Source organism: Clupea harengus, chromosome 1 (genome assembly GCF_900700415.2).
Source record: "Clupea harengus chromosome 1, Ch_v2.0.2, whole genome shotgun sequence".
Lineage (NCBI taxonomy): Eukaryota > Metazoa > Chordata > Actinopteri > Clupeiformes > Clupeidae > Clupea > Clupea harengus.
Window position 1 is genome coordinate 32,197,633 of NC_045152.1, and position 72,089 is coordinate 32,269,721.

Below are 72,089 nucleotides of genomic sequence, written 5' to 3' on the forward strand. Positions count from 1 at the left end.
GTGGTGTTTGTATAGGTTGTCTGACATAAGATCCATTACTACCCTCTATCCCAAACCAAATATCATCTGCCACACACCCCTTGTTGCCTATTTATACATTGAATGCTAAACAGTATCCTTTCAGGGAGTCATAGAGACACCAGATCTTAATACCCCATCTGACATGTTTCTTAGGCATATACTGTTTCCAAAGTAACATGCCGTCAATTTTAATCATGGCCTCACCTACTGAGAGATTTTTCCATGGTCGAAGAAGTTTTAGGACGTTCTCCTGGAGGACACACATTACAGTTTTTTCCGATCACTTTTAAACTTGTGTCAATACCATGTACACTTTTTCCAAAACTCTTCACACAGTGGGCTTAACAGACACACACCTCAGCATATCAGTTAACCTTTGGTGCAAAATGCACTACAACCACCAAAACACTTCATACTTCACCCAAAAGTGAGTCATGCCGTAACTTTAGCAAATGTTCTCTCTCAGAGTACAATGACCTAAAACTAAACACTAAACACTTGAAGCATTGCCAATTGCATATATAACATGTTGCTGTATCCTCTAGATTGGCATAGATTAGTAGGTTTGCATTGCAAAAAGGAGAAAAAACACACAAAGGCAAAAACTTCTTTGGACTACAGTAAATATTGTTATATTACAGTGAACAAACAATTCTAAAATGCTGCAATATGTGTCATTATGCATATGCTAAAATTGCACGTGTTACTGCACTATATAGGCTTACTACAGGACAACAAAAAGGCATAAATATGCTAAAGTATTACTGTAGTATTTTCCAATATTTACATACATCAACACAAGATACAGTCTACCAAAGTACTGTAATACCACTAGAATTCTACTGTAGCCCTAATGCTGATCCATTCTGTCCTCTGTATTTGGTGTCAAACTTTTGACATGTTTGAACTTCAAATTTACAGGTAACATTCTCCTTTGCATTGCATCTTGGAAATACAACAATCCAAGCTAACTATCTGAAGACAGTGTTCATATGTTAGTTTGCTTCTCACAATAGATGTCACTATTGAGTGGGTACATTTACTGTAATGCATTTTTCAATCACTGTCTTTCACTGATAGCCTATGACTTACATATAGAGCAGTACTGTAATAGTGGAAAACAACTCTTCAGGAAACAGCTACATCTAATGTTTGCCTTCTGTAAGAGATAGTAAGAAGTCCTGCAAGCCAAAACAACACAATAATCTAACTAAACTTCTGCTAAAATAAGAATACGTTGTCTTATTCAAGCATATACCTTAATTTGTCTGTCCAAATACAGCATCTTTCCATGTACAGTAATCTAAATTACTGTAAGTTAGGTTTTAAACTGAAAGTTAACTGTTTTGAATAGAGTATCTAAACATCGGCAAAAAATGCTGTAGTTGCACAGCGTTTTGCTGGTAGTGAACTTGACTGAGACAGGTATCCATGAATTTCGGAAGAAGTGGTCATTTGACTGCATTTGTATATAAGCATAGGGGCAAGTATCCACAGTTTGGGTTCACATAGTCTACTGGTATGCTCGATGTGTTAAGTGTTTTGGGAATGTGTACATGGTATTGAGACGAGTAAAAATTATTGGAAAAAACCGTAAGAACAAACTTTTCTGTTGGTTTGTAGATACCAGTTTTGTGTGGCAAGATTGGCAGGTGTGATAAGTGGTACAGTGGTTAGTGTTGTTGGCTAACAAGTAGCTGACCTGGGCTCAATTCCTGGGCAATGAAAAATTATATTGTAAGTCACTTTGGATATACATTTTTGTTGTAGTTCCCTTTTTGGGTCACTTTGTCTCGTTGATGGCCCATGAATTTCATATGCAGCCGTAATAGTGGGAAAATGTCTTCAGTGACACTTACATCTATATTTACACACATGTACATTTCAACACAAATGCTGTACTGCAGTATAGTTTGCAGCAAGGCTGCAAACAAACAAACAAAGATGGAAACTAAATACATTTATGAATATAGTAAAAAAACTAAATCTGTTCTTATTTCAAGTGTATAATTTCATTTGTCTGTGAAAATACAGCATCTTTCCATCTACAGTGATCTAAATTGTGTCTGGTTTTGAACTGAAAGTTAACTGTTTTGAACAGAGTATCTAAATATCTGAAAAAAATGCTGTAGTTGCACAGCGTTTTGCTGGTGGTGAACATTGACTGAGACAGGTATCCATGAATTTTGGAAGAAGTGGTCATTGACTGCATTTTGTATCTAAGCAATGGGAAAAGTATCCCATTTAGTTCACATAGTCTACTGATATGCTGGATGTGTTAAGTGTTTTGAGAAAGTGTACATGGTATGAACAAAGTGTGAAAATGATTGGAAAAAACTGTAATGGTCTCACTTTCTGAAGCTTGTCACCTGAGTCTGCTATCCTTGGGTTTGAACAGGGTACGTATCTGCATAACTCCTCATACCTATTTCGTGGCATGGTGTCTGCCACATAGGACACTTGTAAGGCTGGATCAGATGAACAGTAGTCAAGATAAGAGGGTAAAGATGGATACCCATGAGGATGTTTATTTCCCACAAACACCTTCACCTCTTCCACAAATGTATTGCACCAGGATGCATTTGAAGAGGCATAGAGGTTGGTGTTTTACCCACCAAATTAGCAAAAATGTTGGTTATCTATATGGTTTAGTAGTGTTAATATTTAAATATTAAGTTTAATATCTATTTATTTATTTACAAAATATAAAACAAATACTAATTAAACACATTAAGATGATATTAAATGTAATAAATAGGTCTGCAGTACGGTTCAAAACTTATGAATTTGAACTTTAGGGTGTATGTAAAGCTATGTATTTTAATATTTGTAGATGTCACTAATACATATTTGATATCATATTAACAAACAATTTATGCCCTTTCAAACAAAACAAACTTGTAATTGTAATTTTTCTTTTGTTTTCTAACTGTAACTGTTTGTTTACAGAATAACAAAAAATACAGGAATTCTCTGGTTTTCGCAGTAATATGCTGCAGTGTTCTAGAATTCTATTGGGGTATAGAGGGTTACTGTTCTAATTGCATTAACGTCGTTGTTCTGTGTTGGGACGGAGTTTATACAGGTGTGTGACGGTAGCACAGTCTGTTCGTGATAACTTGTAGCAGGGCATAAAGCCCGTGCCATTTTGACATTGTATTGTGTTTAGTGTTTAATTAAAAGCCATAACAAATATTCCACACTTCCGTGATTTGTTACAATATCTTAATAAGTAGTGAAGTCAACGTGGATTCTATGGATTAAATTAATTTATTGACACATCTTTTCAGGACGGCCACAGCGCTTTAAAACGACGTGTTTATAAGTTACATTATTCAAAGATGGTAGATAAAAGGCGAGATAATCGCCAGGTGCAATAAGCCTACTTTCTCATTATGTGTGTGTGTTAGGGTTTGTAATGCAATGGTGTTGGCTGCAAGTTAACTCCACTTCACGTTAAGGTTAGCTTTTGTATATGAGCATTCATTTCAACTGTTCCATCATCTGAAATATCACGGGTGTCGAAAAACAAACCTTTGATCTAACAGAATATTCAGTATGGAATGGGAATATTTCAGAGCAGGGCTATCTTTTATCGCGTTTGACAAATATGCTCCGATTGCTGTGATGTCTCCTGTGAGGATGGGATAGTATTCTCTCCTATGAATTCGCGGTCATTTGAGCGTCCTTATAAGTGTTTCAGAAATATCTTCAGACCTCTTCTGTTATGTTTGTTCATAATCAACTAGAAGAAGCTTGTGAGACGGTCTACAGGCTATTCATAAAAAACATACGTAAATGTGTCATTAGTATGAACAGTTGAGACATTGACTATGTCTGGTTGGATTCCGACAATATATTTGAATGGCTGTCTGGCTCGGGCACTACTCTGTCGGACGCAGGCCGGGCTCGGACAGAAATATTCGGCTGATCCACACTCTATAACACAGTGTTAATTTCGTTGACGAAAACTATGACGAAAAATATTCGTTAACGACCTTTTTCCCGTGACTAAGACGAGACTAAGACGTGAAGAAAACGGATCTTTATAAATAAAAACTATGACTAAATCTATTTTAACTTTCGTTGACGAGACGAGACGAAAATGTTGGTGGTTGACTAAGTCACAATTGTTTTTTTTTTTCTAAACTTGTATGCACATCATTGGTTGAATGTTGCCCGGTCCTGTATCTATCCCTCCTCCACTCCCTGAGATGGCCAGACATGCAAGTGACGCCCTATGGCTTAACGTTATGATGGCTGAAGTTCAAGCACTCGGTACTGGAAGACAAATAAGAATAGATATCTGGACAGTCTTAAATTATAACTTGACAGAAAATAAAACACAATGCACCGCAATAACTGGAGAGAAACCGTGTGGCTTCAAAATACATGGGAAGAACACAACAAGAGGCACCTGAAAGCGCACAAGACAACCCTGCCATTTATGCCAAGGTAAAATTAGCTAATGTTAACTAGTTATTCGAATATATTAGCCAACGTTAAGTTAACTTCAAAGGGGCAGTCGAGTGTATAGGTTGTGTCAGCTTGGATAACTAGCTAGTCATTTTCGATTGAAACCTCCCGTTTGGCTTGGCAAATGAGTTCCAAAACTTTTAGCTAGCTAACGTTGGCTAACTATGAGGTAGCATAGCTAAGTTATACTAGCTATCGATAACTAGCTAGTAAACACATTGCAGAATGGACTATAGGACAGGCAACGCATGACATTAATCAAGAAAAAATAAATGAATATGTGATTGGTTTACATATCCTTGTCTATTTATGCAATTGTTATTAGCACTACTTTCAACTCTCAAACTATCCGTCTAGCTAAATACTGTATGTTGGTTATCAGATTGCACAGCAATTCATATGGAGGATATGTGGTTGATTTAACTAAGGCCAGGTAGGCATAGTAGTTGTATTGTGTTATCAGATCATTTGAATCTTCAAAATCTAGACTTGATATTCTCTTATATTTTAATGATAATACTGTTAATTAAGTATTGCCTTAAAATTATTATTTACATTGAATTAATTGGAATTCAGCTGTAGGCATAGGAGACCTGTATCTTAGAGACTAATTGCATCCACAGTTTACGTACTGCAAGCTTGACTATTATGCAGTTGTAGACACAACACAAGGGGTCCCCGGGCCTGAGAAGGGATGGAAAGGAGTTTAATGTGACTATAAGATGGACTTAATTTTTTGTTTAATCTGACTAAAACTAGACTAAAATGTAATGAGACTTCGTCGACTAAAACTAGACTAAAATGTTCTGAGTTTTCGTCGACGAAAACTAGACTAAAACTAAGCAGGATAAAAATGACTAAAAGTGACTAAAACTAATATGCATTTTCGTCTAAAGACTAAGACTAAGACTAAATCTAAAATAACTGCCAAAATTAACACTGCACAACATCCATCTAGCCACACCGGGTAAACTGTTGCCTAATGCCTAATAACTGTGAGACTGATCATACGGACTGGATTTATGGTTTCAGTAAGGCATGTTCCAGTGGACTGTGGTATGTTAAGTTTTCATGATCACAAAAAATTGTAAATTTAGCCGTTTGGAAACGTAGGAGTTTTTTTTGTTTTTTTTCCAACATTCAGGAGCTCTGACGAGCACGACGATAGAGAGTGAAAGTGTGTTGTTGGAAGCATCTAGATAAGGGGGGATTCCTGCGTGCTGCTAGTTTAGCAGAGAAAGGAGGGTTTGGGTATGTTGGGGATAACTACTGGGTAGACCGGACAGGGGTTCTTTTTTAATGTGAATTTTGTGGACTTTATCTTATTTCACCGCAGACTTTTATTTTGTTTAAGAGAGGCATGACGCGCATTTTTTGTTTAGAACCGGACATGAATACTGCTTGTAATTCTGTACAGTGTAGCTATGGCTGATAGTTCGAAGGCTACTAGTGGGGGGTCGGCTGTCAAATTCATATCGTGGAATGTTAAAGGGCTTAATGGCTCCGTTAAAAGAGGTAGAATATTTTCTCATCTTAGGAATCTGAAAACGGATATTGCATTTCTCCAGGAGACACACTTGCGTAACTTAGATCAACTACGTTTAAAAAAGCAGTGGGTGGGACAAATATTTCATTCTAGCTTTAACCCTCTATACCCCAATAGAATTCTAGAACACTGCAGCATATTACTGCGAAAACCAGAGAATTCCTGTATTTTTTGTTATTCTGTAAACAAACAGTTACAGTTAGAAAACAAACGAAAAATTACAATTACAAGTTTCTTTTGTTTGAAAGGGCATAAATTGTTTGTTAATATGATATCAAATATGTATTACTGACATCTACAAATATTAAAATACATAGCTTTACATACACCCTAAAGTTCAAATTCATAAGTTTTGAACGGTACTGCAGACCTATTTATTACATTTAATATCATCTTAATGTATTTAATTAGTATTTGTTTTATATTTTGTAAATAAATACATACATATTAAACTTAATATTTAAATATTAACACTACTAAACCATATAGATAACCAACATTTTTGCTAATTTGGTGGAAAACACCAACCTCTATGCCTCTTCAAATGCATCCTGGTGCAATACATTTGTGGAAGAGGTGAAGGTGTTTGTGGGAATAAACATCCTCATGGGTATCCATCATTTACCCTCTTATCTTGACTACTGTTCATCTGATCCAGCCTTACAAGTGTCCTATGTGGCAGACACCATGCCACAAAATAGGTATGAGGAGTTCAAACCCAATGATAGCAGACAGGTGACAAGCTTCAGAAAGTGAGACCATTACAGTTTTTTCCAATCATTTTCACACTTGGCTCAATACCATGTACACTTTCTCAAAAAACGTAACACATCCAGCATATCAGTAGACTATGTGAACTAAATGGGATACTTTTCCATTGCTTAGATACAAAATGCAGTCAATGACCACTTCTTCCAAAATTCATGGATACCCGTCTCAGTCAATGTTCACCACCAGCAAAACGCTGTGCAACTACAGCATTTTTTCAGATATTTAGATACTCTGTTCAAAACAGTTAACTTTCAGTTCAAAACCAGACACAATTTAGATCACTGTAGATGGAAAGATGCTGTATTTTCACAGACAAATGAAATTATACACTTGAAATAAGACAGATTTAGTTTTTTACTAATATTCATAAATGTATTTAGTTTCCATCTTTGTTTTGTTCGTTTGCAGCCTTGCTGCTAACTATACTGCAGTACAGCATTTGTGTTGATATGTACATGTGTGTAAAATATAGATGTAAGTGTCACTGAAGACATTTTCCCACCATTACGGCTGCATATGAAATTCATGGGCCATCAACGAGACAAAGTGACCCAAAAAGGGAACTACAACAAAAATGTATATCCAAAGTGAGTTACAATATCATTTTTCATTGCCCAGGAATTGAACCCAGGTCAGCTACTTGTTAGCCAACAACACTAACCACTGTACCACTTATCACACCTGCCAATCTTGCCACACAAAACTGGTATCTACAAACCAACAGAAAAGTTTGTTCTTACGGTTTTTCCAATAATTTTTACTCGTCTTAATACCATGTACACATTCCCAAAACACTTAACACATCGAGCATACCAGTAGACTATGTGAACCAAACTGTGGATACTTGCCCCTATGCTTATATACAAATGCAGTCAATGACCACTTCTTCTGAAATTCATGGATACCTGTCTCAGTCAAGGTTCACTACCAGCAAAACGCTGTGCAACTACAGCATTTTTTGCCGATGTTTAGATACTCTATTCAAAACAGTTAACTTTCAGTTTAAAACCTAACTTACAGTAATTTAGATTACTGTACATGGAAAGATGCTGTATTTGCACAGACAAATTAAGGTATATGCTTGAATAAGACAAAGTATTCTTATTTTAGCAGAAAGTTTAGTTAGATTATTTTGTTGTTTTGGCTTGCAGACTTCTTACTATCTCTACAGAAGGCAAACATAGATGTAGCTGTTCCTGAAGAGTTGTTTCCACTATTACAGTACTGCTCTATATGTAAGTCATAGGCTATCAGTGAAAGACAGTGATTGAAAAATGCAATTACAGTAAATGTACCCACTCAATAGTGACATCTATTGTGAGAAGCAAACTAACATATGAACACTGTCTTTAGATAGTTAGCTTGGATTGACGTATTTCCAAGATGCAATGCAAAGGAGAATGTTACCGTAAATTTGAAGTTCAAACATGTCAAAGTTTGACAACAAATACAGAGGACAGAATGGATCAGCATTAGGGCTACAGTAGAATTCTAGTGGTATTACAGTACTTTGGTAGACTGTATCTTGTGTTGATGTATGTAAATATTGGAAATACTACAGTAAATACTTAGCATATTTATGCCTTTTTGTTGTCCTGTAGTAAGCCTATATAGTGCAGTAACACGTGCAATTTTAGCATATGCATAATGACACGTATTGCAGCATTTTAGAATTGTTTGTTCACTGTAATATAACTATATTTACTGTAGTCCAAAGAAGTTTTTGACTTTGTGTGGTTTTTCTCCTTTTTGCAATGCAAACCTACAGTAATCTATGCCAATCTAGAGGATACAGCAACATGTTATATATGCAATTGGCAATGCTTCAAGTGTTTAGTGTTTTTTAGGTCATTGTACTCTGAGAGAGAACATTTGCTAAAGTTACGGCATTACTCACTTTTGGGTGAAGTATGAAGTGTTTTGGTGGTTGTAGTGCATTTTGCACCAAAGGTTAACTGATATGCTGAGGTGTGTGTCTGTTAAGCCCACTGTGTGAAGAGTTTTGGAAAAAGTGTACATGGTATTGACACAAGTTTAAAAGTGAAAAAAAGAAAAAAACTGTAATGTGTGTGCTCCAGGAGAACGTCCTAAAACTTCATCGACCATGGAAAAATCTCTCAGTAGGTGAGGCCATGATTAAAATTGACGGCATGTTACTTTGGAAACAGTATATGCCTACGAAACATGTCAGATGGGGTATTAAGATCTGGTGTCTCTATGACTCCCTGAAAGGATACTGTTTAGCATTCAATGTATAAATAGGCAACAAGGGGTGTGTGGCAGATGATATTTGGTTTGGGATAGAGGGTAGTAATGGATCTTATGTCAGACAACCTATACAAACACCACCACTTGTATGCGGACAACTTTTGTCCTTCAATTCCTTTAGTGAGAAACCTACTCTGTCCTACTGAAGCTTCCCTACGCTCATCAGGCCTCTCGCTGTTCCTCTCCCCCATGTCCTCACTCCTCTCTGCTGCCACAGCACCCTTACTCACTTCTCTACTCTCAGATGAGCTGGAACACCCGACATCCTGACGCATAAAAGAAAAAACGATCCCATTATTGTAAGCCATCACAGAGGAAGCCATTAGTGTTTCCTCCATTTTTCTGTCAATTGTTTTCTGTCACATCATCGGCTCAATATCCCAATGTGAACTACATATGGACTAGCTACTGCACATCTACTATACATTTTATGTAGTATTGATGTCCTATACTATGGTCCTATATGAGCACTGATTTCATTGTGATTGGCTTTCTACAGCTTAAAAACTATACCAGCTTAAAATTTAACATCACAACATATTACTAGCTGGTTGTCGAATAATCTGCTGAATGCCTTTCCAATATGAGGTTTTAAATATATTATAAATGGTTATCTTGCTATTGATTGTCTTTAGCTACTGTTGTTACAATGAGCTTACAGCTCAAAAAAGAATGGAGGTTTGAATAACTAGTAGAGACGAACAAAAAATAATTAGAAGTGAGAATAAAAAAAGTGACCCATTTTCACAGTTTTCTTTTTTACTATACATGTTATTTATCTAAATCTAAACAGTTTAGTAAGTAATGAGGCTGATGCAGTCACTAGCTAGCTATCAACCAACTCCTGACTGGCTCGAACTCCTCAGACTTACGTTACCTCAGTCAATGTAGATAGCTAGCAAAATAGCTGTAAAACTAGTCATGAAAATTGAGATGACGATCCAAATTTTAAAATACATTTTCTTCTGACAAACAGAAAACACAGTCGATTACCCATGTCGTCGTTATTTGTGCACAAAATAGCTCTCACCCACAGACGCAGGTGCTTGCTTCATAGGTTGCGAGTCACGAATTGACCGTCATTTCCACAAGTGAGGTAACGTGAAAATTTGCTTATTTGAACGTCCCTCAAAGATCAATAATTAAATGTTACATATCTCGGCAAATAAAAGTGTCATAGATTTACAATCCATTCAAATTTCATTGATCTAGCTATGTCTTATCAATTTGGAGAACGATGAGGCTGGTGCTAGTTGTAAACCAAGACTTCTCAGTGACCGCCATACGAAGACGTTACTAGAGAGTTAGCTAGTCAGAAAAAAACAGGAGGATACTAATATTACTATTTTTAATACGTTTTTTTATTTTGATTTTTCAAACATGGTCGTCACTGTCATACAAACTTGATGAGTCGTCGTCTTTGGTGCACAAAAATACGGTCTCATCCAGTGAGAACAGATGCAGACGTCTCTGATTGCTAGCCTTTACTGCAAGAGACACTGTAATCCTCAGGCCATCTGTCAGTAGCGAAGTTTAGTTAACAAATACTTCAGAAAAGTCAATGACAGCATACCAAGTTTCCGGTTTCAAAATAAAAGTAAGATGTTCATGTATCCACTAGTGGAGTATTATTTCATGAATTAATGTTGTAGTATAAAAACTGTGTCTTTAAAAGTTACGGCCGGCCGCGGCCGCTATGGGGAAATTCTAACATGCCGTCGGCGGCCGCTATGGGGATTAGAGGGTTAATACCAGAGCAAGAGGTACAGCAATTATAACACATAAAAGAATTCAGTTTATTCCATCTAACTGTATATCTGATCCACAGGGCCGTTATGTCATAGTTTCTGGGCAACTTTTTCATGTACCAGTTTTATTGGTGAATCTGTATGCTCCTAATTGGGATGATGCAGGATTTGTTCAGAGGCTTGTATGTCAGTTACCGGACCTTAATGATCATAATTTGATTCTAGGGGGAGATTTTAATTGTGTTATGGATCCAAGCCTGGACAGGTCAAACCCTAAAGTACATACACTCTCTAAAATGGCAAGTCAATTTTCAGAATTTTTTGGCCATGCGGCATGTGTGGACCCTTGGCGCTATTTGAATCCGGGTGGTAAAGCATTTTCTTTTTTTTCCCATGTGCACCATTCATATTCTAGAATTGATTACTTTTTTATTGATAAAAAAATGTTGAGCTCCTTAGAAAAGGTAGAATATTCGGCAATTGTAGAATCAGACCATGCCCCCATATTAATGGATCTTTTTTTCCATCTCAACCACACTGGTCGCCCTCAGTGGCGATTTAACAACGCACTGCTGTCAGATACAATGTTTTGCAATCTCACCTCTATAGCCATCAACACTTTTCTAGAAACAAACACATCACCCTCTGTATCACCATCATTGCTTTGGGAAACTCTTAAAGCTTATCTCAGGGGAGAAATAATAGCTTACTCCTCTCACCGCAAGAGAGAAAGGAAGAGACAAAAGCAAAAGTTAATTAAAGATATATCTGAGGTGGACTGTAGGTATTCCACGTCTCCTAATCCATCCCTTTATAAAGAGAGAATTGAACTCCAAACCCAGTACAATTTAATCTCTCTGAAACAGAACGACTCATTATGAGGTCACGGGGGTCACACTATGAGCACGGGGAAAAAGCAGGGCGACTTCTAGCACATCAACTTAAATTTAAATCAGCATCACAGATTATATCACAAATAGAAGAGACAACTGGGGAAATCACAACAGACCCTCTAAAAATAAATGATGCCTTTAAAAAATATTATTTTGATTTATACAGTTCAGAGTCACTTAAGGATACATCACTATTTCAAAACTTTTTTAAAAACTTAGAAGTCCCTACCCTGTCTTCTGACCAAAGACAACATCTAAACGAGCCACTGGAGCTTGGAAAGGTTAAGTATGCCATCTCTGCCATGCAGAGCGGGAAGGCTTGTGGGCCGGACGGCTTTTCCATAGATTTTTATAAAAAGTTCTCTGATCAATTAGCTCCTCTGCTATTGGATATGTTTAACTACTCATGGTCACAGGGAAGATTGCCAGACTCCCTTAATGAAGCATCCATAATACTTTTGCTGAAGCCGGGTAGGGATGCATCCAAATGTGGCTCATACCGACCAGTGTCACTTTTAAACACTGATATTAAAATACTCTCAAAATTATTGGCTACAAGATTGGAGACACCCTTACCAGGTTTAATATCAACCGACCAAACAGGTTTTGTTAAGGGACGGCATTTATTTTCTAATATAAGGCGCCTTATGAATGTGTTGTATGGTCCCTCATCTAATGTTTCCCCAGAAGTTTCATTGGATGCAGAGAAAGCTTTTGACCGGGTGGAGTGGGATTTTCTCTTTTTTGTTTTGAAGAAATTTGGCTTTGGTGAAGCTTTTATCCGGTGGATCCAACTTCTGTATTTTTCGCCTCAAGCTGCAGTAATCACTAATCAGATGCGCTCCCGAAGTTTTCCTCTGTCTAGAGGTACCAGACAGGGTTGCCCATTGAGTCCCCTATTATTCACTCTAGCAATAGAGCCACTCTCCCTTTTTTTTAAGTCAACACCCTCAATGCAGGTTATTAGAAGGTGGGGATCAGAAGTTAAGCTATCCTTGTATGCAGATGATATGTTGCTTTACATATCAGATCCACTGCAGTGTATCAATAAAATCATTTCAGTACTACATTCTTTTGGAAAGGTTTCAGGATACAGACTCAACTTATCAAAAAGTGAATGTGTACCAGTAAATAAATTAGCAATGCAAATCCCAGACCAGGCCCTGCCATTTCATATCTCAAGATCAGATTTTAAATATTTGGGCATTAACATAACTTCTTCATTTAAAAACCTCTTTGATGGAAACTTTGCCCCACTCTTTGCTAAGCTTGAATCGGATTTGCGGAGATGGGATATTTTACATCTGACCTTGGCAGGCAGAGTAAATTGTGTTAAAATGAATATCCTGCCAAGATTTCTATTTTTATTTCAATGTGTTCCTATTTATTTAACAAAATCATTTTTCTGCCAAATTGACAAACTGATTTCAGGATTCATATGGAGCGGTAAGAACCCCAGAATTTGTAAAGAGTTCCTCCAACGTCCAAGAGCAGGAGGGGGATTGGCACTGCCAAACTTTAGAGGTTACTATTGGGCAGCAAATGTCCACAAAATAACACACTGGATGCAATCCCCAGGTACAGACTGGTGTGAGCTGGAGGGCAGGTCATGCATGTCATCCTCCCTACAAGCTCTGGCTTCATATAATCTTCCCATTAAGATCTCACAATTTACATCCAATCCAATTCTTCTATGTAAAAAAAAAGAAAGAAAACTCATGTATATATGGATAAATACCTGTCTGAATAACTTTTCAGTAAAAAAATATATAAAAAAAAAGAGTCAGCTGTGCGCAATGGAGAGCGAGCTATGTCAATGTACTAACGACACGCCACGGGAGGAAGCAGTGGTGATGTTGTTTTCTTTACAAAAGGCTTTGACCTACAGGCTCTAGGGTACACATGCGAAAAGGTACAGGCATGGCTGGGTCAGTGGGAAGAATATAGCCTCTTTCACCCATCTTAGGCTGTAGTAAGAACATATAGTAAGCAGAGCCCACCTAACTTAAAGAGATATACTAGTAACAAGAGTTCTTAAAAATCAAATACAGGACAAATCAAATACGATTTGTTATCGAAAAAAATCCATCCCACTAACTTGAGAATGAAAATAAAAAATCATTCAATTAGTTGTTTCTTTCTGGAGGAAAAGTTGATATTGCATTGCCCGTCAAGTGGTTCAAATCGCAATTATCATTCACAACTCACCTTGCCTTCCAAGGTCAAGGCTTATGGAGCTTTAAGGAACCACTTTCCAGACCAACGACGGAACTGGGAGTAGGCGAAGGGTTTCTGCGTGTTTGTCTTTCTGCACTTTGCTGAAATGCAATGTTTTTATAAAGGACACTATCTTGGTAAACCTGGTAAATCTGACTCCGCTCAATTTAGGAACTAAGTGCACAGGCTGGACGGCAATCCACCGCTGTATAATACAGTGGAACAGTTCTTCTGCAGTGTGTCCAACCCAGGTGATTAGCCAGGTACCAGGTAGACTTACATCACTGTTTTTTGGTTTTAAACTAGTTCTAGTCTTGTGTTGCGGAAACACAGTTACCGAGTAATTAGTATGTTAGCTACTAATTTAGTTGCACATTCAAACTACTCTCAAGTGAATAATCTAAAATGACAAATACCTAAGAGAAAACATATGAAACCTCAAACATTTAGAGATTATGGTAGTGTGTGGCTACAGAATACTCAAAGTGCTTGCTTGTCACTATCTTTCCCTTAAATACTCAGTTCATTCAGTCCTACATCTGGCATAATAATCAATCACATGGAATTCGGTGTTTCCACTGATAGGGATCACAGAGAGAGGACCGGGTTACCTGCAGCCCACAGAGACCACAATTCCAGAATGTTCTATGATCTACGTTAAACTTCATCTATTCAGCTGCAGGACTGAGACCACTGTACCAGGGGCGGCTTGTCCATAAGGGCGATTGGGGCGACGCACTGCCTAGGGGGAAAAGAAAAACAAACAAAAAAACTCCCCTGATGTATTAACGCAATATGTAAGTCGCGTAAATGACGACATGTAAATTTAAATGTAATAATTTGTTTTCTGTCGGATTCTACCACTAGACCGTCTGATCTGCCTCTGTATGTCATTGTCGAATCAGGTAACAGTCATTCAGTCAGCCTAAAGTCGTGCTTTAAATGGCCCCGCCCCTTCTGGGGCGAAATGAAAATCGCCCCAGACCTCTCCCATTGACTCCAATGTTAAATCCATTTTTTTTCACAAAACAGAGCTCTCAATGCATTCTCTATGGCTTCCGGGAGGGCTCGCCCCTCCATGTCGTGTCATAAGTAATGGACGTAAAAGCCTATACGAACGTCATACAGCTTTGACGGTGGTAATACACGTAGCTTGTAAACCGCCATAAAACTCTACAGAAGAAGAAGAAGAAGATACAGCTTCGACGGAGGCATATTCTCAATTCGCTCTTTGACAGAAACTCCGTTTTAGTCGGCGTACTAATGAAGATAAATTGACAACAAAACAATTAGGACTTCCTAGACCAAATGTATCCATTCAACAGGTTTCTACAAAGGGAGGGAAATCCTGCATCCAAGAATTGTAACGAAAGAAAATTGCGGTTGTGAAGTGGCTAACGCGGTTTGTATTTCTATATACCACTGTCACTTTTCATAGGTTTCACAGTGTGCTTCCAGAGCTGCCAACTTTTCAAAAAACCTTGGAGTGAGATTTTGTCGGGGGTGACCAAAATTTTGACGCGCACGCAGCCACACACGTTAGTGGCTCAAATATCAGGGAATTTGAATTAATTTGGCGTTGTACCCATGTTGTGCTCTGCATTCTGTTGGTTTGTGGGGCCCAAAGTCTGCCTACTGTGGGGCCTACTGGAGATGGACAACATTGGTTACATTCTGTGAAGCAAAGACATAGCTGAAGGTCCACCCCCAGGACATTTTGGTTCAAGTAGATGTTTTTAGATGTGGATTTTTGGGTGGTATGCTAAAGATGTGCAATACCTGAACTTATTCTGATTCATGTTCATCTGATCATGATGACTTGAGCTGAACATTCAACCAGAAAAATATTCTTGTGCCTCAATGACTGTCTATGTACCACAATATAGCCTAATTAATAGACCTGTGTTTAAGATTTTACCAAGGTAGGTTGATTGACATTTTGATTACAATGGTATTCAACTAATTCTTAACTGAAACCTAACCTATATTGTTAATAATTGTTAATAATTGTATTTAATGATTTATGAGCACTTAATTTAAGAGCACTTAATGATTTATGTCCAGCAAAAAATGACACAAGATTAGTTAGGGAGAAATATTTTTCATTATTCAAAGCCTCCCACCACACGATCCATCAAACAAAAAAGTGCAACAAATAAAGTGCTTAAACAGTAGCCTTTTTAAGCAATAAAATGGATCAACACATGACAAAAATAACTAAAAATGAGGTATCAGATGCAGATCAGAAGCTGGTTAGTCATTTTCTAAGATCTGTGGGCAAGGTTGTACTGGCCTTCGGCCTTCTTGGAGGCCTTGATGACCTCTGAGGGGGGCTCCCATCTGAAACAGGGCTCCAGGTCGGCCATCTTTATGGCCATTATTGAGGACAGGGTGCCATCCAATGCCAGGCTATTTCTGGTCTTAGTTTTGTTCAGTACCACAACTGAAAACACCCTCTCAGCATCTGCATTCGAATGGGGGCAACACCAGGACCACGGCAGCAAGCCTTTCAAATTCTTTGGCTCCTGCCACCTATTGAGAATGAACAAAGAACAAAATGGAAAAACATACCATATTTTGTTTTGATTAATACTGTAAGTATACTGTAACAAAGTTCAGATACAACATGCATAGTTTGCATCATGTATGACACGATATATGCATGCATCAATAATAGCAACAGATGTAGCCAAGCCACACCTGCCAAAAAGAAAGAAAAAAAAAATGTATACCTTATGGTTCCGTGTTGCCAGGGGCGGACTGGGGGAAAAAAGTGGCCCGGGAGTTACTGTCAGACCGGCCCACTCAATACACGGCGCACGGCCCAGTCAGGGATGGATTAACGAACGGGCCTACCGGGCCCAGGCCCAGGGGCCCATGAGCTCAGGGAGCCCCTAGGACAGAGCCTCTGTGTGAAGTCGCTGTTATGTATCTCTTATTTGTGGTTGAAGAAGGTGTATTTTTTTCATTTGCTAATGGTTTTAATTGAGTGTACCTGTGCTGTGTTAGAAAATGCTAGCCTATTGCGACAGTGATCAAGCATGATTTACATGGGATTACCAGAGATACCTTATGGTATTTATCCCCTCAAAATGGCAAACCTGTCTCTGTCATGGTTTTCATAATTTTTAGGGGGAAATCGTCAGTAGCAATCTATAACAAAATTATATGCTTATCGTACATACACTATAGAAACTATAAAAAAACGATTCAATTAAATGAATAATTTCTTATTTTCTTTGTTATTTTTGTCATATACAGATATGCAATGATGATTGCTGGGTAATATGTATCTTGTTGTCCAATGTCAAGTCTCTATTTGATCATGTGATGAGACAATACGATATAGCTAGTTTAGGCGCAGAATCTGAAAGTCAAGACCTACAAGCAGGCACAGTAGGCTACACCTGCCGAACGACGCCTTTCAAACATAAAAGTGGTGATGCATGATTTGATTTTTCAATGGACAGGATAGCCAGCCCATTCAGCCTCTCCTGCCCCATGCTGCCCCTCAGGTAGGTCTTAATCAGTTTCAATTTGGAAAAGAATCACTCGGCTGTTGCTCTGTCACATGTAATGTCAGAAACAATAGCAGGGCAGTGCACACCTCACCGAAGGTGGATGTTACGGAGTAAACTTTGACCTGTTTACTTTCCCAATACAATAGCCAAAGTATCTAATTCGACCGTAAAATCCAACACATTGGTTGTGTTTGTGTGTGCGTGTGCGTGTTTTGCGGGCGCACACATTTTTTTTCGCGGAGGGGGGGGGGGCCTTCAACATGTCCAGGCCCAGGGGCCCGTGGTTTCTTAATCCGTCCATGGGCCCAGTCAGTACACAGCGCGTTGCCCAGTCAATACACGACGCGCTGTCCAGTCAGTACACGGCGCGCTGCCCACTCAATGCATCGCACGTATCGACCAGTCAGTGGCCTACTTGGAAAAATACTCATACACTTAACATTATTTTGGATTGGATCCACCAATTTGCCTGGATGGACACATGGAATAAAATGATACTGGCTATTGTAACACTCCAAGGTAGGTATAGTTTGCTAGATGAATATGCTTAACTCTGGGCTAGTGTAGGGGTACACTCAGAGTGTGGACATATTTCTGTATGCCGCCCCTGCGATTACGTTGGGACGTCAATCATAAGTTCCACAACATATAGCACCACAGAACTTGGCCGTAGGTTCAGCCAATCAGTGCCTGGAAAGGTGGTGCACTGGCTAATGGAGAGAGAGGAGGGGGCGGGACAAGCGGCAGACGGAGAATGACGAGAGAGAAGATGGCGGCGCTCGTAGAGCTCCCACGTTATTGTGAGTGAATAACAGAAAGATAAGTCAGTTAATTGTAAGTTTAGCGCTAAGTTTATTAAGTTTGTTAGTGTCCGTGTTACGGAATAATTACGGTTGAAGTGAAGAAGGAGTCTACACCACCAGCACTGAAGATCACCCGGTGTCGCTGTCAAAAAGTATAGCACGTTGTAGTGTGAGGCGGAATGTCCTCGCTAGTTAGTGAAGTGTTAAACATTTAGAAACAAGCTCGTCGCCAACGTCGAAGGCTTCACCAGGCCAGGGAACTTGGACAGCTAGCCGTTTCGCCACTACAGCCCTTGATGTGCCCGCAGCTCACTTGCCCTCTCTCCCTCCCTCTCCCACGCCACTGACAGATGGTGTGGTTCGTGAGTATTACCCTGCCACATGTGACTCCACATTGTCAACGAGCAGCAAAGTGTCCGGGACGGTAATGTCCGATTTGGGAACAGTTCAATACACTTTGAGGACCGTGGCACGACCATTTTGAACTGAACGTGCAAAACAGTGAACTGCAGTGAACATCATACTGAATGTGGAAAACATTGGACTTTGATTGTGAAATATGTTTATTGTGCAAAACGATCTTCTGTTATGGGTTTGAATGATGTAATTGTATGTCTTTGCATTTAATTAGGAGTAAGGCTGGGTTGCACCAACATGGATTAACTCTTAAACTAGGTTTAAACCAGGTTTGTCTTTTAATCCAGTTGCACCAAACTTTAAACCTAGTTTAACCTTAGTTTACAAATCTGTTGCACCAGTCATTTTAAACCTAGTCTAAACCTGGATTAGCATTTATTTTTAAACCACCCCTGGAGGAGGTTTATCTCTGTTTTATTGACAACAAATTATAGCCTACTTTCGTCATTTTTGTCACGTTATTGCTGCAACTAACGGCGTTGGACAGAGTGATAACTTACTTGGGGTGACAGCAATTATTGTAACCTGCTATTCATAATATTTACACCCTATTTACCTGTTCACAGTCACAGCAGTACATAATCAACACAACGATTATAAGCTAGCGACGTCATCTAGTTCGTAGTAACTTACTTGCAGCTTCTGTGGCTGTACTGTCATTTAATACGCCGTCATCGTCGTAGGGGTTGGGGAGGGGGAAATCTGCTGCAGGATCATATCTATTATCTTCTTTGACAGAGGATCCGTAGTCATTGGTGGTGGTCCTCTGCCAGTTTGAAATTGACCGCCGCATCTTTTTTGGCTTTAGCCTTGAGGTTTCTCCAGTAGGCTTTCAGTTGTGCCCTGTCCCTCGTCTCTTTGATACGGATAGAGCCATTGAAGCGCTCAGCTAACTGGACCCAGTTCCTCTCCTTCTTCTCTAGTGTACTGCTGTCAGTCCTCATATCCTCAATTGTAACCCCAAACTCCTCCATCAACTTGGTCAGCAACATCTTTTCAAATGTTGAAAAGTTTGACCCTTTTTGACGTGGCATAATAGCTAGCTAGCTGGCTAAAGTAACTGTGTTTATTAGCTATAGCCGCTGTAGGCTAAACGGTAACTAACGGTATCAGTAACGGCATTTATTCAACAAGCAGCTAGTTTAGGAAAAAGAGCGGATGCATTTATTTAGGGCTATTTAGTTCCGTATTTGTTAAACATACATTGTGAATTTGTTTACATTTCGTCGGAATCCATCATGGCGGACATTGAACATAAACTAATCCTGTTTTAACCCAGGTTTAAACTAGTTTAACTAATCCAGGGTTAAAATTAAGATGTGCAACACAACTCTGATTAATTATAAACCAGTTTAAACCTGGATTTACTAAACCTAGATTAACTCTAAACCAGGATTAATTTAATCCATGTTGGTGCAACCCAGTGTTAAACTTGACTTGGAGTATATTGCATTTGTGTACATACCGTATGTTGCTAGGGTTATTAACACACAGTGGATTCAGTGTATGTTGGCACGGGGCATTGGTATTTTGTGTTCTGGTTATTGTGCCCTTTTCAGTTAGACGAACTCACCGGTGAGTAGGACAGGTGTGTCTGTCAGAGTATTGTCATGAGCAGGGTGGGAAGTGTTTCAGGGTGAAATTATTGTTCTAAACTAATTAAATAATACATTTAATGTAACTTTTTCCTATGGTTAGTTCCACCTGTTACACTAGTATCAGATGGTTATACTGTACGTACGGTATAACTACAAAGCCTTAAAGAATCTGTCAAAGTCACTGTCATCTTCAGCCTACATGAGTAGTAAATAGGGATTATAGGGATTATTATGTAATAATACTATGGTAGTATTTAGTATTAGTGCCCCAGGTGAAAGGTTAAGTACATTACATTTAAGTGTACTAAGTATACTTTTTTGTACTTAACTTTCCACTATTGGTTAGTACACTCAAAGTGTATTAGATAAATATACTTTAAATACATGTGCTGAATTGAAATACACTATTTTTGTATATTAAAGTGTAACTTAGGTGTACATTGTACCCTGGGTCTTATCTTGGCTCTGGGGCCCCTGGCTGCTGCTTCTAGCAGCAGAATCATCAATCTAGATAACATATTAACATTGTTTATAATGTAAGTGTTGTGTGTAACAAGGTGATAGCATAACAAGCTACCTGGTTAACTTAAGTTATTAGAAATGATAAGATTTCCCTCTTTACAACTACCACCATGGATAGCTTGCTCATCGATTGTAAGCAAGTAACTACGGCTAACATGTTAAATAAATAATCTCGATGATGACAACAGCGCCAGCTTGCTTATTTTACCAGATCATAACGGTCTCAATTTTGGACATATACCTACCTAACGTTAGCTAGGCTAGCTTGTAGGGAACGAACGTTACCTCATCTGTGAAAAGCAAGCTAACATTGACCAAGTCAACAACTTACCTTCTTATCACTGTCAACAGTCGGTGGTTTCCCAAATAAGATTTTTGCATATTTTGATGCACCTTCCTCCAGACATCTTTTTTTTTTCTCCCTGCCACCTTTGCGTTTTGGTGCCGATGACATGCTCTCACTCTCAAAAACAACTTTGTCTGCTAGCGAGTGACGCAAGTGTTGAGTAGGCAAGGCAACTTTTTTATTTTTTATTTATTTATGGAAGTCAATGTGCTTTACATATACAATAACAGGAAAGGCCACAAATAATTAAAATAAATGAAATAAAATGTAGGCTAGAGTGATTGACTGTTGCGTGCCCTGGCGGGGCGTGTATGTATGCAAATCCAAATTTAAGAATCCTCATCCTCAATCCGCACAGCTTAGAACACTTTGGCTGTGTAAGAACCCATTTTCAGGCGTTCATTAATAAGGTGGAGATCTTTGCTTACGTTAAACTTCCGTAGTCCGTAAGAACACATTTCAGAAGACACTTCAGAATTTTTTCGAAAAATAGGCACCATGAGTGTGAATACAGATCGCGAGGAGGAGTATAAAACTCAGTCAGTGCTATTACTTCAGTACATTTCTTAAAGCAAACTATACGTGTTCTGTGTACTAGGCAATCTGTAAATTCGACCGGCAATTTCAAAGGGTGGGCGGATTGGAGAAAACAGTGGGCTGGTATTTTGGACAATCCCAACCCCGTCGGCCCACCGGGGATTCCCCCGGTATCCCCGATGGCCAGTCCGCTCCTGGTCACACGGCGAAACCGTGAGAGTTGGTAGCTCTGGTGTTTCACAGTTTGCTTCTTGCACTAACACTGAATAATTTTTCATGTGATGACTTATTTTGCTTTTGTAAGCCAATACTTTCAAGATCAGTCAATAAATATTGTTGGTTTTGACTTATGTTACCCCTTCTTTATGTTGTTACTGGACATATCATGTGTCCTGTTAAGCTATGTTACATCATACAACATTTGAGACACGTGGATAATGAAAAAGTGGGATAATTTAATGTGGAGCTGTCATGGACAGAAAGTTCCGGCTAGCGAGAAGTTCCGGATGACGCAACAGACATTCCGATCAGCTGTTTATCAAAGAATCTTGGCGTCGTTGCTATGATGGTTGCTATGAGCTCGCGGTTGATAGGAGTCGCGAGAAGCTGTCATTTACCTCAGGAACACACAAGCGGACAGAGACGGAGACAGCGACAATTTCAATTACATTTCTTTATTAAATTCTAATCTTCATTATCCTATTTGCCTACTTTGTGAAAATGGTATCGTTTGATAATATTTTATTTTATCTTGTAGGTAGCAAGTACAAGCCAGGGACGGAAGAGTCTGCCAAAAGAGCTATTAGAAAAGCTGCAAAAACCTACTGTGTCCAAGGTAGGCCAGCAATTAGCTGCTTGTGTGTCATAAGTGATCGTTTGTCTTTAGTACTTGATTGTTAGCTTACATTTTTACATGAAATACCGACGTGGTTCTTAAAGGTTGTTATGAACAGAAAGGTTAATTGTTATTACTTCGGGAAGATCCAGAGCAGAGATGGTTAAAGCTAGCTGTCTTTGAACATTGTTTGGCACTACTTCAATTACTTTTAATATGCATTTGAACTGCTCGGCTAATAAGAAAACATCACAAAGTATATCAAAACATCCGCGGTTATATTTAATTGCTGTGTTTTACAAGTTGAGAAGGCATGTAGCGATTCCCCACCGCTAGTTATCAGTAGCACCTAGCTACATTTACCTCAGAGTGTCAAGAGTAGAGTTCAGCTAACTGATAGAGCCCTAGCTCAGTGCTAGCAAAGTGTTTGAAATGGCACTAGTGCTACCGGACTATTTGGTCGACGACAACGGCCAGCAAGCTTGACTTCTTAAAGAAATTATGTTATGAAGTAGTTTTGACAGACAGTAGGACCTTGATGTCGATTTACGGACACGTTGGGAAACAATTTGTTTTCATTCACAGGTGATGGGTTGTACCACCAAGGCGATGAGTCCTGTCTGAGGAGAGTGGTGATGACGGAAGAAGAGAAGGTTAGAGTTATTTACGAAGATGAATGTTGCTTCGTTGATGGTGACCACTAAGTGGCACCTGTATCATGTATAAATTCTCGTTTGTAATAAACCAGACTAGCTGAAGTGATAGAACGAGCTACAAGTGTTTCCTTGTTGCTCTGTGTGTGTGTGTGCCTGTGAATGGTTACATATAGGTAAAACATAGAGGCAACAGTTTAGTCTGTTTCCCAAAACTGAAAGACTGTAGCCACAGTGTGTGTGTTTTTGGTAGACTAAACATCTCTGTGTAACATTCACTGTTATTTAAAAACCTTTGACTTTGTGTCTCTTTCTCTGAAACAATTACTTGCAGGTGTTGATCTCATCGGACCCATGAAGGCGTCAAGAAAGGGGAAAAACACCTATTGCCTCACAGCGACTGACTATTTCACCAAGTGGGTAGAGGCTATTCCCATCAAGAGGAAGGCAGCCGTGTTGACTGCGGAGGTAAGGCTATGATGGATATTTTGTGAATTATGGTGATGTAGTGATTTCTTATACCACTGCTTGGTTGAATAAGTGTGATAATGGAATTCAAAATGTTTGAATATCAAAAGTTAATGCACTATGAGGTGTAACAGTCATTAGCTTTCCATATTCGAACGTCGTGACATCCAGTATCATGCTGCCTAAACTGGAATGTATCTTTACATCCTTGCATGGTACAGTACCTCTAGTATGAATCATTAGAATAGGTTTAATTATTAGTTATGGCCTCATTTAAATTGTTTAAATAGTTTTACGTGTTAATCATAACATCATTAACACTAACCCACACACCTGGCCTTCCAGACAGCACTTCACTACATATAGGAGGAATTAGGGTGGTGTTGCTAAAATGTTGAGTAATGCATTATTAGATTTTCTGTTTTTCATTAAAAAAAAACCCCTCTCTATGGCCTGTACCTTGACGTTGGTGAGAGGGCTTTCTACTAAAACAGGCCTTAAAAACAACATGCCACATCCATGTAGCTGAGTGCACATCTACTGTTTTTGTGATAGTCATCAGGCCTTCTCTGTTACTCACTGCCTTTCTCTGTGTCTGCTCCCCTAGGTTTCAGGTGTGTTCGTTGGCGGGACTGTCACTTAACAGCTGATCGACTACACCGGCGCCAAGGAGCTGCTCCTGTGACCCGAGTCCCTTTTCATGACATATTCCACATGCACACAGCACATTCCACACATTACAACTACTGATCACTTGTTTGGGGAAATACATTATTAAATAGTTATTACTATCAAGTGCTGGTTAAGTGTTGCTTACCTATGTATGCTTAAGAGTTTTCAATTGGTAGAACATATTTTAGTTAAATTATGATGTCAAGTAATGGTGGTGCACACACCATAAAACAAGTCAAAGTGACATCTGAAGAGTGCAGCCAGGAACTCTTTCTTTATCATGGGATTTAATGATGGAAAAACGTTCCATTGAAATGGCCAAATGACATTGGGTAAATGTATTGTGATATTTACTATCGTGTAACTTAATTTCTGCACATGCAAAAAATTGCATCCTGTATAAAATATTATGTTCCTGTATGTTCTGTCTTTCGCAATTGCATAAACAATAAAACATTGGGTGGTGTGAAATAGTTGCAACGAGTTTTCCAAACACGTTTAGAGAAGTAGATTAGACCTTTGTTAGCATTTCTGTAAAGACGGGAGGAGTTTCCCATCTGCACAATAGGTAAGTGTCTGCGTCCGTGTTCGCTGGTGTGAAAGATCGTGATAACTGAAAAACCGTGTCTAAACCGAATCTATTACAGTAGGCATTTTCTACATCAGAGTTTAAAATAAAAACAAATGTCTCGTCATTCAAAGTGAAACTGAATTGTCGCCCTATAATGTCCTGTCAGTCTATATTTTGTTGTGCGGTGCCCCGACATAAAGTTTAAGAACAACTGCGATAGCTTTGTGTTCACAGTCAAACTAGTCTTTAACGGGGAAGTCCGCGATCCAAATTAAGTTCCAGATGTCCAAAGTGAGCTTTAAATCAACAGAATCAGTGATATTAAGTTATTTAGCTAATCGTATGTATCGCCGTAATTCCCTAGTAATGTTCGGTGTGACATGAAGATTCTATATCATTCACGTGCAAAAGCAAAACAGCTGATCAGAACGTCTCTGTTGCGTCATCCGGAACTTCTGGCTAGCCGGAACTTTCTGTCCATGACAGAGCCACATCATGTTTGCTTATGAAGGCTCCTGGATGCAACTTTCTTCCATAGCTTTCCACCTGTAACTTGCTACTCTAGTTATGTAGCAAGAGGGGACATATTACTGTTGTGTGCTGCCAATAGTGGACAAAAAGCTATTGCTGTATGAGTTAATCAGCTAACTTAATGTACCTACAGATGCTACCTTAATGTACCTACGGGTGCTCTTTATAGAATAAGATCTTGTTTTACTTTTGAAAACCGAATGGAAATAGTGCAATCAACAATTTTGTCAGTTCTTGACTATGGTGACATTGTTTACATGTATGCTGCACCCTCTACCTTAAAACTCCTGGACTCTGTTTACCATAGTGCTATTCGCTTTGTTACAGGAGACGCTTTCAGGACCCACCACTGTAACTTATACAAGAATGTTGGTTGGTCCCCTCTAGCAGACAGGAGGGAAAAACACTGCCTTTTATTTGTTTATAAAGCCTTAGTGGGAAAACTGCCTAATTATCTCATGTCACTTTTAAAATTAAAATCCATCTGTCATTGGGTTACCATGGAGACGGCGCCTCGGTGTTAAGCCCGAATTATAGATCTGCGTCGGTGTCCGTCCGGACACATAGCCACGCCTTGGCAACACCCTTCCCCGTGGTGGAACGCCCATCCGAGCCCTTCGGAGAGCTGGACGGACACCGACATGCACCTCTCGATTTTTGTAACTTTTTCGGATACGAACGGATAGCGACGGATACCCCCTTGGCTGTGATTGGTCCGCTAACGAAATCATTTCCTAACGACATCATTTCCGGAATCTCACATTTCCTGTTTCATTCCCTATCTGTTCCTATTCTGTTATAGCAGTGTTAATTTTGGCAGTTATTTTAGATTTAGTCTTAGTCTTTAGACGAAAATGCATATTAGTTTTAGTCACTTTTAGTCATTTTTATCCTGCTTAGTTTTAGTCTAGTTTTCGTCGACGAAAACTCAGAACATTTTAGTCTAGTTTTAGTCGACGAAGTCTCATTACATTTTAGTCTAGTTTTAGTCAGATTAAACTAAAAATTAAGTCCATCTTATAGTCACATTAAACTCCTTTCCATCCCTTCTCAGGCCCGGGGACCCCTTGTGTTGTGTCTACAACTGCATAATAGTCAAGCTTGCAGTACGTAAACTGTGGATGCAATTAGTCTCTAAGATACAGGTCTCCTATGCCTACAGCTGAATTCCAATTAATTCAATGTAAATAATAATTTTAAGGCAATACTTAATTAACAGTATTATCATTAAAATATAAGAGAATATCAAGTCTAGATTTTGAAGATTCAAATGATCTGATAACACAATACAACTACTATGCCTACCTGGCCTTAGTTAAATCAACCACATATCCTCCATATGAATTGCTGTGCAATCTGATAACCAACATACAGTATTTAGCTAGACGGATAGTTTGAGAGTTGAAAGTAGTGCTAATAACAATTGCATAAATAGACAAGGATATGTAAACCAATCACATATTCATTTATTTTTTCTTGATTAATGTCATGCGTTGCCTGTCCTATAGTCCATTCTGCAATGTGTTTACTAGCTAGTTATCGATAGCTAGTATAACTTAGCTATGCTACCTCATAGTTAGCCAACGTTAGCTAGCTAAAAGTTTTGGAACTCATTTGCCAAGCCAAACGGGAGGTTTCAATCGAAAATGACTAGCTAGTTATCCAAGCTGACACAACCTATACACTCGACTGCCCCTTTGAAGTTAACTTAACGTTGGCTAATATATTCGAATAACTAGTTAACATTAGCTAATTTTACCTTGGCATAAATGGCAGGGTTGTCTTGTGCGCTTTCAGGTGTTCTTCCCATGTATTTTGAAGCCACACGGTTTCTCTCCAGTTATTGCGGTGCATTGTGTTTTATTTTCTGTCAAGTTATAATTTAAGACTGTCCAGATATCTATTCTTATTTGTCTTCCAGTACCGAGTGCTTGAACTTCAGCCATCATAACGTTAAGCCATAGGGTGTCACTTGCATGTCTGGCCATCTCAGGGAGTGGAGGAGGGATAGATACAGGGCAACATTCAACCAATGATGTGCATACAAGTTTAGAAAAAAAAAACAATTGTGACTTAGTCAACCACCAACATTTTCGTCTCGTCTCGTCTCGTCAACGAAAGTTAAAATAGATTTAGTCATAGTTTTTATTTATAAAGATCCGTTTTCGTCACGTCTTAGTCTCGTCTTAGTCACGGGAAAAAGGTCGTTAACGAATATTTTTCGTCATAGTTTTCGTCAACGAAATTAACACTGATGTTGTGCTGGTCCTAGCTCCCCTGCACTCGTTGGGAGTAGAAGGCTTCGGCATCGGCTGGCGTCTCGAACATCAAAGTTTCCTCTCCATAGGTCACTCGTAGGCGCGCAGGGTAGAGAAGCCTGAATTGGATTCCCTTCTGATAGAGAGCCCCTTTGACGTTCTTGAAGGCAGCGCGTTTCTTGGAGAGCCCAGCACTAAGGTCAGGGTAAAATCTCAGTGTATTTCCCTGGTACATTATGTTGTTTTGCCTTGCCCAACGCAGAGCTCGCTCGCGGTCTTGATACCTGTGGAAGCCGACAATGATGGGTCTAGGTGGCTGGCCATTTTTAGGCTTCGGTATCAGAATCCTATGCGCACGGTCCAGTTCAGGCAATGTATTAAATTGGCTCCCCATGACGTCCTTCAGAAGTGTGGAGACGTGTGTCACCATGTCTTTGGTATCGCTAGCCTCTGGCACAAGAGATTCGCCCTCCTTGATCGGTTCTCCATATCCTCCATGCGTTTAACCAACGTAGCATTCATAGCTTGTAGGTCAGTGATGGCTTTCTCAGCTTTAGCCAGGGCTTCAAAGTTGTCGCCTGTGGTTATCTCCACCGAAGTTACTCATTTTCCCAGTGTGTCCATAGTTTCATGAAAAGTCGCTATAGATGCCTGCATAGGCGCCAGACACGATTCAATCAATTCGGCCATGTCCTCTTTGAAATATTCGCGTTGCTTTACCATTTCTTTAGCCAACATCATGGCAAGGTCATCAGTGCTAGCAGCAGTCGCCATGCTAGCTACCTTGCTACTTAGCGTAGACCTTTTAGTTTCTGAGTCTTTGTTCTTCTGAGTAGACGGCATGTTCCGGTAGCAAAAGAAAAAAAAAGATGACAAATGAAAAATATATGTTATAAAAACCGTTAACTTGACGCAAAATTGAATTAAAGGAGGAGTTTTAAGGTAAATGTGATCAGATTATCAGGAGACTCTCGTTCGCACGCAGGGGCGGCCCTAGCACATTTGGCGCTCTAGGCGAGCTTCACTCCTGGCACCCCCCAAATAATTGTATTTTTTTCCCCCACGAAAACGGAATTGCAACTTTCAAACGCTATTTTGCCCTGTAAGACTGCATTTCTTTCACATAAACACAACAACGATCGCAAAGATGAACAAACATTAATTCAAGAACATATCACTGAGTATGAAATTGGATGCATGGAGCATGCCGACGAAAATGTGGAAAACTATCAAATATGACAACCATCAGATAAATTGCCTAAATGTGCACAGTAATTGAAAATATATTTGTAAATTTCCATAAAATAGTTGGCCAAATATTGTAATCAAAAATATTTTTTTTTTATGTGCAAAATTAATGAACCAAGAAGCAAGCATACCAAAGGAAATAGATAAATCTGTGTGAAACTTAAGTACCAATTCCTGTGATATAAATATTAAAACTTTGCAAATTGCTCAAATGAAATAATGAGATTTACAGTGTTTTGAGATGTGATTATGAGGAAGGAACTAGACTTGCTTTTATGATCATCCATTCATCCCCCATGTGGTTTCTTCTGGAAGTATTTCTCCATCTATATATATATCATTACCATGAAAGTGTCCTTTTTAATGCTGTAGGGAGGTCTCATTATCATGGAAGTGTCCTTGATCATCTATTTCCACTAGCCTTGATAGAAAACAGCCAAAACAAGTTCGGTCATATGTCTGTTATCAACATGTGTTTCATTGAAACAATGTGATTGCATGTGTGATACGTGTTGAGCTTGTAATAAAAGGGGGCTTAGGCCCACAGGACTTTGGATTTGTTACTTGAACCTTGTGTTGCTTGTAGCTTTCCCCAGTGCTGTGAATAAAGCTGCAGTCTCACACCTGTCTTGCCTGAGAGTTTCTATCACATTACAGTGTCATTGTACATTGTACCAGGAAGTCTCATTTTGCATATTGCACAGAATGGGTATATAATACCTTCAGAAAATAAAACTTCATGGGACTGAGAACATCCAGTAATGAAAACAGTCATGTTACAGTTGATGAAAATTCACACGTTTCCTTTAAATTAACTAGGAAGCATGTAAAAGTGAACAAGCTCATGTCACAAGCGAAACGGTAAGACACTTCCACTTTCGATTTGAGAAGGGAAGAGGGGCAGGTGTCGAGAACAACTAATCTACGCTACTACTGAGCATTTTCGGTATAGTTTGCTAGATGAATAGGCTTAACTCTGGGCTAGTATCAGATGGTTATACGTATAACTACAGAACATTCAGGAATGAATATCCACACAATCATGGACGGATTAAGAAACCACAGGCCCCTGGGCCTGGACATGTTGAAGGCCCCCCCCCCGCGAAAAAAAATGTGTGCGCCCGCAAAACACACACGCACACACAAACACAACCAATGTGTTGGATTTTACGGTCGAATTAGATACTTTGGCTATTGTATTGGGAAAGTAAACAGGTCAAAGTTTACTCCGTAACATCCACCTTCGGTGAGGTGTGCACTGCCCTGCTATTGTTTCTGACATTACATGTGACAGAGCAACAGCCGAGTGATTCTTTTCCAAATTGAAACTGATTAAGACCTACCTGAGGGGCAGCATGGGGCAGGAGAGGCTGAATGGGCTGGCTATCCTGTCCATTGAAAAATCAAATCATGCATCACCACTTTTATGTTTGAAAGGCGTCGTTCGGCAGGTGTAGCCTACTGTGCCTGCTTGTAGGTCTTGACTTTCAGATTCTGCGCCTAAACTAGCTATATCGTATTGTCTCATCACATGATCAAATAGAGACTTGACATTGGACAACAAGATACAAATTACCCAGCAATCATCATTGCATATCTGTATATGACAAAAATAACAAAGAAAATAAGAAATTATTCATTTAATTGAATCGTTTTTTTATAGTTTCTATAGTGTATGTACGATAAGCATATCATTTTGTTATAGATTGCTACTGACGATTTCCCCCTAAAAATGATGAAAACCATGACAGAGACAGGTTTGCCATTTTGAGGGGATAAATACTATAAGGTATCTCTGGTAATCCCATATAAGTCATGCTTGATCACTGTCGCAATAAGCTAGCATTTTCTAACACAGCACAGGTACACTCAATTAAAACCATTAGCAAATGAAAAAAATACACCTTTTTCAACCACAAATAAGAGATACATAACAGCGACTTCACACAGAGGCTCTGTCCTAGGGGCCCCCTGAGCTCATGGGCCCCTGGGCCTGGGCCCGGTAGGCCCGTTCGTTAATCCATCCCTGCACACAATAAAGAAACTGGAATCAGAGGGTAGAATTAGTATGTAGAAATGAACAGAATAGAACATACGATGGGGTGTGAACATCAGTGGTATCAGTAGTGTTGCATGCTGGGTGTGTGATTGTGTGTGTGTAGGGGTGTTGAAGGTGCATAACAAAACAATACGTTAAGTAACAGAACCTAAACTAACTCTGCTGGCCCGGGTGCATTATAGTCACATGATAATAAAAAACAATATCAGTATACTCATGTGTTATTATGACCTCACTATCTAATCTAGATAACTAACATTGTTTATAATGTTAGTGTTGTGTGTAACACGGTGATTTTAGCATAACAAGCTAGCTGGTTAACTTATTTTGTATTTTGTGTGGGCAGCACGGTGGCTCAGTGCTTAGCACTGTCGCCTCACAGCAAGAAGGCCCTGGGTTCGCATCCCGGTCCTTCCAGGTTGTTCCAGGTCCTTTCTGTGTGGAGTTTGCATGTTCTCCCCGTTCCTGCGTGGGTTTACTCCGGGTACTCCGGTTTCCCCCACCATCATAAAGACATGCATTGCATTGTGTGAATATGAATGAATGTTGGTGGTGGTCGGAGGGGCCGTTGGCGCTGATTGGCAGGGCAGCTGTGGCTACTGAGGTAGCTTACCACCACCGGTATGACTGTGTATGTATGACTTCTGGACTCTGTAAAGCGACTTCGGGTATATAGAGAAGCGCTATATAAAATTGAATTGATTGATTGATTAGAGGAAATTATACGTGTTCTGAGTAGTATGGAAAACAGTTGAAGGTGCCGACGGTGTGAATTGGAGGGCCGGTTAGTGATGGACATTAGCCGGTATTTTGGACCATCCCAACCTCGTCGGCCCACCGGGGATTCCCCCGGTATCCCCGATGGCCAGTCCGCCCCTGTTCTAAGTTACACACTCGCAGAAACACAGAAAAGCCATCTTCCTGTTGACATAAGCACATGATTCATACAAGGAATATATTAATACAAGGCACTTGATTCATATATTCTTAAGTCATTAACAGTGCTGGGAAATTATCTCCATCAATATATGATTTCATTTTGTGCCCGAAACCCCTTGTCCTGAAGCAGGTGTCATGATATCACAAAAGCTTAAAAGTAATTTAAAATAAAAAAAAGACTACAAAAAAGTTTCAATTTAAAACGTATTCTAATGTATTCTTTTATCGATTGAGATTGTGTCCTGAGTTTTTGTCAACACCGTCAGACTTTTTTTTTAATAAAAAAAAAATCAGGAATTATTGTGGGCAACATAAAATTGGAGGACCAACAAGCACAGAGAGAGTCAAGAGAACGCAGGAAGGTCAGCGAGATCTAGATACCCCGCCACAGAGTCAAGATCTAGATACCCCGCCACAGAGTCCTTTAGACATCTAGATACCCCGCCACAGAGTCCTTTAGACATCTAGATACCCCGCCACAGAGTCAAGATCTAGATACCCCGCCACAGAGTCCTTAAGACATCGGTTTTGAGGAGCAGATTACTTAATCTTTCAACATTTTTGGGGGGGTTCAGCTTTGTCAGGTAAGTTAAGTGAGAAAGCTAACTGACTTAAATCTTAAAACTCTAAAACATAGACTCTTATTACTTCAACCAGAAAAACAGAACAAATATTAGACTTCCACAAAGATTAAAGATTACTACGTCCTGAAACTTCAACTTCTAAGACTAGCAAGTCCTCGCTACAATATAAATGTTCGGAGCTAAACACTGATAATAACATCAAAACATCCACAAAGATTACTGCAACACTTCTCAGTAGTGTTACACATTCAAATAAATCTATTCTTTTTCTTCTAGTACCAGAGTCCAGAGTGCTTGAACTTCAGCCATCATCTAACGTTTGTTAGGACGTCTCTTGCATGTCTGGGCATCCCAGGGAGTGGAGGAGGGATACAGAACCGGGCAACATTCAACCAATGATATTAAGAATGTACTGCACTAGGTGCATGCAAGTTTCGAAAAAATAATTAATTCAATTTTGTATTGTCCGTTCGACCCACACTCGACCCATACCCATCACTGTATTGGTTTGAGAAATAGAAGGGGAGCAAAAAACTCTTTCAACTCTTTCAATTTCTCCAACCAATATTTTGAAATAAAAAAATATATTTAACATAAGGGGAAAATTTGGCAAAAATCTAAACAGGCAGGGGTGTTGTCAGAACATGCTATAGATTTTTTTTGCTAGGCGCAGTTTTTGGCGCCCTCCTCTAGGTGGCGCTCTAGGCAACCGCCTTTGTCGCCTATAGGAAGGACCGGCCCTGCCTGGAGGGGTATAGTCTGGCCTAGGCTATTTTACACCCCCGGGGATAGTTTGGCCTAGAACAGTTTATCCCCTGGGGTATACTCTGGCCTGGAGGGGTATAGTATGGCCTAGGCTATTTTACACCCCCGGGTATAGTTTGGCTTAGGACAGTTTATCCCCAGGGTATACTCTGGCCTGTGCCAAAGTATACCCAGGTTTAATCTGGGCGGGGGTTAATTTGGCCTGTTACACCGGTCCTCTCCCCACCTCTTCTCCGCCTCGCTTCCTGTCATAACACTTCACTGTCCTGTCCAAATAAAGGCATTAAAAAGCCCAGAATAAATCTTTAAAAAAAAAAGAAAGACAAAGTTGACAAGTCAGCAAAACAGAGGGACAAGCTGAGAAAGCAACTTGAACTCCGAAAGTGTATTCTAAATAAGACACAAGACTCACCACGGACCCAAACATATAGGTTTTTAAAATATTCAAAATATTTTTTTAGAGAATCAAAACCTGTTTTGTCTCAATAATCACTGAAAGATTAGTCTAAACGGTTGTTATAATTCTATATCCTTTTACCTTGCTCTGCTGGCTGGTAGGCTCAGGCTCTTGTTAACTGTCGTTGAAGCTTTACTTGAAACTGGACGTTTTAGAAATCACTGTATGTCCTTAACTGCTCATTGCATAACAGAAAGATATCTAGCTGAATATCAATAAGTGCTAATTGTATAACAGAAAGAAAGCTGGCTGAATCACTGAATTCACAAAAGAAAAGGAACTCGCATCTAATGTTGCATGTGTGCTCAAAAAGGAATTTATTACAAAACCAAACATAGCATAATTCAGATTTATTTCTTACAATCATTTCATTTTATGACACTACTTGCACTACACACTCCTGCCCCCCAACACCAAATGGTTTTATCTTCCATCTTCAAAGTGTATCCTGTAACAATGCTCATGAAAGAACTCAAGAAAGAACAAAGTCTCCCTTTCTCTTTAATTACTGGCAAGGCCTATAATCTTACTCCTGGAAACATAGGTGGGAGGCACTTATCAGCAGGAACTCCTGGAAGAGAGGGTTGATAAAAGATTGAGAATGAGCCTGTTCCAGATTGTATGATGACGGTGGCTGGATGGATAATGACACACTATGTCCTTGCATGTTCCTTTGGTTAGAGATGAGTTTTTTGGTTAGAGAGTCCATGTCTGAATATAGGAATGAAATTCATTGAATTATTTTTCCCTGTTTCAATGTAGCTCGCCATGGATCTGGAAAACCTATCATTGTAGTGGGGCTCCACCACACATTTGACAAAGAACATGTTGTACCAGACAGAAGATCTACATTCATAGTAAATTGTCTGTTCTATGAAGACAGAGGAATTCTCAGGAACTGTGATCAGAATGCCAAAGCAATTGAGCAAACATCAACGAAACTATAGAAACTCCAGGTATGCACTCATCAGTTGTGTTGGACATTTGTAGAAGTAACATCCCTGTGGCATATAGAGCTAGGAATGTAATGCTACAAGGGAGAAATGTTGACACAACATAACTAAACATTTTCCTCTGCAGAAAAAAGGGTTCAAAGGTTCTCATGAAAAGAAGACTAAAAAACCAGCAAAGGTAAATAATGTATACATAATATTTGGACATTGTCTGTATGTGTGAAGAACATGTAGGAATAATATGGGAGAAGGGAGAAATGTTGACACAACATAACTAAACATTTTCCCCCACAGGAAGAGGAGAACAAGGGTTCTGGCAAAAGGGATAACAATGTTTAAGTACTTTAAAAGGAAATTTAATAAAATGTCATGATTTGTTGCTTGTGCATGAATAAACAAATGCTTTTATGTACTGACAGTCAGCAGCGCTGTTTACATTGGCAGCATTTAAAGGTGAATTGTAATTGTAGTCCAATACAGTGCTCAATCCGTGTTCACTGTGCATGCACAACATTTTGTTGTGTTGCTGTTACTATGGCAACAGTAGAAATGAACAGAAGTTGCATGGGAGGAGAAACTTCAGTGTTGCCGTTTCTGTTAGGGAATTTTTCACCCTTTACCAGGACTGTATTAACCTCAGAATTAAGACTCACACAACCAAGAATATAATAAATAACAGACTTTTACTCTGGCCAAGAGGAGTGCAGTGGTTTCAGACCGCTCTTCAACATACACTGCCCCTATTCTAAAATGGCTGCTTCTTTATTCACAGAAGATGTTCACAGTTCAAAAATGAAGACACTCCCCGTTACTATTTTAACATCTGGTCTTTGGTTCCCAGAGATAAGAATGTTTACCTAAAACCCCCAAACCCAAACTTTAACACAACAATCAAGATGAGTTCACAAAACACATGGCCACTAACTCAGTCTTAACCTAAACATTTCATGACACCTCTGAGTTCCACATCTCCCTTTCTCACAGACTCAGCATTCCTCTCAACAGAACAAAGAAACAGCTGAGACTTCCATTTAACAAACTACAACACATATCATGATAATAATTATATAGCATATTTCTTTCACAGTTTCTAATGTGATTGGCTCTTTATTATACAGGGCAGGACTCACAGTTACAAATACACCTTACCGTTATGGATTCCCTCCTATGTTCCCCATTCATTTTCCTGTCAGTGATTTGTCTCCACTTATAATGTCTGGCTCAAATATCAGCAATGTTTCACGGGAAAATGTGGACCATTGTAGTCCAGGCCACACTTGACAGCAGGTGTCATAGTTTCTGTTTTTGTTCCGACTTCCTGTTTAATTCATTAAGTGGTACAGTGTTATACAAACAAGAATAAGAGACATTTCAAGACAAATGTAAGACCTTAATTATTGAGTATATGTTGTTTAGAAAGGCTTGAAGAAACGTTTAATTCTTGATTCCTAGCTAGGCTTGGTCAATACTTGCTTGTAGTATTTGCTCACGCAGCCTCCTGTAGAAAGGTTGAGTTCAGTTAATCATGTTTTTTTTGGGAAGGAAAGACGTGTTTTGCATTTTACACAAAGACACTTTGGGGTGAACTAGATCTGCAGACATGAATTGACACTGAATTTTCTTTTAAAAGATGACTGAGCAAGAGGAGTTGGAGATGTATTCATGCAATGCCTCACTACATCCACTATTTGTCCCCTTTTCCATAGAGCACTGAGAAGGTGGAGGAGGTCAACCCAAATACTGCAAACACAAGGGGAGCCCCAAAGCAACAAAGAAGAAAAAATACCAAAATGTGTTCAATCTTATAATGCTATCTTAGCTTTTGCATAAGAAAGTTCACTGTACATACAAAATGTTGTTTTTGCTACTATGATGTAGTTGGGAGCAATGAGACAGTAGTGGTCTGGGGGCAGGAGTGGTCCGGTGTAGGGTTTGATCAGAGGAAGAGGGGTCTGAATAGTCAGTTAAGGATGGGTTTACCACAATGTTTTAACTTTACATCAATGATGGCTTCCTTCCACAGCTAATGTTGGCTACAATCAGGGGACAAACAGCTAGCTAGTTAACATTCTGGTATTAGTTGACCTTACCTTGGATGTGTTTTTTGGCTAGTGAGTTTCGGTGAGTTTGTGCACTTTTGCTGCAACCTGTTCGTTCGTTCAGTTGTGACAGTTGATCCAACGGATGACAGAGGAGGAGTCTGGCGCATGGGGTTGTGTTGATAACGGAGATGTTCATGGGCTTGTTTTTTTTACCGTAATTTCTAAAAAAAAAATTACAGTGTATCAGTTGCATTTTCTATACTGTGATATATTTGTATGCAATAGGAATGGAGACCTCAGTCAGGCAATGGTAGAAAAATAAGGAACAAGTGTTTATTTACAATGATGCACATTCAGGAAGAGAGAACATGGGTTCACACTATGATTAACCAGCTTCTCTGATTAAAGCAGAGAAAGTCTCAGTTGAAGTATCCTAGGTCTGATAGGAGAGGGGAGTGTTAATCACAGAGCTCGGATCACGTGGAACACACGGAGTCCAGATACCAACTGACGCAGGATATGCACTCAGGAGTTAGAGCGATCTGATGAACTTCGAGACGTAACCAAAACACCCCAGTGCTTATCACTGAGAAACACAGAGGCACACATTTAAAAATGAAACATTCAGGAACACATATCATAAGACTTCTCTCTCAACTCTGAACATAAAACTTACTGATATAGTCATTGACATCACAATACTAATTAAATGAAATAATAATATAATAATTATGGGTGATCAAAACTAATTCCATAAAACTTCCACACACTCAAACAAATAACCTCAATATCTTAATATCACGTTATTACAGACATTAATAGACAAGGCAATGCTTTCCCAGGCTGACTCTCTCTAACAGTAAGATAGAGAGCAACAGTTTAAACAGGAGTTTACACATCAGATATCACACATCAGATACTCCAATCCGCTGTTGCCAGGACCAGATCTTTCTTACTCTTTCTTCTGTAAATGGAGAGAGATTTTATTTATTTTCTCTAATGTAAGTGAAACCTTTGTGACTCACCTTTGTCAAGCCAAGTAACCAGTATTAATACATAGTAGCAACAGTGTTTTTTTTGTTTTTTTTCAAATAGCATATGACAATGATCAGACATATTGGTCAATAAATATGTGCCTACATGAATGATCCTTTCTTGATCAATGTCAGTCTTTTCGTCAACAGCTCAATCAGTGTAGTGATGTGGTGTGTATAAAATTGATACCTTTTCATCACAGCTGTGGTCTGTGTGTGTCATTTGCACAAAGCAAATCTTGGTCATGACCTTGAACTCTAAAGCATATGCAGTAAGAGATGAATGTGAAAGACACTGAATTACAAATATGATTTAAAAACATAAGGCATGAAACATTCTTTTAAAAAAAGAATACCAGTTCAAAATGAAAATCGATACATGGCTCTCATGGTATATACTATCACAAATAACTTCTGCAATGAGAGTACTAGAAATGTGTGTCAGATAAAGCTAAACTCTTCCATTAGTGCATATATTTCCGTTGATTTGATTTATCTGTTGTTGTTCTTTCTGAACCTGAAAACCGTTACAAAGTCATGAAATCACAACATTAAAATCAGATCAGTTGCATGCATGTGTTTATACCACCAATGCTGTAAACCTGAATATGCAGAAATGAATACTTTCTCTATATGCAAAAAGCCTCTGTACTGTCAATAAACTGCTCAGAAGAGATGTTCATGGGCTTGTTTATCTCCACCTGATAACAAAGATGTAGCCTTTTCATTTTGTCACACACATTGTATACCTACATTACCCATTAACCGTCATTTCATGACCTTTAGACGTAGGTGTGCTGGTAAGGGACTTTGCTCATCCGGACCAAAAAGCAAAAGCAGTGTGTTGTATGTTAATGGTCACTGAAGATACAGAGATAGTGGTTTAGCTTAGTTACAAAGCTAACTAGATTATATAGGCGTTGAAGAGTTTGAAGTAGGATAATGTCTCCAGGGGAGAGTCTCAAATACAAGGGAGTCCTCTGTTTTTAAATTCCTTTTTCATGTTACTGGAATAGAATACTGTACTTTCGAAGTGTATATACCTACCTTCACACCAAAAACCGAAAATAAAAATGTAAGCGGAACTAAACAAAAGTTTACAGGACTTATGCCGCTGGTCATTTGTGTGTAGACTAATAGTTATGTGTTTAGGCAAGATTCTCCAAGCCATTCGATTCCCTGATTTTCATTAATTTGAGAGTAAACACGTCATGCCGTAAATTTCGCATTCACATAAATTGCGGAGCGTGGGAGAGGAGGCTTAAAATGAAACCAAAAACCTCATTCGCTAGCCTGAAGCCTGAAATTCAGTTTCATTGTTCGTATTATTGGTGCCTGCCTGAGGAAGAAGTTACAAGGTTCTGTAAGGTTTGGCCCAACAGGTAGGCTAGACTTTTTGGTAAATACTTGTTTTAAGGCATGTGGAAACCATCACGAGCAATTGTCAATAGAGCTGTGCAGGATATGTGTGTTTTTAACTAATGTTATAGCTTTCGCTTTTGTACATTCGAACTCGAAACGCAGAAGGTCTGACATAATGCTCAAAGCAAGCCAATTCCTTCAACACTTCGTGATATCGTTTTGAATAATAACTGATGAGTTCTTATGCTCAAGGAATAGTGAAAAGAGCTTTTGTGCTGTGGTCTTTGCGTTTTCTGAAAGTGTAAGTGCCTTCTGCATTGGTTTACATTTTGTAAGGCGTGGATAGAGAAAGAAAGGGCCATGGCATGGTCTTTTCAATCACGTCTTCATAATTCATCATTGTTTTAGGCTATGTTATCACACATTTACATTTTTGACAGTAAAATGACTTTCTTACTTAGACTAAATTAGTGCATGCACCCGATTTCATAGAAAGGCAATGCCAACACACTAATTTTGGCTGTGTATATCTGAACTAAAGGGATCAGACCAAGGGAGACAACTCTCATAAATGTATTTCAAAATTACAGAAGTTACGGTTAAAATAGTTAATTCAACACTGACAAAGCCCTTAGTTTACCCATGGTGAAAAGTATGACATTGAAATAAAGTTGCGATGTCAACGCTTATCAATTTTCAAGATATAAACCAAATTCAACAGTGATTCAGCCTTGATCCATGACGTTGATTCTACCATGAATAAACGTTGAAATGCGTTTCTCTTGAGATCTCAAGCCCTTCTTTTAGCCTTTAGCTCCCAGTTGGTACACACTGCTCTATGCATGCCAAGATTGAGAGATGTGTAAATTAATTATTGAACACCTTTAACTGACCTTTAACTATCACATCTCACTGATCGTCTGTTTATGGACAGCTGTTAGGATGGAGAGGAGAGAGTCCACCATGTTGTGTGCCCCATGTTTCTACAGTAACCCAGAGCGGAAAAACTGAAACACTGTCTCGAGATAGGGCTTTTTGCATTTTTGACATTGTTTTCCCTGTTGTGTATTATAGTCAGAACTGTTTGATATTATTTAGTATGTTGATTTTATGATTTAGACATAATTGTATGTATGGTTTATACTGCAACATGCCAGACATTGAACCACTATGTGCTTTATAAATGTCATGACAAGGAAAAAAGAATATTAATTAATTAATTAACATATTCAAACAGGTCTTCGGACTGCTATGTGAGCAGACATCTGTCATGTAATTATGATATTAAAAAAGTAAAAAATGTAAAAGTGTATCAAGATACCTTCTGTGATATTAACAGAGAAGTTATACATGTATGTATGGACATGTCTGATTACAATTTTAGCATTGTAATGACTTGGTCTTTTAATGTTATATTCCAAATATTTACAACTAACTTCATTATATTATTGCTTGTTATTTTCCAGAGGGATGAAGAGGTCCAGTAACTTACATTGACATACATTTCCATGTCATTATACAGAATATAGAATGGTGAAAGTATTTTTCGTCCTTGCTGGAAACACTCAGAACACCCAGGCAAAGTTTTGGCAGCGCCTGGTCAGAAGAAGTACCAATGCGGTGAAAGTGGCCAACGTTAAAGACTGTGATGTGACCCTCACATTCTGTCCAATCGTCTCACGAGTTGGAACTGATGTAGAGGCAGCCGTCCAGCTGATCCCCAGTGAGTGTTTGCGGAAAGGAACACACATGCAGAGAACATTTGTAACTGGCATTTTCACATTATTATCTTGACACTACAACTTATTAGGATTATCCAATGTGTCTGCAGTGGCGGTTCTAGACAATTTTTACTAGGGGGGCCAAGGAGGGGCCAGTGTTTAACCAGAGGGGCACATCAAAATTATAAGATTTTTTTTTTAACCAATAGTAGCTAGGTAGTCATATATAATAATATATAGTAATAATATAATAATAATAGTATTGTTTTCTGTTCATAGTTTCTTCAAATTTAGACTTCTAGTGGTTGGTTAGCTGGCCAACAGTCATGACAACAAACATACCGTCATACAAAATTGCCCCACCAGACATTTCGGGCTAAAATCGCCACTGCTATTCACACTAAAATCTAAGCATGATTCTAATCTAAGCAAAAATCTGATGTCTCCTTTAGGATTTGTTTTTTGCGTTGATACAATCGTGAATAATTACTGTCTTATCAAACCTAAACTCTCCTGAGCAAGCTAGCGAGCTGTAGCTGATAGCACATCTAAATGAGACAGAAGGACAGCGATATTTGGAAAAGGCACAGAGGTGTAAAAAGTACTGAAATGTTGTACTCAAGTAAAAGTACAATTACTTTGATGAAATTTTACTTAAGTACAAGTAAAATTACCCATCTAAAAATCTACTCAAGTAAAAGTAAAAAGTAGTTCATTTAAAATGTACTTTAAGTAAAAGTTACTTAGTTACTTTCAACAACTTGATGGGGGCCGCTCCTATATAGTGCAAAAAAGGACAAGGGGTCATAAATCCAATAATCTTTAGAAATATAAGTGCAATGACATTAAACATGTCAAACATTAAACATGTCAACACAACATTTAAGAACTTTTGGGAGGACATGTCAAGACATGACAGCTAAAATAAAAAGTTAAAATACCGCTGCCCCACTTAAACTTTGGTTACTTTACTTGTGTCCATCTTTAGAGCATTAGTCTACAAACTTCTTGTTGAGTTTGAGCAGCAGCTGATTTTCAAGATGAGTAGAGTTCATCCAGGGATAGCTTTGCATTGAACAGCAATCCAGCACAGCTGAAGAGTCGCTCGCAGGCGGCCGAGGCAGGTAGGCCAGTATTGAGTTTCAGGCCATCCGGTCAAGGTGTTGTCTGACATAGACTAGACCTGTAGAATGACAAACAACATTTCTGACAATTAAGTATTGAGCTGCAATCAAGATTCAAGAGTGCATCATAACACAGAACTAGCTATAAATAGCTACTTGAGATGACAGACCTACAGTATACAGAATTATAGCATTATTTTCTATTTCTACATGCATCACAGTTCATAATCCTCAATTCTTGCTAACCGGGACCCCTTAGCATGAACATGAAAGACGTGCACGTTGCAAAGCCACCACTTATCGTTATCAATATCTGACTAAACATCGTGATAAATTGCAGATAACGACATACACATTGACTTGTCCAACTGTCTGAAAACGATGGTGTGTGCATTCACATTGTTCTGTTTCAAGGCATGGGAGGCAGCCAAATGATTAGCCTAATATCAGTTTATGTGGTGTATTTCATTGCTGATGACTGATCTGTAGTTTTTAACACAATATGAGAGACTGAACATAATAATTATATGACCTGAAACGAATGGAAGACAGGAATGGTATTATTAGTCTATTGGATGACCGCTGTTGACGTTAGCATACTCAGGTCGGTTGCAAGTGCTAGCCAAAATTAGGCTACTACCTACTAGTGCCATGACACACATATTTTGCTTAATGGAGCAAAGCTAACTAAATGACAAAAACGCTGTCTGAACTACTAATGGAAAGGGACAAATACTGTACTTACCAACACATGCTTGCGTAGATTTGAAGATGAATTTGTATAAGCAGAAAGTTCTGACTGACGGATTAGGCACAGTTTACACAGCATATAGCTGTTGCCTCTTTTACGTTGGAAGGCAAACTGCTTGCTGAGATGTGGCCACGGGTTTTCTTCATCTTCTTTAATTTCAACTGGCGGAAAGTTCGGTGCTTCAGCTTGTTGGTGGTCCGCAGCTTGTTGGTAGTCCGCACTATCATCTTCCTCCATATCTATCTCTCGTGACTCGGCACCGTACTGGCGCCTTGCATCGACTCCATCATCCACTCTATGCAGCATCCACCACTGCAGTTAGCATTGTGGTGCGCGATTCCTGCCTTGAACTATGTTTTTTTTTTTTACTCAGTAACGGATGTAATTTCCAATGTAGCGAAGTACAATACTTCAGTCAAAATCTACTTAAGTAAAAGTAAAATTACCGATTTAAAAAACTACTTAAAAATTACAAAGTACACAAAAAAACTACTCAATTACAGTAACGTGAGTAGTAAAAGTAATTAGTTACTTTACACCTCTGAAAAGGCATTGATTATTGGCTGCGAAAAATATGTATGTGATCACAGGTCATGTAAGTAATTAAAACAGCGATTATCAACCGTGTTATTTTAGTGGTGGTTAAGAGTGCCAATATGGGCTGACGAGTTTAGGAAAGGGCAAAACAGCTCGCTAGCTATTAGCACTCTAGCTTCCTCAGGAGAGTTTAGCTTTAATAAGACACAGTAATTATTCACGATTGTATCAACGTGCATCATTTCACCTAACAGGTCAGTCATTCCCTAAATCTTTTGGAATATAACGAAATTGTATATCTGGGTTTCTTTGGCGACAGCTGTCGCATCCAACAGCAAAACATATCCCCATTTGAACTTTCTGTGGGTGACCGACGCACTGCTAGACTACTGTGTCCGTGTTGGACACAAATATGGCAGCGCTTAGACACAGTGACGTCACATGGTATCCATGAATAGTAGTTGCTGAGTTCTCATTCACCGAAGAGCACCACACCTGGCAAACTACAGTGTTTGTGTGCGCCGCTTTAATTTACCCGTGTAGAATGTTGCGTCGCATTAGTTCTGCTTTTGGCGCTCGGGTGTAAAATCATAATAAATTCATAATTTTTTGATTTGGTCGGCACGGGGTGGCCACAGGGGTAGCCAGGGATATGTCTACGGGGGCACGGGCCACCCCAGGCCTCCGTGTAGAACCGCCACTGTGTGTCTGTGTCTTCCAACTAAGGTGAACATTTTGAAGGCTTCATTATGATGAGCTCAGCTTCAAGAATGAAGTCAAAGAACAACAATAAATGCATTAATAAAGCATAGCAATGGGGGATGTAAAGTTTTTAAATGTTAATGCAGAAATAACACATACAGTACACTGAAATCCCTCCTGCTACTTAACTGTAAGACTTTTTGTGTCATGTAGTGTGTCTCAGTGGCGTTCACGAGCTATGCACCTGAAAACAAGTAGTTCAGCAGAGCAAGGGATTTCTAATGATCATACTGTAACTACCTGTACTGCACTAGGGAGAAGATCAACACATGCAATGCTCTGGTGCCTCCCTCTACTATACTGTATTTATGTCTCCATACTTACTCCAGGCTTTGTCCTCATGTAAAACTCCATTTTGAAACTCAATTTTTCTTCTTGTAGCAACTACACCTGGAGTCCTGGTATTACTGCACCCGACCTTTAACCCAGAGGAAATAGTCCCAGACGCCAGCAGATTTGTACACCGTGATGACATCCTGACTGTCAACTGCTTGTTCCACGAGAGCGAGCTACTGGACAGTGACTGCAATGACAAAGCGTTTGAAAGTGTTTCCCGTTACTTAATGAGCTTCCAGAGGGGAACTGCCTCTCAAAGCCAAAACCATCATGTTGTCTATGATATTCCTCTTCTACCTCGGAATCAAAACCATGGTTACCTTTATTTAATATCACAAAAGCTCCCCCACATGCTGCTGATAGCTGGCATAGTATTCATTATAATCTCGATTATCCTATGGGTAAAGTCATTGCTCTAAAACAAGCGTCATTAAGGACGTCTCATTTTGTTAAATGCTCTCAGAGGAGCTGAGGAATGAGGTGAGATGTGAAGAAATAGTGGAGCGTTTTCAATTGGAATGCCTGACATATGGCCAGAGGTGGAAATTCCCCTCGTCTTCATATGTCAACCTACAATTTAAAATAACACGTAGTGGTTTATGAACAAAAATAAATGATCAATCAAACCAAGAAAACATCTTCATACTGTTGAATCTTCCTCAAATACGGCAACTTTAACAAAAGTTACACGATTGTGTTACCTACAGGATTGTGTTTAAAAAACAATATACTTATACCATGTCATATCACACCTCTTGAGCAGGATTTGTTAATGGTGAACTCTAGCAGATTTGACCAGCTGTAGTATGGTAGGTCTTCTATCTCAGAATTGTCTGGAATATCTTAAAATAGGCCTAATTCAATTCAGAGTTTGTTTGAAATAACTGAAGCTTGTTTTTAGTTGGTTTATATGAATAATCCTTGCTGGTGTGCGATCTTGTCTCTGTTTTGCACTATAATAACTTCTGTTCTGCTGAACCATGTTTAATTTGGATTTCATGTATTAACAAATTTAGCTTAGTTTACGGATTTAAAAGGAGACCTTGGCAATTGTGATGTTAGCATGTGGAATAAAGAAAGTAATGATGAAATTAATGAACTTGTATGGGAGAATTGGTATTTTTTGCTATTGAGCTCCCTCTGTAGTTGCCTGAGTGAAGTGCACTTTTACACCACTGTCGTAAATTCAAATCGCGCTTTGAGGCCCTCTATTGTGTGTATTTTTTTGACAAGCGTATGGATACGGAACCTACAAAGACAACCAGAAGCCAAATAAACGTGTTGGCTGACAAGCAGGGGCGGGGGGGGGGGAAGAAGGAAAAGGGGAGAAAGGAGAGGAGAAAGAAAGAAGAAAATGTGGCTGTTTCCGCATCCTTATCTTTTTGACTGCTTAAACACACATAGGAAAGTTCTGAATGTTTTAAATTATTTGGACACATCGCAGACGGGATACGAACCAACGACTGTGGAAATTCTAAGTTTCGTTTTACTCGCATCCATACCGCAGACGGGATACCAACGCACGACTTTTGAAATTCTAAGTTTCGTTTTATTTGCATAATTATTATTTGCATAATTATATTTACATCGAATTAAGAGTTTCATAAGTGCATTTTCCCTAACTTACATAACACATAAAATTAGTATAATTGACACAATAGGATACAAATCAGCAACAGAAAATAATACAAATAACAATGGATGAGAACACATAACTCAACACCCCCACTATATATATAAATGTATATATATATATATATATGTCTCATACACATATATTCGTGTTCTTTATGTGTAATCATTATTTAATTCTTCTCCCACATACCTGTACCTGAAGGACCAGAATGTCCACTGCCAAGGGATCATCGCATGCAGATCTTTCCATTTCTTTTCATCATTTTCAGTGTTTTTATAATTTGTATTGACTTGTGCATGCAATGTTACTTTTATTAATTTTGTCATTGGCATCATCCCCGTTTATTATTTTCAACATCATCATTATTACATCATACACCCCCTTGTACAGCAACACTCAGAATCAGAAATGGTTACACAAATGTTTATTTGCCACAAGGAGACTGGATACAGGACTGTAGGCACAGAGCCACTGTACATAGAGCCCCACTAGGCGATAGGCATAAACCCCACTAATGGCCAACCATGTCTAACATGAAAGCCCCCACACAATGTCCACACAAAAGCAAGATACACGCCTTCCCCCCAAAAGGTATTATCAGTTTGCAATACTAAAACCACGCCCGACATATAGAATCCACAGAAAAAAAAACAGCAATAGATCAACCCACACCAAAGAGGAGTCATCCCAATCCAGACAGCAAGTCGCTACCGCCCAGTGTAATTGTTTATTACCTAGCCTACATCGCCTTTGATGCTCAGATTTTTAACCCCTGAAAAAAAATCGTTTGTGCGGTCTGAAAAATGTATTGGCATTAACTTCCACTGCTATGCTGATGACACCCAACTCTACCTATCCATGAAACCTGATGAAATTGTACATTTACCCAAGATAGAAACTTGCCTGAAAGATGTAAAATCCTGGATGGCTAACAACTTCCTGCTCCTCAACTCTGATAAAACTGAGGTTATGCTTGTAGGCCCCGATCAATTGAGAATGACACTATCTAGCCATCTATCCACACTCGATGGCATCCCAACAGCCAATACTAGCATCAAAAACCTTGGTGTAACTATCAACCAAGACCTCCTACTTGACTCACACATAAAACAGATCTCAAAGACATAATTTTTTCATTTACACAATATTGCCAAAATTAGAAAAGTCTTATCCCTCCAAGATGCAGAAAAACTTATCCACGCATTTATTACTTCCCGACTAGATTACTGCACTGCTCTCCTGTCCGGATGCAGCATCAACTCAATAAAGAGCCTCCAACTTATACAGAACGCTGCTGCCCAGAACTAAAAAATATGAGCACATCTCACCTGTACTTGCCTCTCTGCATTGGCTCCCTGTCAAAAGTAGAATTGATTTAAAAGTACTCCTGCTAACATACAAAGCCCTAAATGACCTGGCTCCAAACTACCTTAAAGGGGACATATTATGAAAATTCTACTTTTTTATTGCTTCTACACGTTAATTTGGGTATTTGGCATGCCAAAAACTCTGGAAAAAAAGAACTCCCGCGATTTGTTATGGTTCTAGTACGTCAGAAACGTCATGCTTGAGTGACTGCGAATGAGCTTCCTTAACAGTCTCTCATCACAATGATATGGTAGTCTCTCTTACATGGCCTTGGCCCGCCTCCCCATCTCATCCCCCCGCCCCCCCTTGCCAAAGCACTTCATTTCGTTTTTGCAAACCTCGGATACATTTGGAATAGCTAGCTAGCAGCATGAAGCAAATGAAGCCCTCAAGATGCGCTGTGGTCGGCTGCACAGATCTGTACATAATGTCCCAGCCTCAGAAGACACGAGCGAAATAGATTGAATTCATATTTAATGGTAATGTTCTGGAAAGAATTGGCAAAAGTCTGTTGGTTTGCGCAAGCCATTTTGAATTGGACTGTTTTAGCAATCTGGGCCAATATAACTCTGGACTGGCAACAAGATTGACCTGCAAGCGGGATCGGTACCATCTATTCGTCGCAGTACAGACTACAGAGGGAATTGTAAGTATCTTTAAAAATATATTTTTTTTACCGTTTAGTGTGGGCGGTTAGCGACGTTACCAATGTTGTAGAGGGGTTGGGTGATCCCTTAGGCTAGTCATGTATGCCTTGTACAGCAGTTCGTTTGGATGTAATTCCTGTGATAATTTACGTTTGCATGGGTATATAGTGCCTACCGTAAACGACAAGATGTCTGTGAACTAGTTTGGTAGTTGAAGGTTTTCGAGATTAATTGTTGACACAAAATAACCTGAGAGTGAAATGATAGGCTTTGTGTAAAAGTTAGCGACATTAGCATGTTGTACTGTGTAGGAGGCAGCTAGTGTACAGCAATCGCTAAACATGTGGCCAACGCATTTTTGTGTGAACAGTTAAGCTAGCCTATTTGATCTATGCTTACTTATACAGTAGATAGTTAGTTTGTATGTCTATGGAGTGGAATTCGTGTTGAAGTATATATTGTCTTTATGAGAAATAGTCAGGCTTAGGTTAGTCATGTATGCCTTGTACAGCAGTTCGTTTGGATGTAATTCCTGTGAGAATTTACGTTTGCATGGGTATACAGTGCCTACCGCAAACAACACGATTTCTGTGCACTAGTTTGGTAGTTGAAGGTTTTCGAGATTTATTGTTGACACAAAATAACGTGACAGTGAAATGATAGGCTTTGTCTAAAAGTTAGTGACATTAGCATGTTGTACTGTGTAGGAGCCAAGCTGTGGCCAACGCATTTTTGTGTGAACAGTTAAGCTAGCCTATTTCATCTATGCTTACTTATACAGTAAATAGTTCGTTTGGATATCTATGGAGTGGAATTTGTGTCGACGTATATATTGTCTTTATGAGAACTAGTTCTCTCATCCAAAAAACATTCCCTTGTGAAAGGGCTTTGTATTGGGGCGGGTGAGAGGTGTTAATAGTCCGCCTGCATATATGATTCAAGGCAATTCCCTGTAAGCAAAATGACGTCCCCTCGACGTCCTCTAATGCAGTGGTTCCCAAACTGAAGTGATTTGTAGAGGTTGTAACCAACATAAAGTATATTTTGGCGGCAACCACGCTGCGCTATGCGTTAGGGAGAGCATTGTCCTGAGTTTGGTTTTGTGCTTTTTCAGACGTACGTATGCAGTCGCGTTTGCAATAAAGATTTTGTGGATTAATTGTTTCTACCCACTGCGCAATGTGACGTCGGAGTGACGTCTTTTCTATGTAATTTTTGGACGTCTAATTTTGGTCCACTGAAGGGGTTGTTTTGTAACGCTAGGCGACGTGATTTTTTGGACGTCTAACGCACGTCTAATGTTGACGCCATTGGGACCTCAGTATAAAGGCTATTTATAGTCCAAATGTGGTCGTTTGTGGACGTCTTTTCAACATCGAATTTAGACTAATTTCAGACGTCATTTTTATACTACTTCTATAAATGTAATCTCATGTTTCACTTTCAATTTCACCTTTGTATGCTGTTAAAGTTATCAGCTGCTGCCAATCAAATGGAGTTTTAGGGAAATTATCTGGAACAGTAGGCCACCTTCTGAAATGGGACTAGATCATTTTCCATAAACTCAATTTGATAGTCTCAGTAGCAGATAGAGACGCTTTCAAATGTGTAATGAATTTCTAGTTCAAACTAGCTGCTGAGCTCAAACAAAGCTACAGAAAACATGTCCTCCACCCTCTGGAAACATTCAAGTTATTCACATACCAATAAATCACAATTCAATACCACCGTATCGATTTTTATTCAAAAATACAATGTACCAAGAGAATTATGAATGAATAATTACAAATTCATAGAATTGAACTCGAGTCCTGTAGGGCTCATCTAGGCATGGTAAATCCTCCACCTCCACGTCTTTGCGGCGCGTGCTTTAGGTGCTCGGATACATTCACTTTCACGTATTCCTCAGTGGCCGTAGAATCGAATTTCATGAGCCCTTCTACACAAGCACAAAAAGAGAAATTATTTAGAATAATACTGGATTAATACAAAGCCATCTCAGCAGTTGTTAACTGTAACACTTAGGCTGTCTACAAAAACAAGGTCGACGACACGACACCAGTCGAGGAATTAACCTGGAAGAGGAGCCATTCGTGATGGACAAGCTGAAATGGTAAGTTGTTTATCATACAGAAGGTTTAGATTGATCGTTTTGTTGTCCAATTTATATTCTTTTATCCGTCATGTCGAGTATTTTTTAGGGTAACCGTCAGTATCGTAAGGAGTAGGTTAACATTGACTCCCCGCTCACTAGCTCGCTCGCGCAATGCATTTGTTGTTTACAGTAGCACCAAGGTTTTTCCAACTGTCAAATTAGCATAGAAAACCTTACCACAGTACAGTAAAAAATTGTTATTTTGTCGGAAATTAGACAAAAAGATACTCTGAAGTTCATACCCACATTAACCTTAACAATACATTAGCTCTAACATGTAACTAGCTATCTGCATACACAAGTGTAGCCTCACCTGGCAACGGCGATTGGTAGCTACGTATAGTTAGCTTGTTGAAGTTGGTGGTCAACTAACCTACTGTAACTACTGATTTAACTTAACAATTACTTACAAAAATCTACAATTTACTACACTAATAGATTGATTAAAGGTAATATTTACACAATTATTTAACTATACTATTCTAAACTACACTAAAATACAAAAACCTACAGTAATACTAGCTATATCTAACTAGCTAGCTAACTAATCAACTATCGAAGACTATTACTCTAAAATATTAAACAACTATACTAATAAAACGAATATCCTAGTCAAACTACACTCAAACTCTAACCTATGTCTTCCAAATCCACCAACAACTGCGAACGTTTGTTATCACAATTTGAATGTGTTGCTGAACCATCCACGAGACGACCTGGCTCGTGAGTTAAGTCTCTAGTTTCAGTGGTGGTTTTAATCCAGCCACCTTGGTGGTTGTTGTGTTACTCTTCTGTACCCATATGAATGGAGACTTTTGTGCCATACATGTTGTGTGTTAGTAGTACAGGGGATATGTTACAAACTTGTACAAGTATTTGTTTTTTACTCATTGACTCTTGATGTAACTGATAACGTTCACATGCATTCTCTCAAAGTAACTTGTGGCCAAAATGATTCCTACTGTGTTTATTGATTAACGTACTGTAAAACTAATCAACATAATACAAGTAATCTTTGTCTCCAGTTTCAGTTTCCTGGGTGTCCCCATATCTGAGGACTTCGCCTAATCCATCAACACCTCTTCCTGAGGACCTCTGCTGATCCCTCAACACCATCCAACTCAGCCCAACTACAGTTCCACGTCCGCCATCATTGCCTTTCCCTCGTCATTTATCACCATTGTCTCCACAACCTTCAATAAATTATACACTTGACTGTCTACCAGTGTACTGATTGTAACCTAACAATTTAGGTTAGTTGGGGTTGGTATGAACAGAAATAATGCTTGATAGTGTTGAAAATTATGATTGTAAAACAGTGCCGTGGTGGTCATAAAGCAGAATTGCAGCTACAATTGTCATTGGGCCTGTGTGCAGGGATGGGTATCATGTAAGGTCAAGCATCATGAAGGCCAGGGTGCAGGTGCAGGCCAGTGGAAAGTAACAAGCAGTCAGGAGGGGGGTCACTCACTCACACCCACCCACCCACACACACCCACCCACCCACACACACACACACACACACACACACTCGCACATAAGCACACACACAAGATGATGGCACTCAAGGTCAGACCAGGCCTCCAAAAAAGTGATACCAAGCAAATTGGCAGGAGGGCCTATCTCCCTCAAAGCAAAAGTCCCCCCGCAACAGGTGAGCGAGAATATTCTGAGTGGCCAAAAGCGTAGATAAAATATGAGGAGATATAAGGGAATATTCTGATTGGGTCAGTATAGATGGAGGTTGAAGATCGTGACTTGCAGAAAGTGACGAATTATGAGTATAAAAAGTCAATGCATTGGGTGTTTTAGTCAGAGCTGCTCCATGGACCACCGCTCTCGTTTTGGATGAAATGTCTGCAAGGATGGAATAAAACGTCAGGTTATCGCACTCTGGACTTCTGACTCTGATTGAAAAATTACTTTAAGATTTGGAAACAGTTGTTAATTCGCTACAACAATAGCTTCAATGTTGGTTATGGGGATAATAATTACTTGGTATATCTGGTTGGATTTCCTCTTCCATGAAGTGGCTGTGAAGCCATGAACGTTTCATCTCTGGCTTGGAACAGTGCAACCACCTGATAGGACTGCTATAAACACCCACTATATAAACATGGGGTACACATCTGTCCCCCAACTCAAGCCTGGCATGTTCCATCTGAATACATACTATGATACATAGGTATCAGCGCAAGAGTGTGTCTACTTCTACCTGGAAGAAAATGAAATCAAAACATACATAATATCAGCCTGACTTATGCAACAAAGGTAAATGAAAAAAGAATATATTAATGAAACAGGTCTGTTTAATAAATTAACTTTATTTTTCACAGGTTTTGTGACAATTATAATCAATATAAATTCAGAAGTAAAAACACGGAGGGGGGCAGAAGCAATTGTGTCATTTTCCATTTTAAACTTCAGAACCAGACTTGTTCTTGTTGAACAGAGTCCCTTTACCCTGGAATTTTTTAAGAGGACACACACAGTCGTCAGTTGGTTAACTGAGCTCACTATTGTCATGGGTAAGACTCAAATATGTGATACTCTTTAGATCCTCTTAATGGCACACCTGACATGACTGCATAGTCTGGCAATTGCGTGTGTCTCTCTCACCTCTTCTGGGCTGAAATGTCAATTGTAGGCCTAAAAAGAGTGGGATCACAAGGAAAACATTTATTTCAGATAGAAGGTCCTTGATGACAAAGCTTTTTGTCAGACTGACCTGTATATGTTGAACGTCAATATGACGTCCACGTTAGGTCACAGTTGGACGGTCCAAATAGTGGACCTAGTTTGGACGTCGAACAGATGTCCAGATTTGGTCATGGACCGACGGACCCAATATAGACATGATCTGCACGTCTATCCGACGTCCAATGTTTAAAGGGGACATGGTAATTATGCAGTCATCTTGTTTTATATTCCATGATACTTACACTTTCAATATTCAAGGTAACAAGAAGACTACTGCAGCTTCCAAACCAACCAACGTGCATCATCCGGGACTTTTAGCTGTGTGATTGAATGTGTTCTCACTACAGAATGCATTCAACATCTATAGAGCAGACTATGGGCCTTATGTCTAAGGGGAATATAGCAGTAAGTTGTTTTGTTTTTTATGCATATGAGTCATCAGTGATTTCTGCAATACAAATATAACTGGGGAAGAAAATACAATAAATGGATCTTCCCTCTGTCTTACTTTGCTTACTGCTCATCTTGAATGTGTCAACTGTTGACATGTTACATACCAAAACTGTTTCTATAGACTTGCTTCAAAGAATGCCAGAGCTAGTACATGGGTAACAAATACAAAAAAGAATAGGGATGAGAATTGATAAGATTTTAACGATTCCGATGCCTTATCGATTCCTGCTTATCGATTCGATTCCTTATCGATTCTTTTATCGATTCTTATTGGGCAAGGGGTGAAAAAAAGAGCACAAACGGGTTTATTTACATTAATTTTCTTTTATATAATTTTCTATAATGCTGCACACACCATATACAGTATGTATATACACACATTAAAAAAAAAAATAATAACCAAAAACATTTATACATATTCCTCTTGAACTTAAAATAAAACTTACATAACTTAAATAAAATGTATTCTGTTTAATTTAAACATGTTCCTAGAAATTAGTAAAAGGGTGCAAACCTTGCACCACAAACTTTCGTTGATCCTCTCCTCGGTAATTTTATTTTTCCCTGCCTCGAAGAAAGGATGGGCTAGAGGTGTACATGACGTGCTAGCTGTAGCCTGTGACCCAGACACCAGCCTCTGAACCGGTCTGACTGAACGTCATCAGCTAAATTGGATGGAAATGGAGATTATCTATATAGTGAAAGCTGGTTTACACAATGAAACAAATGGCACTAACAAAATCGCTGAATTTGCTGAGCTGACATAAAGCCACATTAAGAGGGGAGGCAAACACTACCTCTGCCTCAATGTAGGGGGCTGAAAATGGAAGATTCTATAGCCAAGCTAGCGTAGCTATATGCTAAGTTTAATAATGGATTAAAAGACGATATGCTCAGTTTAATAATGGGTTGACACGAAAACGCGAATGTTTGCTGATAACACACGCCCTCCGATAATTAACACCGTTACGATCAAACATTTCTCAAAACTGGACTTTCAATCCAACGTGAAGGGATCAATAATGGGAGACCAATGCCGGAGCTAAAATGTATGCTTCAAACGAAGGGACAGAAGATAACTTGATCGACTACACACAATAAAGGCAAATTGCTTCACACAGTGAGTGGTTGTGATCACTTTTGAAGAGTTTACCTTGGACAGAAAGAGATGAAGCGCCGACATGAGCTGAGCTGCTGCATGCATCGAAGACATGACATTCCTGTAATTTAATTCCATGCTGTGTGTTCAAATTTGTTGTATTTCCTCCCTTCGACGAAATAGACTTTTTACACAGGTTACAGGTGGCGTAGGTGTCATTTTTGTCGTGTGAAATAGAGCCAAACTTTAGAACGCTTCTGCCTAGTTGCCATGTTTGCTGCAGTCTGAAGAAGAAACTAAAAAAGTTTGCGCATGCGCAACGCCACAAAGGACCGATAGCAGAACCGTTAAAGAATTGGCTGACGATTCCAAACAATCGGTTCACTAGGAACCGGTTCTAAAAAAGAACCGGTTCTCGATTCTCATCCCTAAAAAAGACCAATTATAATAAAAACATTGATTACAAAATCACACTTTGTGCCATCAGTAGCCATACTGTTAACAAAGGAAGACTCAATAGATGTGTGTCACCATTTATTCTCTAAATACAATGTAAACTTTGCTCAGATGTTACAGGTATTTGGTGTACAGAAGCTTTGTTAGCTGGTCTTGGGGCTTTCTGGGACGGAGAGTCTGGGTGGTCCTGCTCTCCTGCTCCAGATGCTGCTTTGGAGGATCTGTCTGACAGGCCACATGATGTAGCCTAGGACACTGTTCAGATGTTCTTCCTCAACCACAAGAGCAGCAATGTTATTCATGTTTTTTCCTGAATGTAATAAAAGGAAAATACTCCATACTGTAAATAAAATGTCATCTCACTGACCATTATCCTTGCACTGCAATGCATGAAACATGAACTAAAAGCCAATACATCTCTAGCATTTGAAGAAATGTTGTATTCCATTACACCTAATATCAGTTTTACAACACAGAAAAGTAGGTACAATAACATTGGCATACTACCTGTGGGATATTTTCATATGAATAAGGAATAGATTTACCAGATACCTGTTGAATGAGTGTAAAGATTAGCTTTGGGTTACATTTCAGATGAGGTAGAGATTTAAAATAAGAGGGCATAGCTTGAAGTGACCTAAGGTTAAAATGGGTGTGGTATTGTATACCATGGAAGCTTTCTGATTGGATGGAGTCAGGTTAGAGGTTAAGGATATTATTGGTTACAGGGTTAGCCATTCATGGCTGGAGTGGGAGTGTCAGGTTAGGTTTTAAAGATGTTGGCGCGAAGGTATTTTGGCAGATCTATTTCCGGTATACATCTCTTTGCTGTGGCTTAATGTACTACAGTAAATCCGTTGGAACAACACGTCCTTTGTCTTGAATTTCTGATTGTGAAAATAGTTTAAGACTTAGAATTGGCCACCACATACCAACCCGGCATTTTTCTCATAAATCATTATGAAATAATCATACAGTGAACAGTATTTTTAGCTTGTGCTGTACTATACACAAAACCCCTTAAATGCCCCAGTGACAAACTGTTTTGGTAACTGCAGGTGAGTCTAAGCTGCTTATCAAGTCGTTTATGAATAATGCCTTTTTAGTGCAAGAATTCTCTAACCTTAACAACGGGAATCATACATTTTAGCGATACATTATTATCCGTTGGTTATCAACTACTATTATTAGCTATGATACTCTCTTGAGCAATCTATAGCTAATAGCTAGCGAGCTGTTTACGGCCACAACCCACACAAAGTTCTAAATGCCCGTGATATGTTGTGCTGTTGGATGTGACAACAGACGCCAAAGAAACCTAGATGTACAATTGATACAATCGTGAATAATTGCTGTGTCTTCTCTCTGCAGCTAAACTCTCCTGAGCCAGCTAGAGTGCTAATAGCTAGCGAGCTGTATAGCTCTTTTCTATGGGCTTTAGCTACAACTCATTAGCCCATATTGGCACTCTTGCTTGCTCAGGCTTAGTTTTGATAAGACACAGCACTTATTCACGATTGTATCAATTAACCACCACTAAAATAACACGGTTCATAAATCGCTGTTTGAATTAGTCCCCCTACAACATGCTAACGTCGTTAACCACCACACTGAATGGGCAAGTAACAGAATTATTTTTAAAAATACTTACATTTCCCTCGCCTGAAGTTCATTCAGGGACATTGCCTTCAAATATGAATTCAATCCATTTCGCTCGTGTCTTCTGAGGCTGGAACGTGATGTAGAGATCTGTGCAGCCCACCACAGCGCATCTTGAGTACTTAGTTTGCTTCATGCTGCTAGCTAGCTAGCTATTCAAAGTATATCCGAGCTTTGCAATAAAGGCTTGCGCTCTGGCAAATATGTAACGAGTGTGTGTGTGTGTGGGGGGGGGGGGGGCTGGGGGGGGGGCTGGGGATGAGGTGGGGGGTGGGCCAAGGCCATGTAGGGAACCTCCCAATGTGTTGTGACGGGCCAACACACGGGAATCTCATTCGCAGACTCAATCATGACGTTTCTGACCTAGAGGAACCATAACAAAGATCGCCAATGGTTTTTTTCCAGCGTTTTTGGGTTGGTAGACATGCCAGATACCCAAATGAACGTGTAGAACAGGGGTGGGCAATTCATTTCCCCAAGGGGCCACATGAGATAGTGGGAGTGTTGTGGAGGGCCGGACCAATAGGCTGAACTCAATTCTGCTCAATATAAGTTGCATCTCTTTATAAAAAAACATTAAATTGTATGGTTTTGATTAACTGCTACTGGTAAGAGTAGATGTTGCATTTAGGCTATCAAAAAAATGTGGTGCAGGCATAGTAAAAACGCCAACATTATTTAATCAACATGTAATCAACATTCACCAAAACGATTTTGAAAATGAGCATGTTTTTGCAGTATTAAAGGTGTTCCCAGACGACCAATACACATGGCACACACACACACGAGAGCAAGCTTGTAATGCAATAGTATAAGTATACAAATTAATAGAAATATCATTTTTTATCAGCGCAAATGGTCGCAGGCACGCCCACACGCACGAATGTAGGCCTACGGAAATAAAAAAATATCCCGCAAACATACGGTTACTTGCCAAAACAATACAAGACATTTCTCCAAAATACCTCTTTTTAATGATTTTGTTGCCGTTTAGTTCTTCACGCAAATGCGAAGCAACCCACCTTCTGACTTCAAGTTTCAATGACTTTCAGTTACGTTAAATGACCGGACTACTTGCGTTGCGGAATGATATGAAAGATGTGAATTAGAACACACAAAACCCGTTGCCAATGACAGCAGTCATACATTTTTCGCAGCAGTGAATATAAAGAAACTGCAAACGTTGGGATGGCCCATTCAAATCAACGGAACTTTTTGGAACATTCTGAAGAGCCGTATAATAAATACAGGTATTTACGTTTGATTCCTAATTTACAATTGACCTCCGCGGGCCGCACAGTTGCCAACGGGCCGCAAATTGCCCTTGGGCCGCACTTTGCCCAGGTCTGGTGTAGAAGCACTAAAAAAGTGGAATTTTCATAATATGGCACCTTTAAAGTTCTTTCCGTAACACAACTATGTGCTGTCCAGTCACGACACCACAACGTGTATGCGTCTGTGGTAAGGGCGTGGAACACTGCTTTGTCCTGTGAAGACAAAAAAAAACAGAGTAAACTTCTACAAAACAATAACAGATACTGGTAGGTTGTCAGACTAGAGAGAAAATAGAAACTACTTACAGTGAAACGTTGTTTGTGATCTGCAGCAATCACTGCAATGCGCGTATTCTACAAGAAAGAAAAATAAATTTGATGACAACATGATAGGAAAAAAGTTAAATAAAAATGTATTTCTAAGTTTTACTTACATCATTGGTCAGCCAGTTGAACTCTGGGCCTGCCAGACTGTCTAAGTCGCGAAACATGGCACGACAACTTCCAATGCTGATCAAGACCGCGTCTTTGTCCACATCATTGCGGATCTGTTACGTCAGTACCTGATGGATTGGAAGCATGTGTACAGAAGTTACACATAATGTCCACCCCAAACTACTACTAAATGGAAAAGATGGTTCACCATGGTAGACTATAGACCATTTTACCTTTGCAGAAAAACAGTGAATGAGTTAAATAACCAACAGATCAAAAGAAGAAAGCAGAAGAAACTAATACATTGAAACGAACACTAATACATTTTAGAAAATGTACCTCGTCCTCTGAACTTATGGAGACAGTAGGAATAGGAATATGTTTGTTCTCTGTACAAGGTTGTGCCTTCACCTGTGTCTGCTGTCTTGCTGTGTGTGTGATCAACATCTGCACCTGCAAAGGAACATAAAACACATTCAACACTCTACATTGAACTTGACATGACAGTACATATGTGGAGATGTATAAATGAAGAAATACCTACATTCAGCACCTACAGCTTCCATCGAGATCGCACAATACACTCCATTTCTGGACATCAGAAGCGATGCCGACATCTTTGGGCGTGTCTGTTCGACGAACATATGGCTTCAAATGGCGAACATTCACCATCTGACTTCGCTTTGAAAGACCCTCACTGTCAACCAATCTGGACACTCCTTTGGCTGTCATGGACTCCACCTTAAACGGTCCAGCCCAGCGTTCATTCATCGCATTTCCTAACTTCACCGCTTTCTTGTTCTGCCACGAGGACCTCATCGCCCTCCTTGACATCAAAGCATTTAACATTACGCCTCTGCTGGGTTTCAAACTGCAATTTCTGTCTACCCTGGGCAATTGCAATGTTCTCCTGAACCTTGGCATGAACGTTGGCAAGTGAGTCTGCCCTCCTCTGCAGCGTCTCTTCACTGTTCGCGATCTCAAAGTCATCTACCTTTGGATCGGCGCTGCTGAAGTTACAGCATGCTATATCCCAAAGGTTTCAAAAAGAGCTTTGTTACAGTCATTAACAAACTCTCTTCCCATATCAGTGATAATCTTTTTGACACCACCCTGTGCCAAAACAGTTTGTGTCACCATAAGTCCTACCCCTGGACCGTTCTTGCCTCTCAGAGGCCTAGCCATGACCCACTTGGAGAACAAATCAGTAAAACTTATGATATGGGTGTAACCCTTGGATGTCGTTTTGAGCGGCCCAATTAAATCAACTCCGATGACCTGCTAGGGACCCTGGACCTTAATAGGGTGTAGCGTACAGTCTTAATTCTGTCATGCCTCTGACATGGCTCACAGGAACCAACCCAATCCTCTACAACCTTTTTCAAAGTCAGCCAATAAAAATTCTGCACTGCCTTCTGTGCAGTCTTCTGTACACCAGGGTGCTCTCCAGTGGCTGCACTGTCATTGCACTCATACAGTTCCCTGTCCCTCTCCTCAGGGGTACGTACCAGACGTCTCTTACCTGAATTAACATAGTACAACTTACCCATATCTAACACATACTGCTTTGCTGCTCTACCGACAGAAGACATCTGTATCCTACTACTCCCTAGTTGGTGGGAACCATTTGCAAGGTAATAAAATATAGCGTCCAGACGTGCAAAACTCTCCATCTCTCAAGGATGTCTAAATATAACACAATATGTCACTTACACTTCACAAACACACAAAACACAACGTAGCACACTGTCACAAACGAGAAGAGGGAGAGAGAACATGACAGCATTAGTTTTGTGAACACATAGAAAGTCTGTAAATGTTCATGTATATGTCTGTAAATGTACATGTACATGTATATAAAAACATGAGATTTCGCTGCATTTAACGTGCTAAATGTCATCCATAAAGTTTTGGCGCGCAGCGCAACCTAGCGCTTTATTTTCCCTCAGGTAAGGTAATTCACTGCCCACAACCGTTTGACAGCAGGCTATGCTACAATGTACAATGTCATTAACACATTGTGAAAAAAAGAGCAAAAACATCGAAACTATTGCAATAGCACCGGGAGATTTAAATCGCTGATCGCTGCATTTAACGTGACTGATTTGTGCCAAATATCATCCATGCGCACTGACCAGAAGCGTTTGACCGCAGGCTATGGTACTGTGGGCTAACATTACTTGTAGGAAAAATGTCACGAAAATTAAAAGTGAAGGTCCTCTATTTAATAGCATGGTAACTAAGCATATAGCACTACTAAAGGGAAGCCTCACTGTTGGCGACTTGTAACATTACCTGAGGTTATTTGTAATGCAAGTAAATCAACTTACCTTAGCTCGTTCAATAAAGCTAATTTTCACGTTACCTCACTTGTGGAAATGACGGTCAATTAGTGACTTTCACAACCTACGAAGCAAGCAGCCTAGGGTGACCAGATTTCCCAGACCTAAAACCGGGACACTTTGCGCCGTAATGCTCGTGCACACACACGCTTTTTATCCTGAAAAAATGTCTTTTAAAATTTGGATCGTCATCTCAATTACTAGTTTGCCAGCTGACTTGCTAGCTATCTACACATTGACTGAGGTAACGTTAGTCTGAGGAGTTCGAGCCAGTCTGAGGAGTTGGTTGATAGCCAGCTATTGACTGCCAGGCAAACGACTCTGCAGCTCAGCGGGAAAAGTAGAGGTCCTGGTATTAGCCAATCAAATAAATGGTGTTTTCCGTTCCTGCCTGGTAACTAATCTTAACCAATCAACATTCTAGTATTACATCCGTATGCGGATCGTTTTTGAGTCAACCCTTCGTCTACTTACAGGCTCTACCAATCCTGATGATCATGATTCCACCAACCCCCCCCCTTTTCACACTCACTCACGCACACACACACCTTTCAAAATCCAGGGTTGCCATGACAACACCAAAGGCTTCCATCTGCGAATAGGAAGGTTCTTTGGCCTTTGCTCCTGACTCATTGGCCTTAATCCATTGCTTTCTTGCTGTAGAGTGGGACACTGTGTTCCTTTTTTTAGCACTGTTTGCTGTCAAGGCGGAGAAGGCTATCAGCTCCCCTGCGTTCAAGCTATCACTCATGGATGAGAAAATGGCTTGTAGACGCTGTTTGATGGTTAACCTTGGTGCAGGTCAGTGGCAGTGCTTTGACTTTCTAACAACACACACACATGCCATTGGGCTTTCCAATTTGGGAGCACAACATTAAATGCTCACGCATTCTCATCTTTTTTCAGCATTTAGTGTTGACTGCATCATGCATGTACAAAACTCTGTCAAAATGAAATTCTTATTCATTGTGGTTTAGAGATAGTCCACTGGATTTTCATTTGGGTAATGAACGTCAATCAAAATTATGTCAGAAGGAATTGGCTCAGCTGGTCGCTCTTGTAAAAACTGATCTTCAGAGATTTACACTGGCTCTCTGCAGCTAGATAATAAATCAGGCTCATTGAACGTGACATTTTTTTAATAAGGGCTCATAGGACTGTCAGTTCAGGTTCCCAGGACTTTATTCACAAAATGGGAGTCACCAATGCCATCTCTGCTAACCTTTTTGACCGGAGACGTATTCTTGTGGCTGTATATCAGCTTAGTGCTTTTAATAGCTGTCATTGCCTTAACCAGTTCTTGTATCTTGCCCATTTTCTACTTGGTAAGCCTCTTATTAACAGAGGGTTGTAATGCCCTGTGCAATGGGAGCTGAGATACTGTTTGGCTGAGACAGGTTGGGAAAATGGAACCCCACAATGTGCCATTATTGTCTTATTGTCTAAGACAGGAAATTAACCCACTTTCATATTATGTTAATAAGATTAGCTTCAATACTGTCTCTAACATTTAGATTTTTTTTACATTTCAATTTGAATTATGACTACCTAAGTTCCAATGCTACACTATCGCAAAGCTAGTGTATCTGGCTTTCAGTTCTGTCTCTATTTTGGTCAAACGTTTCTGTAGGTACCAAGCTGTATTGATAAGGGGTGAATTTGGTCCAAGATCTTGGTCACAATGATGTTCTTAATGTGTGACCTCTAGAGAAATGTGGCCTCTAAAATAGCTTTCTGTGACTCAAGTAGTGACATGCTGTTCTCTATGGAGCTGGGTGGATGTCAGCTGATATAACCCCAGCTACAGTCCTCTGTCCATATACCCTCATTATTGTAGCGCTAAGTGGGCTCTGCTGTAAAAAGGTGGTTGGCCTGTGACTGGATACTGAGTCTGTCACCATTAGCGTTGTGTCAGCCCCGACGACATGTCACCCATCTTTTCACTTAACCCAGCCCCCCCCCCCCCCCGCAAAGATCTTCGTCCACGGCTACGCCAAGAACCACTGTTGCTAGCAAAGTCGCCGCCATGGCTAGTCATGCTAGTGAGGAAACATTAACTCCAAACGGAGTTTCCATGAGTGAACTAGTTACTGAACTGGGCAAACAACGAACTTCGCTGAAAGAGGACATTTCTGCCTTAATTCAAGAGTCCTCTCCAAGCCTCTGTGAACACTTTGAATGAGACTGTAACACACTTCCAGACTCGGCTAAATGCAACTGAAGCTCTTGCTGGTGACAATTTCACTGCATTAAACGTTGCGGAAAAAAAGATAAACCAACTGGAGGAACAAAATGCGAGTCTATTTGACAGATTGGATGACCTTGAAAATCGCTCTAAAAGGGCTAATCTTAGGATCTTAAATGTTCCGGAGGACAGCGAGAGAGGTCAGCCTACAGTGAAGTTTGTATCCAACATGCTAATGGAGGTGATGCCAGGAGTTTTCCACAAACCACCTGAACTGGAACGAGCACATCGCTCTCTTGGCCAAAAGCCCAAAGAAGAACGGCCGACCCGGCCGTTTGTGGTTTGCTTTCACCGGTTTCTGGAGAAGGAAAAGGCATTGCGGTGGGCTCGGGCGAACGACGTGAAGTTCCAAGGCACTCCGCTGAGGATATACCCAGACTTGTCAGCAGCATTGGCGAGAAAACGCGCAACATTTAAGGATATCAAACATCTCTTGTACAAGAAGAATGTGCGATTCAACTTGCTCCACCCTGCACGACTTCGAGTTGAATTTGACAAGCAAACATTCATCTTTTCTTCACCCGAAGAAGCGCAAAAGTTCTATGACCGCCGAGTGGCCACTCACACACAGACAGATGGACATGGGTACCAAAATGATGGTGATTAGGCTAAGTTGGTCTCACTATATGGGTGAAATAGAATGGAGATCGGTAAGTTACATAATGTGTGTTATGCATATGCCAATTTACGGAGTGATGTTGTAATTAGAGGGTATTTATTATGTTTTAAAGTCATCTCGGTATTCTATCACTTAACAAGTTCAATCTTTGCTCGAATGTTGTTACTTAACTAGTTGTTTAAGTGTACTTGTTGAATAGGCTAATTCACTTGCGCTGAGTCGGAATGTTGACTGCCTGCGTTTACTTATTTAGCATAAAGGGGAGCAACGTGGGGAGGGTAACGTGAAGATGGACCGTTGGAAGCTGAAGCACTATAGGGCTACGGTTCGTCAGTGTTCAGAGGACGAGCCTAGCTTAGGAGGGGGCCTGCAGTCTGCCTATGTTCATGAGGCAGGCATAGGCAAGTTGTGTGTTTTGTTCGAGGTTGGTATGGCAATAATTACTGACCCAACTTGTTTTATTTTGCACTGAATGAATGGGGTTTATATACTGTCAAGGGGGATTTAAGTAAGTTTTGTATGATGCTTATGATTTTGGAGGGTTCTGAAAAATGGTATGGGGCACACTTTCTCTCATTTTCCTTTTTCTTCTTAACACAATATGTCTGACAATATAAGTAATGCAAGGTCTGAAGTAGGTGTAACACCCACTCGTTTTGTAACTTGGAATGTAAAGGGTATGAATGGGCCGAATAAAAGAGCACGAATATTTTCCCACCTAAAAAGGTTAAAAGCAGAAATAGTATTTTTACAAGAAACACATCTGAATATAGCAGATCAATGTAGGCTTAGGAAGAACTGGGTTGGACAGAGTTTCCATTCTAACTTTAACACTAAAGCGCGGGGGGCAGCAATTCTAATCCATAAAAAGTAGGGCTGTGAAATGATTAAAAATTTTAATCAGATTAATCATGGAACATTAATATAATCTTCATCCTAAACAGAATGTGGGCTTCTTAGCCATTGTATGGTTGAATAAAACATTTTTCTTTTCTTTTTAAATCAAACAGAAATTATTTGGGCTTAGCCATTGTTTTTATAGGATGTTTGAATTTTTTTTCTCTTTTTTGTCAAACAACCATTAACCACACCATGACACAATCTAATGCCTCGAAATCCCCCTTTACAGTAGTCTAGCCGCGACTATCATATTACGTGCACTCTTTCCCTATAGTGGTCGTTTTGTCTTCAATTGCCCAGTTGCTTGCAACAGTTTGGAACTGTTGTGCACATGCCTCTGCAAAGTGGTGCTCTTCTGTTTTCATGCACGTTAGTGTAAACGACTTTAACTTCCATTCGTCGGTGATTATATGTGCAGTTACACCCCGGTAGTTATCGTTACTCACAGACGTCCAGTGATCTTTCAGCGCCTGATGTTTCGTAGCAGCCAAGTAATTTTCCTTTTTTTTCTTTTCAGCTTCATACAGCTCGTGGATTTTTGTCATTATTGTGCGTCTTTGCGGTACTTTGATGCTCGAGTCCCCTGTTGCCACTCGCAAAACTTCGGTGAACCCCTCGTCCTCAACAATATTAATCGGTGATGGCAACTGTGCTAGTAAACTTTGCACAGGCAGACCTAATGAGGGGCCTACGTTTTTCAGTGAGGGTGGTTTGGCGCATTCCACTTTAACTCCCCTCGCCGACCAACGCATGCATCGCGTTGAGGTGGTACTTAAGGCTGGTATTGCTACGGTGAAACGATAACGTCTTCCCGCAGAGTGTGCATATCACTTTGGTTTTATTGAATGTTCCATCTTTGTTTTTTTTTTAAACACGAACTTCCCATTACAGCGGAGAGCCGGCGACTAATGCAGATTGGGCGGAATTGTGGGTATATTGGAAGCTCATTTTGCGCATGCGTTAAATGCGTTAAAAAAAAATAACTAATTAATCCTGTAATTTAATCATAACGCGTTATTTTTCACAGCTCTAATAAAAAGATATTGTTTACTCCATCCCAAGCGATCTCAGATCCTCAAGGACGGTTTGTAATAGTATCAGGGTCTCTGTAACTGCTCCTAAACTTTTCTCCTGATTAAAGATGAACCACGATCCAACTGATGGTTGATGAGTTTTTATTTGCTTTCATACTCCAAACCACCGTGAAAAACTGAAATAAAATGTATCACATTCTAACATCAGCATATGTCACGTAAATGAGTCTCTCCATGATATTATTAATTAACGAATTATCTTTTAACACTTTTAACATAACTAATCAAATAAGACATACAAAACCATACCGTGTGCGCCCTCCAACCAGAAAGTTCAGGGTAGCTAAATATCTTCGTTCTCACACACATCCTTCTTCATGCACATCTTAGCTACAAAAGAACGAATCTTACATTTTCTCTGCAATTAGCTATGTGCATCACATGACTATGGTAGCCCACCTGACTCAATTCACCAGTAGGTGTCCCAAAATTCCACATCAGCAAATAATAAAAATACAATTTGGTATGCACAAGCAGATTAATCAAATAAACAAACACAAACATATTTTAATAAATAAATAAAGAAAATATGCATATATTTCAGCGACAGCTACACTGCCACCAAAATTACAGAAGATTCATGTTTACCATATTCAAAAGAAATTTGCATGAATCTTGTAATTTTCCCATATCTTTGGCAATTAACCATTAACCTTGCTTTTAATCAACAGTTTCTTTTAAAGTTTTTAGAATAAATATTATGCAACTATGAATTATGCTCAACTAACACAACTAATTTTTGAACTGGACGATCAAGAAATGAAGGTTGCTTTAAGCGCTCACCTTTCTTTCTTAAATTACTTTGTCCTATTTGAATGCTGACTTTACGCACAAGACCATCATCCTATTGAATTCCTTTCAACCTTGTTTTGTAAAGAATGGGCTGAAACAATCAATTCCTGTGTATGAGAATGGAGGAGATGGATCTACTCGGTCAACTGGCAGGTCAGCCATACTCTGTTTAGGACCACGCGCCTTTCTGCAAGTGACACAACTCTTGATATGCTTGGCCACTACCTTGCTGGCACCCATTATCCAATATCCATTGGCTCTAAGTTCGTTCAAGGTTTGCCCTCGGCCTTGGTGCTGTGTTTTCTTGTGACAGTGATCAAGTATGAGTTGTGTGTCAATGCCTTCTCTGGAAGTATCACTGGATGCTTAAACTTAAGTGTGGCTGATGACATTCTGAACCTGCCACCAACCCTGAGCACTCCATTCTCAAGAATAGGGTCAAGCTGATACCTTTTTGCGAGTTTTCCATAGTTTGTTTTTTGATTTATGACTAAACCAGTTCAGCTCTTCTTCGAAGGCTTCTGTCTGTGCTGCCTTGACGAGCACAAGAGCAGCTTCCTGTCTTTCCTTCACACTAATGGGCCCAGATCTGTCTTTATGTGCCAGTCTCTGAATCCGAGCAATGACGTTGAGGCATGTTATCCAATCAGAGAATCTTGACAGCCTCTTGAGGATACTGTCTCTTTCAACGACATCTGTTTTCAGGACTTTTACCTCTGGGTCACCTAAAAGAAGCTCTGGGGATCCTTTGTCAATGACAATTTCTTGTTCCCATAAGAACTTGGGTCCTCTAAGCCAACTCGATGCTAGGTCTGCCACCTTGAGACCCCTAGATGCATGGTCTTCCTTGTACTCGGGACTTCTCTCCATCTTCACTTTTAAATGTTTCAGTTTGACTATAGCCAGATGCTTGTTGTTGGGAAGTTGAGGACACTCTCTAAATGGCAGAGACATCTCCAGATGTCCAATTTCCTTATGGTGAATTTTACTATTCAAAAATTGAATATCCTCTTGAGATATTGTCCTTTCTCTCGAGTTTGTATCCTGGAAATCAGTCTCCAATGCTTTAATCACAGACGCAGGTGTGATGGGCGGAAATTCTTTCACAGAGACACGATGACAGAATCCGGTTTCATCCCTTCTGCTACTGCTAGGTATCTTGGCACCAACTATACTCCAGCCTAAATCTGTCTTGACTGCGTACGGTTCATGCTCATCCCCTGATACCACTTTCTTTGGTTTAAGAGCCCTTGCACAGTCATAGCCAATTAGGAGTCCAACAGGACAGTCCAATAGGTCTGGCATCTCTTCCGCTACGCTAAGCAGGTGGGTCCACCTTTTGGCTGTGTCACGAGTTGGAATGCTAGTTTTCTCCAATGGAATGTATTCTTGGGTGTATGCTGGTGGTAGCTCAATGCACTCTTGTGAACTGTACCCTCTGACCTTTATCCCAACAGCTCTGTGACAATTCACTATTAAACTTCTGTCTGTCATTGTTGACAGCTTCAGTTTTACAGGTTCTGAGTACGCTTTAATTTTTTCACACACATCTTGGTTGATGAACGTACTACTACTCTGTGTGTCTAACAATGCATACACCAACATTTCTGGGCTACTCTTGTCAGCACGAGAGAGCCACACTGGGACAATCATTGAAGTGCGGTCGGTATTGTCCTTGTTTAAACTACATAAGGAAGTAGAGGAACTTGCTGTTTGTAATGATACTTCAGGCTTATGTTCTAAAGAGCATTCTTCATGAAGCGGAGACGGGTGGCTCTTTCTGCAGATGTTGCAAGTAGCCCTCTGCCGGCAATTTTTCGCAACATGGCCAACTCTCAGGCAACCGAAGCACATGTTGTTGCTTATGATGAATTTTTTCTTCTCATCAAGAGGCATTGCTGTAAATTTTTCACATTTATAAATGAAGTGATTCTGTTGACAGCAAACGCATTCTACTTGTCTTTTAGTTTGAGTGGCAGGATTAGCTGTAGAACCATCTGATATTCTTGAGTCTTTAGAAGTTGGGCTTGTCCTTTGAGTCACCCTTGTTGATGTCGCTAGTGTGCTTGCTTTGACACGTCTCTGTTCCTTGCCTAATCTCTCATCAGTTCTGTCATTCTGTTTCAATGCAAGAAGAGAAGACACCGGATTGCATGCAATGCGTGCCTCCTCTGCTATGAAGTTGGAGAATTTTTCAAAGCCTGGATATGGCTTGCCTTCATCCAATGCCTTAGTGACATGCCGGTTCCAGCGGGTCGTTGCCCAGTCAGGAAGTTTCTGAAGCAATTTGTGATTTTCCTCACAATCGTCTAAAACCTTCAGACCTTGTATGTGAGGCATTGCATTCTTGCAGGAGATAAGGAAATCACTAAACTCTCTTAATTTCAGTGCCTCTTTCGGTCCAATCTTGGGCCAGTTGCTCAGTTTACCTCGAAAGGCTCTTTGAACTATAAAGGGGTGACCATAGCGCTTGTTCAGAGCATCCCAAGCCTGTGTGTATGCTTCTTCATCACTCCTATAAAATGTTCCTTCCAACACAGACAGTGCTTCTCCACTTATGTATTTTTTCAAATAAAACAGTCTATGTGCTGGGTCTGAGCAACTTGTTTCTATTAAGGCCTTGAAGCAGGTACGCCACTCAGTGAATTTGAGTGGGTTTCCTGTGAATATGAACGGCTCTGGTGCAGGAAGTCTTGTCATTAACAGAGATTCTTTTAAGGCTTGAACCAGCGAAACTTCATTCATTTTTGGCTCTAATTTTCCTTCAGATGGTAAAATGACTGTCGAGACATGGGCATACGGAGCTTTGTTATGCGGTATTGGAAGCTGATGTGGAGGCAGAGTGTTTTTTTCTCTATTTTCTCCTATTTCAGCAATCAATTTTGATTCCTCTTCAGCATAAACATTGTATTCAGCCTCCATAGCTTCAAGATCCCTCTGATCTTCCATCGTTTTAAGTTTCTCTTGCTGGGCTAGCACTTCTTTCCTTTGTGTGGCTATTTCTGTTGCTCTGCTTATTTCAGCACGTTTAGATGCCAAGCGTGCCGCAGCTTCTGCCTTCTTTATTGACACCTGACTACCTGGTAAGCTATCCACGCCAGCTCTTGATACAGTTGAGCCATAAATTGACCTGGCATCTTCTCTCTGGAGCAATTTCAAGAGGGTTTCTTTTACTGCATCTGCATCAAAATCTTTATCAACTTCTGAGTAACGTGTTTTCAGAAGAGCAATTACCTCTGTAGTAACTGCGGTGCAGCTATCCATTTTCCTTCTAATATCTTGAGATGGTGTAGTCAGTGCACGTAAGCTCTCATATTCTTGCTTTAAGTTTGACTCATATCTGTCCAATGCTGTTATCATGTTCCCTAAGTCTGATTTGCAACATTGTTCCTTTAGTTTAGTCCTAACATACTGAACCTCTGCCTTGAAGGTTACATATATGAGCATAAACTTTCTTTGCTTTTTAGCACTTTCTTCTTTTATGTACTCAAGCCCCTTTTCTGTTGGATGTTTCTCTCTTTCCGATCGCCTCACTGCTTGTTCAGTTTCAGAAGCTGGCTTCTGGCTCTTTATTTTATGTATTTTTAAATCTGCATTAATATCAGCTATGCGTTGTTCAGTTTGTTCTCTTTCAGATTCTTCTATTTCAGTTTCTAGCTTTGTCTCTAATTCAGTTTTCTCATCTTCAAGAGCCTGAATTACTCCCTCTAATACAAGTGGATCCATTGTATTAACTATGGCCTAATTAGAAACAATACTATTGAAATATAAATTCTTTGAATGCAAACTTATATCACACGAAACCAAAATAGTAAATGAATTAAACTGTCAAACAAAATTACACATGTTACTGTAATCTAATTGCAATGTACATTTCTCTCTTCATCGCTAATGCATTGATGCAAGAAACATTCCTTTCAAATTAGCTAAGAAAATATCTTAATCAGACCTTACATCCGTGGGCTTATCCTCACTCACTGAATTGTCCGAGAGTGTTGCGTTGTTGCTCCCTTGTGTCTGTTCTTGGCAGCAGAAGTAGTCTTCTCACGCTGGTTTCATTACACGAAGGGCCGTTAAAGCCTTGTTGCGAAGTCACGTTGATGGAAACCCAGGACGAGCAGGCAGATCTTCCGTGTAGAACGTAGCGATGTAATCTTCAAGCGGGCTGGATGATGTTTCCCGGAACGCTGGCGAACGTCGGTAGACTTGTTCACTCCCCGATGGCTGCGTTGTTCACCACAATGGATGGCGACGGTCTCCACCACGTCCTTCATGGCCTTGGTTTGCGATGTTCTCCACCGAGTGCACACCAAGCATGTTCACCTCCCTCGGTCACGATTTTCTCTCGTGTTTTCTGCTGGCTGCGGTATCAGTAGCAGTCCACGTTTTTCACTGTAACTGCTCCTAAACTTTTCTCCTGATTAAAGATGAACCACGATCCAACTGATGGTTGATGAGTTTTTATTTGCTTTCATACTCCAAACCACCGTGAAAAACTGAAATAAAATGTATCACATTCTAACATCAGCATATGTCACGTAAATGAGTCTCTCCATGATATTATTAATTAACGAATTATCTTTTAACACTTTTAACATAACTAATCAAATAAGACATACAAAACCATACCGTGTGCGCCCTCCAACCAGAAAGTTCAGGGTAGCTAAATATCTTCGTTCTCACACACATCCTTCTTCATGCACATCTTAGCTACAAAAGAACGAATCTTACATTTTCTCTGCAATTAGCTATGTGCATCACATGACTATGGTAGCCCACCTGACTCAATTCACCAGTAGGTGTCCCAAAATTCCACATCAGCAAATAATAAAAATACAATTTGGTATGCACAAGCAGATTAATCAAATAAACAAACACAAACATATTTTAATAAATAAATAAAGAAAATATGCATATATTTCAGCGACAGCTACAGTCTCTCTTCAACACTCCAGTCGTACTTGTTAGCGTATACGCACCAAATTGGGATGATGTTAGCTTCATTAATAAACTTACTTCTCTCATACCAAATCTAAACACACATAGGCTAATTTTTGCTGGTGATTTGAATACTGTGACAGACCCAGCTATAGACCGCTCCAGTCCTAAAACTTTAGCACGCTCCAAAATGTCAAAAGTTCTTTTTGAATTCATGGATAAAACTGGGTGTGTTGATCCTTGGAGATTTTTCTATCCGCATAAAAAGGAATTTTCTTATTTCTCACACGTTCACCATACATACAGTAGAATAGATTATTTTTTAATTGACAAAACATTTCTTCCTGCCGTAAAGAAAACAGAATACACTGCCATTGTGGAGTCTGATCATGCACCAGTGACTCTTGATCTTTCATTTTCTCAAAACTTAGCACAGCGTAATGCCTGGAGATTAAACACAACCCTCCTGGCAGACAATGAGTTTTGCAAACTCATATCTAAAGCAATAGATGAGTTTTTGACATTTAATAAGTCAGACTCAATATCCCCATCTACTTTATGGGAGACACTGAAAGTCGTCATAAGAGGCGAGATTATATCATACACCATTTCACGCAATAAAGAGAGAAAGCAGAAAGAGCAACAACTTATTACATCAATTAGAAACATAGATCAGCAGTATTCCACCACCCCAACTACAGAATTACATAAAGAGAGGATTGCACTGAAAACTCAATATGATTTATTATCAACAGAAAGAACTGAGAAGCACCACTTGTGGTCAAAAGGTCACTATTATGAGCATGGAGAAAAAGCAGGCCGTCTTCTGGCCTACCAGCTGAAATGCAGATCTGCATCTCGTTTGATTCCACAGATTCGTAATACTTCACAGTTATTGACCATAGATCCATTGGAAATTAATAATACGTTT

The 72,089-nt window shown here is 39.7% G+C and overlaps 1 long non-coding RNA gene across 4 annotated transcripts; it reads left to right on the forward strand.

The window, feature by feature from the left end:
- Positions 1 to 18,019: 18,019 nt before the first annotated feature.
- Positions 18,020 to 34,568, forward strand: LOC116222464. Of its 4 annotated transcripts, none has more exons than XR_006152632.1 (4): positions 18,020 to 18,626; positions 22,442 to 22,519; positions 23,105 to 23,172; positions 23,507 to 24,783. It is a non-coding gene; the product is annotated as an uncharacterized LOC116222464 (long non-coding RNA). The 4 variants fall into 4 exon arrangements; XR_006152630.1 differs by lacking the exon at positions 18,020 to 18,626 and adding an exon at positions 34,487 to 34,568 and having other exon boundaries at positions 22,330 to 22,519; positions 23,507 to 24,880; XR_006152629.1 differs by lacking the exon at positions 18,020 to 18,626 and having other exon boundaries at positions 22,330 to 22,519; positions 23,507 to 24,161; positions 24,248 to 24,783.
- Positions 34,569 to 72,089: the final 37,521 nt, after the last annotated feature.